Source organism: Saimiri boliviensis, chromosome 12 (genome assembly GCF_048565385.1).
Source record: "Saimiri boliviensis isolate mSaiBol1 chromosome 12, mSaiBol1.pri, whole genome shotgun sequence".
Taxonomy (NCBI): domain Eukaryota; kingdom Metazoa; phylum Chordata; class Mammalia; order Primates; family Cebidae; genus Saimiri; species Saimiri boliviensis.
In genome coordinates this window covers 101625413-101680993 of record NC_133460.1, presented here as the reverse complement: position 1 = coordinate 101680993, position 55581 = coordinate 101625413, and the positions used below count along the sequence as shown (strand labels likewise).

The 55581-nt window shown below is 46.0% G+C and overlaps 1 protein-coding gene across 1 annotated transcript; it reads right to left on the bottom strand.

Annotated features, from left to right (window-relative positions):
- Nucleotides 1–266: 266 nt before the first annotated feature.
- SLC18A2 (solute carrier family 18 member A2) lies at nt 267–39287 on the bottom strand. Its single transcript, XM_003922162.4, has 16 exons — nt 39222–39287; nt 38674–38809; nt 36228–36579; nt 27065–27123; nt 26411–26494; nt 26044–26136; nt 25180–25269; nt 25023–25066; nt 24890–24950; nt 22671–22766; nt 12327–12405; nt 12104–12155; nt 11403–11466; nt 9219–9338; nt 8945–9078; nt 267–2279 (listed from the first exon to the last, which is right to left on the bottom strand). Exons 2-16 carry the CDS (start codon nt 38792–38794, stop codon nt 2175–2177), a joined length of 1554 nt encoding a protein of 517 aa, XP_003922211.1. The 5' UTR covers nt 38795–38809; nt 39222–39287; the 3' UTR covers nt 267–2174.
- Between the last annotated feature and the right edge of the window lie 16294 nt (nt 39288–55581).

Sequence of the window (55581 nt, the reverse complement as noted above, 5' to 3'; positions counted from 1 at the left end):
TAATTAGCTATCCACAGTCAAAATACCTTTATCTTTTAGTCCAACAATATTTGGTTTATAAAGGAATACAAATAGGCACAGTACATGGTTCAGAAGATTTATTAAGTAAACTTGCTAAAACATGGACAGATGCACTTAGCCAAACAGTTGAATATTCATTGCTACCTCATTAAGGTTTTTATATCTGTATTACCAGGTACAAACATAAAAACCACCTCTGTTCAAAAAATAAGTGTTCAGAGAGCTGTAGTTTGTTTTGGTACGTACATTTTTAAAAACACCTCTTTAGTCTTGCTAACCAAGAGTATTAGTCATATAAAAGAACTTATAATTGTTTTTCCCAAGTACAACATATCATTGCTCCCAAAACAGTTCTGAAGGTTTTATTTATATTTTATCTTATCCCAAGGGATCAATAGCAGGCATACCTTTGCCAGGCATTCTTGCAGAAAGACACAGAGCCTTAAAGGTGAAAATAAAATCGTAATAAAGTATACAGTATTAGGGTCAGGGAGAACCAAAAACCCTCAAAGAGAACCAATTTGTAGCACGTTCTTTTCTAAGGCTGTAGCCTGTAGAAGGAAAAAACTAGCCTGCCTTTTTAGCCATATGAGAGTTCCTCCAGAGCCATCTTACAAAGTAGCAGACTTGGCCAAGTTGCCCAGTGCCAAATAAGTGAGTTGGAAGCTTGTTTGCTTCAAACACAATGAAACAAAGGAAATGTTAGCTACTTTACTAGAGAATAAGAAAGCCACAAGATTGAGGAATCTTTGTTCTAAAGTTCTTTGCTCCTTGATGTCCAAGTTAACACAAACACAATCTTAACAAAACTAATTTTTGTTTATGATTACAGAACTTCAGGATTAGCAAGTATTAAGAGACATTTCATACTATACCCAGTCATATCTCATACAAAACAACATAAATTGACTATGTTCACTAACAGTATTTGCTGTTATACTGAAAAGGCACATCAATGTTGTCATGCTTAGAAAAACTACACTGCACACTAGTTAATATAGTTAACACATTTTTAGATGTTTCATTTTTCTTTTCTGCCTGACCATACTACTTTTACTTCTTTTAATACATGATTAAAGACATAATTTCCTTCCTAATCTTCATTTAAAATTTGTCTTCACATTGATGTGAATAATTTTCACGAGTCTAAAAAATGTTTCAGACAACCTAAAATAAATAGATCCCTAGAAAACACTTGGATGATCTGCAAACAGATCAAAGATACAGTCAGATGTTCAAGTCAGAGCAGCTGTTACTAGCCTGTTGTTTCTTTTTCTAAAACTTGAAGTAGATGGCGATGAACCTTATCATGTTTAAACAACCTTGACAGTATAAGGTACATATACCCTCAATTTTCTTTCATCTAGTCAAGTATGCATCTTTCCCAACTTTTAGTTCATAACAGTACGTTTGGTTGCTTTTCTCTGCTTTCAGAATGTTTACTATTTTTCCCTTATTGGCTTTAATGTTTGCTGCCAACAACATAACATGTAGACATATAATTTATAACTCTCTCTTTCTAGGTAGGTGATTACATAGCAAACTAATGCCAGCTAAGATTTATGGATCCAAAAGATAACTGACACAAGTTCTTGTCCTCTACACCTGAGATAACGAGCTCTTTAACTCATAAATGTATTGATAGTAACTACAAGTTAAATAACACTCATTGTCACTATATAACATGCTGTCTTACTTGATTCTGTTGTTCAGACTTCATTCTAGTTTCTCTTTGTTGGAAGAGTCTCAGAGATAATATGTGCTTTAATTTTAAACACTCATTTCAAATATTCAGAAAAAAAAGATTTTGCCCAAGTGTTTGTTAATGTAAGTTAAAAAAAAATTATATTTGGTTTGGATTCAAATATTTATAGATTTACACAATACCTATTTCATCAAAATATATTGTATGGTATTTAATAAAATCAAATACATAAAATAAAGTTTCGACACTATTTATACAAACCCCTAGAAAAGCTTCTTTTTCTTTATAAGGCTGTTGGCAATCGATCATCACCATGGAAAAGAAATAATAACCTTTGGTTTTACTATTTCACCAGAAGTGGATGGTTTGACTAAGACAGTTCTGGATGAGTCGTGTCACTGGAAACACTGTTTTATACAATTAAATACTTTGATGACTTTTGAGAGTCTCAGTCACTTTCAGATTCTTCATCATCACCTATCGGATATGACTGGATATTATTCTGAGTGTACATTTTTGTTTTAATAGGGCAGTTGTGATCCATGAGAATAGCCTACAAGAGAACAAAGTGCAAATGTATCAACTTCTTTTTTCACAAAGATAAGATGGTTTTAACCTACTGTTTTTAAGGATTGTTAGTTTGAAAGCTATGTACTATTACTTACTATTTGGAGCAATCACCAGGTGCCTGACCTAAAAGACCTGTAATTCTACACTCTTAACACTCTAATACTTCCAGGCAATTGGAAACAGCAGAAGTGGTCTCTGCAGTATTTTCATTATACCTGTCAGGGGCCATAAGTCAACTCTGCGAACTTATACTCTATGAAGCAAAGGGACAGGCAGGTTAGGTTTGTTATACTTAGAATCTTGGAATTGTATGGCGATCCTGGAGGTCACCCAGTCCAAATTCTGTTTACAGACACCATTGTGACAACACACCTTGAAAGGATGTGCTCACTCCTTAATGAAACTCTCATATGTGAGAAATGTACCTAATTCTAGACTACAACCCATTTCCATTGTTTGCATTCATGAATCTGGTTCTGATATCTTTTTTTCTTTTTTGAAACAAGTTTTGCTTTGTCACCTAGGCTGGGGTGCACCAACCTCTGCCTTCTGGATTCAAGCAATCCTCCCACCTCAGCCTCCCAAGTAGCTGACATTACAGGTGTGTACCACCACGCCCAGCTAATTTTCTTGCATCTCTAGTAGAGATGGAGTTTCACCATGTTGGCCAGGCTGTTCTCAAACTCCTGACCTCATGTTATCCACCCTCCTCGGCTTCCCAAAGTGCTGGGACTACAGACATGAGCCACTGCACCCAGACAGTTCTGATATCTTCACAGGCTACCTTTACAATCTTTTGTTGTTTTTTTGAGATACAGTCTCACTCATGCCATAGTGCAATCTCAGCTCACTGCTGCTTCCCAGGCTCAAGCCATCTTCCTACCTCAGCCTCCCAAGGAGCTGGGACTACAGGCATGTGCCACCAAGCCTGGCTAAGTTTTATTTATTTATTTATTTTTGTAGAGATAAGATCTCACTATATTGCCCAGCTGCCCGAACTCCTAGGCTCAAGTGATCTTCCTGCCTCAACCTCCCAAAATGGTGGGATTACAGGTACAAGTGACCATGCCTGGCCCCCAATCTTTTAAGATATTGTCATGGCCTGTAGATTTTTTCTTAGGCAAAACACGCTAGAGCTTTTATTTTTTCATACATGTGATTGCTACCTCTCCTCAAATCCTGGCTGTCCTCTAGCTTAAATAAATACATGATTTTTTTTTTTTAATCTTCTTCTGATAAGCATGAAACTCTTTTCTCCTCCTTTATTGTTACTGAAAATGTAAAAACTTTGACAAAAACATGCTGCTCTGCTTTCAAACCAGATTCTCATATAAGTATTTGCTTATATTTGATAACACAGCTGACATTATCATGCCAAGACCATGCTAAGCATTTTAGAAGCAGCTTTTTCTGGATGACTGATAGTTGTTCCACAAAGCCCTCTCAGCAACAGCTGTTTTTTGTTTTCTGAGTAACTCTTCGTGGGAAGTGAGAAAACAGGCACAGAGCAGTTAAGGAATTTGACCAAGGGATGCACAGCTAGAATGGAGCAGACAGGAGCCACCTGCAGCACTCCACGGTAGTTGGATGAGCACAGAGGACGGCACGTTATAAAATGAGTTATCAGGTATGTCTTGAGTTTTTCTCCATGTGAACTACTCCCCTAATATTTTTTTTTGCAGTTTGCAAATCTAAATAGATTAAAATGTATCTGATGTTGGCCTATTGCAGCCCATCTTGTCTGTTAGCGGTTACTCCCAGCTCTTGTCCCCAGATTTAATAAGACACCACTCAGTGCTTAACCCATTTATCATTTCCCAAGACATTCTCCAAAGTTCTGTGTAACATGTGAAGATAAGGACTTCCTGACACTCTAGGTTAGGCTGCCAGCTCAACCTGTCAGCTTCTAACTTAACTGTTTCTTTTTATGCTGCTTGCCAAGTGATTCAATAAAGAGCCCAATTTTTAAAATAAAATAATGGCGGCACTAGACTGTACATCAGGTCCATTCTCCCCGTGTGACACAAAGGTTTAATCCCCCTAATAACTAGATGTCTAATCTCCCCAGATTAATGATTCTCGAGGAAATGTAGGGATGGAGAGATGGAGCTGGTTAAGAAATGAAAGTCCAGGACCCTGTCCTCACATGACAGTGATGTCAGCAAACTGAGAAACACTGCCCTAGTTACATGGCATTATCTAAGTCTATAGCACTGTCATCTGGCTGACAGCAGCTGATGGGACACGTATTAGGTGTTGCATATGAGTGCCCTTAAGGTCCTATCACAGCATCTTAGTTACCTCCCTGCATGGGCAAGAACAGGGACTCCAGGGTCCCAGGTGGAGTGCTCACTTCTGGTTCAGTACCCAGGGAAAGCCATCCTGTAGAGGCAGGAGTTGAGGTAAACCCTGAAAGATGGGAAAGAGTTGGACAGCAAGGGAGGTGGCAATGAGTAAAACATGAGTTATTTATCATGCAGGACACTAAGCCAGCCTGGCCACCACAGAGATCTGCTGAGGAGGCACAGTGAGATACCAATTGGGACACCCAACCAGAACACAGTGCATGGGGCCTTGATCCTTCTTGCATGGCCCCCAGGCAGCCAGGTCACCTCATAAAGAATGGCCATCACTATCTTATTCCTAATTGTCTTCCTTCTCTTGGCTCATCCACATTAGACCTGAATTGTATGAATACAACATCTTAAGAACCCCAGAACCTAGGACTGGGCACATGATATGAATGCAACAAAAAACTACACTGCAGGAAAAGCAGTTCAGTCAGATTGATTATTTGGCATTATGCAGACTTAACTGATCAGCATTTGTCAATTCACCCAAACCATATTTGTTAACAGCCTGTTCCAGGTAAAATTTTCCTCCTTGAAATGTTCTGTGGCCTTTAAAACCTAGCTCACTGGCTTCCAAACCTCTCGAAAGATTTATTGTGCAATAATTGTACTTTAAAAAAAGTTATACGTGATTAAATAAGCCAGATGGCATGTAATGTTTCAAAAGCACCGTGAAGAAAGAGGCATGAACAGCATCAAGAGGGTCAGTCAGGTGCATGGGGAGCAAGTCGGACGGCCGCAGTGAAGGCAGGTAAATTAAACCTGCCCTCCACACACTGCTGGGGGGAGGAAGATGCATTCAACTCTCAACCGAAGAGAAAAGCAATGGGAGGGGATTGGCATTTGAATTCAGAGCAAAGCCCGCTTATTAAGAGGTGATCCCGGCACCTCCAAATGCTCCTTTCATGAGTCAGTATCTCCTAAGTGGCAAAAAACAAGCAAACAAATAAACATGGTGGACCAAATGAAAAGTAAAAGTAATACAAATACGAAGCTGGGGTAGTGAACCCATCAAAGCATTAAAAGGTAAGAGCTCCAGTCTTCAAGATTTTGGTAGGTACCAGGCCTTCTGACTAGGAAAGTTTTATTCTCTTCAACATAACTAGAAAAACAATGATGGTTTTGCATCCACTATTTAAATACCTGCAAAGGGACAAATTTCTATGAATAACTTACAATATGCAGAATGTATTCTATCTCAGCAGCCTCCGGCCACCCCGTCTTTGCCCCATCCATGGCATCCAGAAAACAGAGCTGTTGCTGGAAGGGCTTTATGGAACAACTATCAGAGCCATCCAGAAAAAGAAAGCTGCAATCCTCAAACCACCTAATTTCTTGTCTGGGCAACAATTAGAAACTTCAAGAGTAAAATTAACCAGTGTGCCCTGACTTTAAAAATAATTCTTCAACCTGGGAAAAAAAAATTCACAACACAACTATTCTCAACTGGGAATTTTGAGAGTGAAGCACTACCATGTCTTACAACAATTTCCCTCGAATGGTAATGTCGATATTTCCTATATGAGGAGAGGGACCTGAGTAACAGGTTTTTTCCTCCACCTGTACTGATAAAGCCGATTATAAAAAATGGAAATCCAATAAACCAAATGGAAGATAACTCACATGCTCACAAACTAGTTCATGATTCTATGACTTGTGATACATGAAAATAGCATTAGATCCTACAATATAAAACAGCCTAAGTCCAAACATCTTGTTATCAAGATGCTGTCTGATGGAAGAATTATTTGCTAAGAGTCATATGCCTTCAGGCTCTCATATCCCCAAGCATTTGGCAACTGCTCATCCTGAACACCAGCACTTGCCTGCTCTGGGGTTTCTCAAGTGCATGGTCATCGATTCTTCCTCCTCCCTCGCACACTGCAGTACTGCCTGCATGCCCCCTTATCATTAGGTGCTGTCAGCCACCACTACTGGCTTCCTGCTCTGCTTGCACAATGAGTAGGCAGCAGCTGCTGGTCGCCACTCTCAAATGTCACCATTAGGCCACTCAAATGGCATCCGACATGATGCCTTCAATTAGGGGCATCATTGATGGGCACTGAGATGCATACTTTCTCAAGTGTTTAATGATTTATCTTGCTAGGTGCTTATTAAGGGTGGTAACATCTCACAGTGAAAGTGGCTTTCTGGAAACCTATAATTCTTACTGTTTTGCCTTTCAACATCACCTCTTTCACTTCCTTCAGCATTAAAACAAAAAAAAATGAACTAAAGTGTTCGTTTAAATTGGGAAAAGGGAGGGGTACTGAGGCCTGCCTTCTGCTAGTCCTTCTGCAGAACACAGTGGTAGTTGTCTGGGCAAACACATTCCCTGCTCATCCTCTGACATTCATTTCCCAAAGGCCGCAGATAAGCTATCAGGTTGCTGTTTGCAAACGGACACCACAACGGCCACTAATGTTGCTGGCTTGGCAAGGGGATCCCATTCGGCAGTTCTGGGGTCTATATAGCAAAAGGAAACTCACATCACAGAGGGGGAAAAAAGAGAGAAAATTCAGGTATTGCAGGACTGACAGGGGAAGATAGACAAGTAGGAAAGAGTGGGGTGATATTGGAAGTAAGAACACACTTTTTGAGCCATAGGGCCAATCACTCTTTGGGATTCTTTCATTTAATCCTCACAACAGCCCTAGGAGGTAGATGTTATCATTTTACCATGCAATAGAGGAGGAAACCAAGACTCATAAGCCTCTACATGGCTGGGCCGGTTTGGCTCCCATGCCCATGCTAGCCCTTAACTATCTCCCGGGAGTCTTCAGTCTCCTGGGCTACAGGAGCATTTGTAGCTGATTTTTTACATGCACACAGACACATGCATACATATATACGTTTTTTGGTCAAACACGTTGAGCATAACCTTCATTCAGCCTTAATCAAACTGTTATTGTGGCAACAGAATGGCAGTTTTCAGTTGTGCTGATAATTTCCTGACTCCATTCGGGCAAGGTATTGTGCTAAGGTCAGCCAAGCAAAGACACATCTGGAATTAACACACCCAAGCTGGAAAGCAGGTGTTTCCTAAGAGAAGTCTGAGAAAGTGCTGTGGTTTGCAGAGCTAGGGAAGCATCTAAGCAAGCAGAGGGAAGGAAAAGGGGATGGCTTCTGTCTGAGTTATTTCCACAGCACCTTCCACACCTTTTCCATGAGTCAGATGGGCCTGCATTACTCAAAAGTATCTAGGTTAAATCCTATTGAAAATAAAGAACACAAGGCCAGGGCCCAGTGCCTAATATATTTTAAAATACGTGGAATGAATTAATGAATGTAAAAAACACCTGAGACAAACATAGGCTGCATATAATCTTATTTTAAAGTTTGTCTTTAAATCTCCTTTTGGAGAAAACCATCAAAGGGCAGTTCAGGAAATATCAAAGCATTAAGATGCATTCCGTTCCACTGTCAGAAAGAGCTTCTGATGTACCTCCAAGAGAACATTACAAACAAACCTCACTTCTATTCACAAACACAAAAATGCCATGTCCTCTTGTTCATCTCATTCATCCTTAATCCAAGACACCCTCCTTTCACCTGGACAAATAACTATCAGCATTTGCTATTATAAAAACTGGCAACACCAGAAAAGAAAGGTGATTAGAAACACTGAGCTTCTCCTTGCTGGGTAAGGTAAATACCTTAGAAAGGTTAAAAGGAGTCATGCATTTCAAAATTCAAATTTTGAATCAATTAATTTGAACTTGTTCAAAAGAGGAACCTTTTATATGCTATATCTTGCCTGTGGCTATAAGTTTGGTCATAAAGTTATGAATTAAATAGTTCTATGTGTTCACATATACCCCAAAGTACACATACAATGATTTTTCCATAAAAATCCTAAAATCATCTCCAAAATTCTACATACAGTAAGGACAAGACAGCAACCATTACTAGATGCTCTAAGGGTTAGGAGAAAAGCAGCACCACAAATGGCTAACCTTGGGTGTGAGTACAGGAGGCAGAAAGATTGTGTCCAAGATTTTCAAAGCCATAGAAAATCAAATTGAATGACCACAGGTTTATACTTGGTTGACAAAAGAGCAACACCGATGCTAATCTATGTACAAAGATAATTTCATTCTCCCAGTTTATAAACATAAGCTTGAAAGAAATAACTCTCATGGTAATTTTATATATATATGAAGTAATTGCTCTATATGGTACAAACCAAAAAGAACTCTCACCATTTATGTTTGGAGGCTTTAGAATGAAACCACGAGGAAGCTAACAGAAAAGCCACGCTAAAATGATCAAGAAATGGTAAGAAAAATTTTCTTACCATTTTTTCTTCTTTGGCAGGTGGACTTCGAAGAAAAAAGCAGAGAGGAGCAAAAAGAATATCAATTATTCCAATAATTGTCATGAGCCATGGAAATCCAATTGCCTTTGCAATAGCACCACCAGCAGAAGGGCCTTTCAGGAAATAGAGAATTAGATAAAGCTTTTTCCAAATTTCTTATAGACTGAAAGATGCAAAGATTTAAATAATTTTAGTAGACATTATCTGTTGTTCATTGAGGTAAAAGGTCGTTATGAAACGCCAATGTCCTTACCTATAGCATACCCCATACAAAATGCCACATCTGCAATAGCGTACACACTCCCATAGACGGACACGTGTCGCAGGTCTACGAGGTAGCCCATGATGGGCATCATTGATGAATCCACCATTCCTGAAGACAGTCAGGGAACACAGTGTATAGAAATGGATGTAAACCCAAAATGGGCCGAATATCAGGGACTATGTCCTAAACTCACGACCCTGCCAGCTCTTCCCCTTCTGTCATCACCACCTGCAAGACTTGGGGTGATAACAATCTTTGAGTAGAAAGAATGAAGGAAGCCTTTTCTGACCCCCAGAGGGCGTCAGGTTCCCCTCGTATACAGAGGTTCTCTCACAGCTTCAGTCTCAATTGTCATTCATTTTTCAATTCTTTGCTAAATGCCCAACTCTCTGTTGGTTTTGTTCACCCGTGTCCCCAGCACCTTGTACATATTAGGAAGCAGCAAGCACCATTTCGGTGAAAGAAATTTCCCTCATCCGCCTGCCACTAACGCACATGGAGGGGAGGGTGCCAAACATCTGAGTCCCTGCCGATGTGTTCACAGACACTGACTCATGGCAGCCAATCATGAGCATCCCCATTTTACAGATGAGGAAACCAATATTCAGAGAGGTGAGGCTTGACCAAACTCACTGAGCCGGGGAATCTGAGTCAGGAACTCCTGAACACACACCCTCTTTACTCTACCTGCTCCCCGCTATTCAAGAGACGAGATTCTAATGCTGGTTATGATTGTTGCTGGAGTCTGTGTATGTATATATGTGTATGTATGTGTGTGTATGTATATGTATGTGCCTGTATGTGTATATGTCTGTGTATGTATGTGTGTTTGCATATGTGTGTGTCTGTGTCTGTGTATCTGTGTATGTGTATTTGTGTATGTGTATGTATATGTATGTGTGTAGGTGTGTGTATGTATGTGTACATGTGTAGGTGTATGTGTATCTGTATCTGTGTGTATGTATGTGTATGTGTCCTTGTGTGTGTGTGTTTATGTGGGGGTGTATGTGTGTGTTATGTGTATGAGTGTGTGTGTGCATGCATATGCATGTGCATATGTGTGTGTGTGGCATGTGTGTGTGTGTGTGTTTTAGCTAACTGTTTCAGTTTCCTGAGCAGGGTCGGATGATCTCTCAGACTCTCGGAGTTCTGGGGCCTTCTGGGGCCTTCTGGTCCCCCCTAGTATTCTCCACCTTGGAAATGTCCATAGTCTAAGTGTGTGACCCAGGTGTGGCCGGCAGGAGGCGGGTCAGGCATGCAAGTGTGCTTAGTGGTGAGGGACAAGTGAAGCAGACAACAGCAGATCAGGAAAGCACCGACAGGACTCAGGCCGGGGGGCCAGACAATCAGTCACCTGCAACTCTGCCAGGCCTGTAGAATGGCAAGGGAGCTGCCAGGGGACTGGGCACCCTCCCCAAAAAGATGTCCAGACAGTGAGGACAAGGGAAGACAAGGCAGAGGACAGGCCACCTGAGGAGGACGTGGAGTACAGCACCGGGTTCCACCCCCAGCCCCGGCGGCCTTCTACCATCTGTCCTCAACAAAAGCTGTGCTGTGTCGCTGTACCACTCAGATTACATTCCTGCCTCTACAAGGGGTGGATTGAGCACTTACTTTTATCATAATCAATTGGTATATTATAAATAAGAGACAAAGGTATCCTATTCGCTCAAAATAGTGACAAGGTTTTTCCTAACATATCATCATTCTTATCATTACAAAAACCCATCTCCTCGCCTATGAAAATTCCTGCCGCATAGGTGGTCATCAATGCCTCACTCTGCTTTGTCTGTACTAAAATCTCTTAAAAACATATATGTGAAGCCTTTGCCCCCTGCCTCATAAGAAGACGTGCTCACAGGGAGAAGTCCACACAAATGTGCTCTGAGCAAGGGATTCTCTTGTTTGCCCAACCCAGCCGTGGAACATCAGTTTGCTTCTGTAAATATCAGCTTTTAAAAAATACTGGTTTTCAGGAAGTAAATGACTAGTGTGTAGAAGCGGGTGTCTTTACATGGAGAATGGACAGGCTGTACTTAGCTAAGCTGCCGGCAAGACTCCTTCCAAGATTCTAGAAAATTAGCTTGAAGAACTGCAGTCTACCAGAGGAAGAAGAAACCTTCCTAGTGGAAAAGGGGTTTTAAATGTAACCACAAGGTCTGTGTGACTTACCAATTGCAAAACCAACTCCAAAATTCGGAGCTATGAGTCCATAAATGTTTTTTGCAAATGGAATCTGTAAGAGAAAATAGTATTACGCTAAAATAACAAGAGTTTCAACTTTAAATCATCTCAGAAAGTCTTGAACTTGTGTTTTCTCTGGGCACGCTATGCCTGTTCCCTTCTGAAGAAAACAGAAGGAAGAAGCGTACGGTTTGTGAAGAACCAGACCCCCCAAATCTTTAAAAGTCGAAGCTTGAAACGAGTTTTATGATCACCATGAAAAACTCGTCACCAGCTTATATGAAAGATCAGCTTGGTCCACACTCAAGTTTTGATAGTAACAAGTAGGCTTCATGAGGGATAGATATTGGTCGTTGGTAGAAGATATTTTATTCTAGAAAAACCTCTTACTAATCTTTCAGGTTGGTTGTCCTGAAGTGTTTAAGACACCATCAAGCTCAAGATGATGGAGGGGAAAGTTAAACATAAACTGCATAATAAAACATTTTAAATAATTTCTCACATAAAATGAAAATACACCCCTTGGAAAGTCTTGTCCAGACATTTATAAGATGATAAAAAATTAGAATAGAATGAAAGCTGTAATAAAATATGAACAAAGTCAAATGTTGATTCTTGGTGATTCCTGCCCCAAGCCAAAGTTTTATTCCCAGATTGCTTTCACCTACCGAATGCCATCTTTTACTCACGCATAAAATGCTGACTCCAACAATTATCATTCCTAGAAGAGCACAAAGCCACCTACAAAAGGAAAAGCACCATCAAGAAATGATCATTAGCTTTTTTCCCAGTCCAAATTTTCAGTGGAAATCAAAACAATTACTTGTAACAGTGAAGGCAGAAACAACTGAGAATTTTTTGAAAGAACTACATTATTGTAACGGAATGAGTGTTGTTTTCATATAATCTTACCTCCCCATTTTGTGTGCAAGTATCCCAAAAATATTGGTTCCAATGAGATAAGAGATACTAGCTGGCAAGAAAGCAACGCCTGTAAATGTGTGAAAAGGAGACCTTATCAGTGCTGATATCAGTCACATGTTAAGAAAAACTAATAACTGTAGACACTGCAATGTTGATTAGAGCAGATTAAATGAAGCCCCGGGGCCCGTGCCCCAGCAGCTAATATCCGGCGCCTGCTGGATCTGGTCTGAACCCACGTGGCTTATCGTTCACACAAAGCTGCTGAGACACTCCAGAAATGAAAGTCCTTTCTCTATCAACTGCTTCATCTGGCCTCCATCTCTGGCTGGTGGTGGGCTTCACACGTGGGCCGATATGAACAGCTCCTGCCTGGGAGCTCAGCACCTGCAACCTTACTTGTGATTTCATCCCACAGAAGTAAGACACAGTCATTGAAAGAATTAGGGAACCATGAGATAAGCAAAAAGAAAAAAGTTAAAATTACCCCAAACCCCATCTATTATTACTCAGATAATCACCACAGTTATTTTCCCCTGTAAGTTTATTTACATATATAAATATATTTGTTTTGATTTTCGAAAAAAAAAAAAAAAAACAAAAGGATTATACTCTACCTACTGTTCAACAACCTGCTTGTTTCAGTTAGCTTGATGAACGTCTTTCTATGTCAGAAACATGAATGTCTACCTGGTCATTTTTTTGTGGCCAAGTCAGATAAGACTGGCATTTTCACATCCAAGTTGTTTTTTGTTTTTTTGTTTTTTTGTTTTCTTTTTGAGACAGAGTCTTGCTCTGTTGCCCAGGCTGGAGTACAGTGGCACAATCTCAGTTCACTGCAACCTCCACCTCCCGGGTTCAAGTGATTCTCCTGCCTCAGCCTCCCAGGTAGAGTAGCTGAGACAATAGGCATGTACTACCACGCCAAACTAATTTTTATATTTTTAGTGGAGACTGAGTTTCAACATGTTGGCCAGGCTGGTCTCGAACTCCTGACCTCAGGTGATCCACCCCCATCAGCCTCCCAAAGTGTCGGGATTACAAGCATGAGCCACCACACCCAGCCTCCTATCCAAGTTTTAATGCTCTACCGTAGAGGGTACCTGCATCTCCTAGGTTCTGATGCACCCACGGTGATTTCCTGCTGGTGGTGGCAGTAGTGGCCTTTAACATGTCCTCTGCATTGAACAGAAAGGCCTAGCCATATCAGACCCGGCTTGGCTGCCAGGAAATCATGCACAGCAGCTCTATCTGGTCCTCATCCATTATTAGAACTATAGGAAAATCTCTTTATGAGAGACTGCTTTTCAAACTCCTAATGATTTTAGCATTTTTTTCCCTTGAAATCAGATATATCAGACTTGATTCCAAGCCTTGCCTACACATGGTAAAAGTTACTTTGTTCTCAGAAGGCTGCATAAGTGAGACACGCGGGTAGGTGTCCGATGACAGAGTGCCTGCTACACACTCAAAATGCACAGGACCTGGAGGTCCTTCTCACCTCGGCAGCTGGCCACATACTCACAGGCAAGTGTGATCTTGTCTCTTTAGGATAAAGCACGAATGTCTCCCATCAAACCCAGAAAAAGGCTGAGTCTTTCAATATAGCAGGGACTTCAAAATAAATGGCTCCATGAGCTAAATCCAAAACCAGATCATTCTATACATGGGGGTTCTGGGAAACACTAATAAACAGCAATCTCATTTCATTTTCCAGGGAATTATTTCTGTCACACTTAGCAATATGTGGTGGGCAAATAATTATTCAGTGTAATCTGATTGAGCAAACATTTGCTGACAGCCATGTGCCCAGCACAGCACTGGCCTGCAGCAAAGACAATGACAAAGTGGTTCTCATCCTGACGCAAGTGTTTTGAAGGAAAGAAGCAGATGACGTTTAACTGTGACCTGGCCAAGTGAAAAACGTAACAAACACACAGGTGCCATGCTCTGGGGACCTGGAACTGCAGCTGGCCACGCTCCACAGAGCAGATGGTCTTTAAACCTGGCCTCAAAAGCTATGTCGTAGGACTTGCCACCGGCCTAGAGACTTAGTCTGGATAATAAGATATCATGACAACTTTTGTCTCAGGATAAAATCCCTGAGGGCCAGGTAGGTATAAATGAATAAAACAAGTAAACTGCAAGAAAAAAACAACAGTGCAGATACCATGATAAAGAGCCACTGACATTCAGCCTCAGCGTCAGAGAAAGAAAATGAAAAACGGAGTAAAGAGAGGTCTGCGGCGACCCAGAGGGCCCAGACTCCATCTCAGAAGGCAGACGCCACTCTCTGTGGCCATTCACTCCCCTGGGGGACTGAAGTTCTAGTAGTGGAAGATCTCGTTTGTTTTTTTAAGGTAGAGTCTCACTCTATTGCCCAGGCTGGAGTGCAATGGCACAATCTTGGCTTACTGTGACCTCCGCCTCTTGGGCTCAAGTGATCCACCTGCCTCAGCCTCCCAAAGTGCTGGGATTATGGGCATGAGTCAGGTACCCAGCCTTAGCAAGAATTCTTTCTGGGGCTTCGCCCGACTCAATGAGAAAAGTGTTGGCTGGGACTGGCCTGCAGCAGTGCCGTGGACCATTGCGGGAACCCTCCCTTTCGCAGGGCAACGCTCTCCTTCTTGGGAGTACCTAAGTCCTCTTCACCTATCTCTGCTCACACCAGAAAATTCACCAAAAGGGAGAGCTTCTACCACCCCTTGTGCTTTTGGTACAGCCTGGCTTCAGCCACGGCCTTGGCCAGCCAGTGAGGGAGAAGCTGCGGCCATCACGAAGCCTGCGGGGAGCTGAGCTGGCCATCCAGCCCCAGCAGTGATGGTGGAAATGAGTCCTTGGGTTTCCTCCAAGCTCCAGATGACCCTGCCCTGAAGGCCAAGGTCTCAGCTTAGAACCAGAATAAGGGCGATGGTCTGCCTCGTCCTATGGGAGGCTTAGGAGGAGGCTGAGTCCTGGCACCCCAGAGCCACAGAAAGCTGGCAGTCCCTCTTGTCTTCTGGTGCAGGCCCGTGTCCTTCCCTCTGTCCCAATTTGCATCCCTACAGCTTATTAAAAACAAAGGGGCTGAAGAACCAGAAGACAAGAGTGTGGCTCCATCCTTGACTGGAGCCTGTTTCCCAGGGTTTCAGCTTCCCTTTGGGGTTTGTAGGCTTCACCCCAAACTGTCAGTCCCTAAGTCTCAAAGTGTCTGGAGAGGCCATCTGGCCTAGAACTCAGGTATAGAGAAAACATCATGAAATTATTCTTTCTCCACCTACCCAAGGCCAGGGCTTCCCCTCAAGTGGCAGATGAGGAATTTGGGGGCTGGGTGGGGGCAGGCTGGCAAGGGAGCCATGTGAAAGATGGTTGGGCTGCCATATTTAGCTCCCCTAAAAAATGTGGCCGAAATCAATGTCTTCAGCAAGAGCAATCCTGCGTCACCCATGCAGCTAGTAAGATTGTTTTGCTCTGACTTCAAATATCAGAGTCTTTCTCCAGAAACAGTGAAGGGAACTGTAAAGGCAGGATGGCCTCCCTTTCACCCTGGACTGGAAGGAGCTCACAGAAGATTCCTAAACACCAGAGGCTAAGCTGCAGGAGCAGCTGCCCACCCTCAGCACTGGGTGACTCACAGTACCCCATCCCCAGGCTCAGGGAGCCATGGGCTGAAAGCTACAGAGACATAGGGAAGGTGGGACATTTCCCCTTTTGCTGGTGCTGACGCAGGAGGCAGATAGAGAAATCTGATTCTCTTGAAGACAGACATGTCTATCTCTGGGGCAAACGAAAGGAGGAACCTCTGTGGTGGAAACGTGCAGCAAGCTGGTTGAGTGAACGTCTGGCGCAGGTGATAAGCCCCACACAACAATCTGATGAGATCCAGGCAGCTTGCGCTCTGCTGTCTGCCCCTGATGGCCCAGGGCTTCTGGCTGACTTTAAAGATTTTATAATGAAACCCTCCAGGCTTTGTCTGAAGAGGTTGAGCGCAAAACATCTTAAGTGTCCTGCATGTGGCCAGGACACATTCAAAGAGGATAAGAAATCAGTTAGGTGGCCGGGAGACCCCACAAACCTGTAATCACAACACTTTGGGAGGCTGAGGCAGAAGGACGGCTTGAGCCCAGGAGGTGGAGGCTACAGTGAGCTATGATTGCACCAGTGCACTCCAGCCTGGGTGATAGGATGAGACCCTGTCTCTAAATAAACAAGAGCTCAAGAGTGCATGCAAAGTCAACACAGCAGCGCAACTCAGCAGTGCACACTTCAACTGGACAGCTGGCGCCTCCTGAAAACACCAAGAGACAGATTCACGTTACCTCAAGGACCAGAGGGAAGAAAAGCTGGGAAACAGCCTCTCCAGAGTCAGCACAGGTATAAGCAACAAGGCCGGAGGGTGTCTTCTTATCTGCTATTCACTACCTTGGTGTCAGATATAAATCCACCCCTCCTGCTGAGCGGTATGCCTTCTTTAGGAGCTCTGAAGGTCTTTGGGCTTCCTCTTTCATCTTGACTGCTAGGATGTTCAGAGCTACATTTCTGCCTAAGAAACATTCCTGTTTAGTTCCAAGAATCTTTCCCTCCTTCACTGAGTATCTCTTCTTAATTCATGCTTGGTTTTGTCTTATGACACAATTCACATGTTTTAAAATTCACCCTTTGACAGTGCACAGTTCAGCGGTGTTTAGTACATTCAGAGTTGTGCAACCATCATTACTATCTGATTACAGAACATGGTCACCATCCCACAAAGAAACCTCATACCCCAATAGCAGTTTCTCTCTATCCTCACTCCCTCTCCACCCACCATTTGGGACTTTTTTAGGTATTGTTTGATGAGGGAGCACAGCAACTCAATGCAGAACCCAAAGACACTGGTACTCAGGCCAGGCCAAGTGCAGGGAGGCAGGTGGAACAGGGAAAGTCTAAGCCAGGGGGCAGCCTCTCGCAAGACACTCCCTTCCCCAGGGCCGCATGCCTGTGAGAGAATAAGGTCACCTAAGAAGGGTTGAGAACATTGAATGCCGGCTTGTTTCAGAGCTGAAAGTCTCCATCTGAAGCTATCCACATGTACCTTAAAAGAACTATAAAAAGAACATAAATATCTAGGAAGGACCATTGATAAACTCTTAAAGAAAAAGGCATGTCAGGGGAGACAGCTTTCCAGATATGCAACCACATTCTAAAGCTGCAGTAACTAAACCGGAATGGCAGGTGCATCAATGGGATGAAAGAGAGAATCCAGAGAGCCAAGAACTTGTGGTCTGTGAGAAAATGATAAGGATGGGAAGAATCAGATCCACTACTGAAGAAATGGTCCTAGGACAACTGGCTGGCCATAGAGGGAACAAAATCACTAGGTTCCCATACATGCCTTGGGACAAAACAAATTCCATATAGGTCCAGAATTTAATGTAAAAGCAAATCAGAAATGTATTAAGGAAAAACATGGGTGATTTAAAAAATAATCTTGGCATGAGGCCTTTCTGAGCTTGACTTGATATGACAATGACATTAAAGGGAAGCCTGCTAAACCTGACTAGTGGCATTTTAAATATTTGAGTGGCTTAAAAAAATCAATTCAAGAAAAATCCATAAAGTCAAAAGACATAGAACAACATGAGGGCAATATCTGTAAAACATGTGGTAATAGATTATCTAAATACACAAAGAACACATAAAATCAATAAGAAAGGACAAATAACTTCGTAGAAAAATGGGCAAAGTATATTCATAAGAAATTCACAGTAAAAGAAATACGCATGGCTAATACACATATGTAAACATGGTCAATTTCACTCACAAAAAATTTGTGGCTGGATGTGGTGGCTCACACCTGTAATCGCAACAATTTGAGAGGCCAAAGCAGGTGGATCACTTGAGGTCAGAAGTTCGAGACCAGCATGGCCAACGAGGCAAAACCCCATCTCTACTAAAAATAAAAAAGTTAGCTGGATGTGGTGGCACATCTATAGTCCTAGCTACTGGGGAGGCTGAGGCCACGAGAATTGCTTAAACCCAGGAGGCAGAGGTTGCAGTGAGCCAAGATAGCACCACTGTACTCCAGCCTAGGTGACAAAGTAAGACACTGTCTCAAAAAAAAAAAAAATTTATAAAAATAAATTAAAATGGGACCCTTTTTCTGTCTCAGTCAAGAGAGAAAGACTGAAAGACTGCTATGACCTATCTTAGTGCAAGAACTACCAAATAGTCAAATGGCTGTTTTTGTTTGTTTGTTTGTTTTGAGATGAAATTTCGCTCTTATTTCCCAGGCTGGAATGCAATGGTACAATCTCAGCTCACTACAACCTCCACCTCCTGGGTTCAAGTGATTCTCCTGCCTCCCCCTTCAAGAAGCTTGGATTACAGGTGCCCTGCCTCCCAAGGCCCATCTAATTTTTTTGTGTTTTTAGTAAAGATGGAGTTTCACCATGTTGGTCAGCCAGGTCTCAAAATTCTGACTCAGGTGATCCACCTGCGTCAGCCCCCCAAAGTGCTGGGATTACAGGCGTGAGTAACCACACCTGGCTTGTCTAACTTTTAGGAATGCACCCTATAGATATATTTCCAAACATGAACAGGAATGCATGTTAGGCATACTCTACAGTACAGTTTCTTTCTTCTTTTTGAGACAGGGTCTCACTCTGCCACCCAGGCTGGAGTGCAGTGGCATGAACATGGCTCACTGCAGCCTCAACCTTCTGGGTTCAGGCAATACTCCCACCTCAACCTCCTCAGTAGCCAGGTCTTCAGGTGTGCACTACTACTGCTGGCTAATTTTCTTGTTGCTGTTGTTGTTGCATTTTTTTATTGTTGTTTCTGGGTTGTTTTTTTTTTTTTTTTTTTTTTTTTTTTGTGGAGAGAGGGTCTCACTATGTTGCCCAGGCTGGTCTTGAACTCCTGGTCTCAAGAAATCCACCTGCCTCGGCCTCCCAAAGTGCTGGGATTACAGACATAAGCCACCGCGCCCAGCCTGCCATATGGTTTTTAACAGCAACTGGAAATGTTAGGTAAGCAGAAGTTACGCCACTTTAAGCTCAGCTCCATCTTAAAACTAGCAAAGCACATTCCTTGCCAGTCACAACCCATAGACATGAGATATTTAGAGTTAAGAAAACAGCCTAAAGATATGTACAAGGACACTCTCCTACAACAGTAGAAAGTCCAGTGTCCCAATACCCACAACATCTTCTTTCAAGATAACTACAGTTATGCTTTGATGTCCTCACACAATAACACGTCAAGGGAGTTTTCTGTAAATCAGTGCTGTTATTAACCTTCATGCTGTCTGCTCACCTGCACATAGACACAGCTTAGCTTCATCTTTACATAGACAACACCCCTATATAAGAAAAACTTAAAGACGGGGCATTCCTCCGTGTGCTTTCTGAGGACACCCTGCTCTAACAGAGTCGTTTCTAATAAACTTGCTTCTTCTACTGTATCCTGTGACATGCCTTGAATTCCTTCCTGAATGATTTCTGGAAACTTTCTCTTGGGATCTGGATCGAGACCCCTCTTCTGGCAACAGAATGAGCCCAAATGCCCAATAATAGGGACTGGCTGAGGATTTCAATAGTTGTATGTTGTTCTGTTTTAAACAATAAAACAATATGCCACCATTAAAAAGAATAACAGGCTTCCAGTTAAAACAGGGCAGATTGAATCTATAGGTTTTTCTTCACTCCCACCTCAACGTCCATTTAAATGCTAGTAAAGGAATAAAAGAAAATTCTAAACACACAACCCACCTTCCTCCTGTCCCCACACCTTCCTAAGGACAGAATGGGAAAGAAAGGACAGTGCAAGGAAGAAGCAAGCAGAGGACACCACAGAGAATGTTGGAACCTTCCACCTGCACATGGTGAGGCCAGCAAGAGGCAAGAACCATTCTGCTTCACAGCCAGGAAGGAAATGAAGGTTCGGGTGCTGTGAAAGTGGGGCTGAGAGCAGAGGCTGTCAACACGAAAGCAGGCTGAGAGGCTGTGTTAAGGGCAGTGGGACTCCCATCACTCCAGCCTTCATCCTAGCAGGAGACAGTTTCTCTAGAGAATTAACTAGAATGGTTCAGGGACCCCAGGCAGCATGGCAACCAGGGGCAATGCAAGAGGCTGAAGCTAGACCTGAAAGTCTTCCTAGGAAAATGGTGGAAGGGTGTTATTCCAATAACAACCACCTCACCAAAAAAAAAAAAAAAAAACCAAAACACTCAGGGTATACACAAAAGGCTGTTTAAATTTAAGAGACAACAGCACCAATTTTAAAAACTCAATAGGCAATTTAAAAGACGAAGAGGAATAATACATCAATGGAAAAGCGGAAAGACAAGAAATTAGAAGAATAAAAGTAGAGGGTCTAACATTCAGCCAACTGGAGTAAAAGAGCAGAGAAAACAGGAGGATTTCATTAAAGTCATAATACAAAGAGTCTCCCTGGAATTGAAACGTGGGGTTCCCCAAGTGAAAGTGCTGATGAAGCAGGTTTTCAGCCCAGTGGAGGAAAACAGACCCCACTGCGAATCATCATCGTGGCTTTTATAAAAACCTAAAGTAAAGGTCCCTCAGGATCTTACTTTGGGGTGGACTGAGAGTAACACTGACCTCCCCCACAGCAACCCTGGATGCTAGAAGACAAGTGAACAGTGGCCTCAACAATCTGAAGGAAAATGATTTCCAACCAAGAATTACACACGCAGACAAAGTCAACCTAGTGTAGGATGAGGGTAAAATATTTGCAAATATGCAGGACCTCAGAGACCTTCACCTGCCACGCACACACTCTCAGGAAGCCGTGGGAGGCTGTGCTCTATTATAGTGAGAAAGTCAGTCAAGGGCAAGGAATAGGGGAAACAGGAGACACACACAGAAGATGCTGAGATGAGGGGGAAAGAAAGTCTAGACCACAGACCCAGGACGGAAGTCCACAAAGGAGCAAATACACAGAAAGGTCGGGTTTGCCAACACTTGCCTGCAATTGGAGGACTTTTCATCTTTTCCAGAAACTTTGGCAGATATAGTCATAAACCCTACATAAAACCTTAAGAAAATGAAAAGACAAGGCAATGACTAACTCCAGGAAAATTAAATTTGCAAAAAGAAAGGAAATTAATCACAGTACCCTACATAGCTCAGTCAGCTGCAAACAATATTCACACAGTCACAATAATGTCAGTGCTGAATGCCAGTCTAACAAAAAGCTATAATGCAATTATTTGGGGAAGACAGAAGGTGAGAAAATGTGTGAGCTGGTTGTTTGATATTTTCATATGGCACCACAACGGTATTAAATAATCCCCATCTACTGTATGAGGAAGCTGGTGGACAATGTCAGAAATTGGAAAACTTTTAAAATGGGGGTGTAATTAGCCAGGTGTAGTGACACATGCCTGTAATCCCAGCTACTCAGGAGGCTGAGGCAAGAGAATCACTTGAACCCAGGAGGCGGAGTTTGCAGTGAGCCAAGATCATGCCACTGCACTCTAGCCTGAGTGACAGAGTGAGACTCTGTTTCAAAAAAAAAAAAAATGCAGGGGGTATACACATATTATTTAGAAACATAAGGGTATTAGCAGAATAAAGAACCAGAAGAGTTGAAGATGATAGAATCTGAAAAGTTTTGGATATCAGGAGGCATGGGGAAAAAGACAGCTGATTTTCCTTATAATTCTTTTATCTTTGACTTACAATTATGTACATGTGTAACTTTGACAAAAAATAAAATTTAATTAATTTTAAAAAGTAAATCTACATGTTCTGACATGGAAACACGGCCACAAAATTGCATGAAGGAAAAACTAGAGGTCACACAGAGATTTAAATGGCAAAATTCTACTTGGTTGGATTTTTAGGCATTTTATATAGACAATAGGGTGGTAAATACATAATCATCTAGAAAAAGACACAGAACTATTAACAATGAATATCACAGGGGATGGGTTGGCTCGGCGGGGGGAAGATGAGCATGAAATTTAAAAATTTTGTACTTCCTAAATCAATATACTTTCATTTTTTATAAGCATGTATTACTTCTTTTTAAGAATTCATGGTTTTAACAATTACTTTCTTGTTATTCTCTTTCACGTAAATTTCATGGCTATCCAGTTGGTCCAGTTCAGAAACAGGGGAAGATGCTGACTGTACTTTTCCTCTCATTTCTGCCCAGATCCGATGTGTCCGAGTTCTGCACCCCTCAAAGATGATGGATAAACTAGAGAACAGACCCCAAGGCTGCCCTAAGCAATGGCCCCATTAAGAGTTAAACAGAAGCAATCACTTAATCATCCCCTTAAGGGCAACTCAGCAGGAATGCCCTGGGGACAAACACTCTTGAATCAGAAGAGCCCACCCTAGTCCTTACCCAGCTGCCACTTTCGGGAACACATGGTCTCCATCATCCAGATGGGCAAGGCTGGCTCCAGCATGGCGATGCCCATGTTTGCAAAGCAGATGGAGCCTGTAAGGGAGGAAAGGGCTTAGTGGCTTCTGATTCCTCTGTCATGTCTGGGCACAGTTAGACTCCATGCACCTGCAGCTCAGGTAACTGGAACTTTTACTTCCATTAAGTAAAGGATAAATAGCATATCAAGGGGACAGCAAAGGCTGTTTATCTTTATCATCATCATCATCATCATCATTATCATCATCATTGTCATCGTCGTCCTTATTTTAAACAACTAGAATCCCAGAGACAAAGTTTGGACTGGAGGCAGCCCTAGATCCTTTGTTTTAACCTACCCAATGATGGTTTTATCAATGAAGAAAGGAAGCCCAATTTATTAATGAAGTAGCTTGCTTGGGGCCACACAACAGCCAGGCCACTTCTGGACCATACATAGTCTCAGGGCAACTTAAGGATCTTGCATCTGTGTGTTACTGTGCAATAAGCACGGGCATTTCTAATGATACCATGAAATGCCAGAAAATTCAAGCAGGATCACGGTGCATTCAGTACAGGCATGCCATGGGGGGATGTTTTAAAAATCAGCTGTGCATATCGGGCATCTATGCAAATATCCACGATCACTCTGTTAACCAGAACCCTTTGCAAACATAGAACTATCTGGAAAAAGACCCACAGGACTGTTCATCATTCTGGGAACGTCCTGTGTTGTGCCTCTTGGAACCTCTAATTTGCTACAACAAATTCAAAGAATATTGTGCAACAGTGATGAAAGTGCACGCATAAGGAAGAAAGATCTGTTCATTCAATGTGACATTTAAAGGCAGAGTATACTGATGGCAGGACTCCCCTCATCCACTTGGCTCCCAACTCCCTTCTGCAGTCTAGGCTGCCTGGAAGTGTGGATGACAGTCTGGCAGAGCTGGGTAGCATCTTTGTGTCTCCTGTGAGCAGAGACTAGACAGTGAGTTTCCAGGGAAGCCCAAGACAGGAGAGACCCAGGCTGCACAGCCCTGTCCAGACATGCCCAAGGCTCAGGGAGTCATATTTCTAGAGCTTCCATCCCTCATAATACCTCCTTGTCCCCACCTCAGATGCCAGGGTTCCAGAGGCATCTCAGCTCTGGGATGCCCCCTACATCTTGCAGAGTTCCCACTGCATGAAGAAGTCACCATGCCAGCTCCATATCTCTTTGGCCAACAAGCATGATAGACAGGGTCTTGGCCAGGGTTACATACCTGCTAACCTAACCAAATCCAGCAGCAGAAGGGTTAAACAAAACCAGCCTGGGGCTTGACAAAGGCTGAACCTAACTACTGGTGCCCAGTTATCCCAGGCACCCTCCAGCCTACCTGTGTTAGGGTTCTCTGCTTAGACACATCTAACCCTACCTGGATCCAATGCTACAGCGCAGGCTGCCCCAGAGACCAGCACACCAGCTCACGGCCAGACCTTCTCCTGGCCTGACCCCAAGGGCCTGTTTACCTCAGTACTCAGGCCTAGCAGCACCTACACAAGGCTGGTGCCTGGTTAGGCAGCCCAGGACCTGGCAGGGCAGGCAACCTTCTGCCACTGGGACAGTCTTGGGGGACAGTCCCTTGGATAGATGCAGACCTTTATCCTTCCCAAGAGCCACAAAACCCCAGCGCTTTCTTTTAACCGCTCTAGGCCAAGAACCCAAAATCATGCCTTTTAGCCAAGGGGTATTTGAGTGGCCTCCCTGCTGCTCAGCAGGGATGCTCTCTGTAAGAAGGGAGCCCTGTGGGGCTCTGCTGTCACTTTCTATTCATACATGCCAAGATGAGTCAGACTGCCCCACCTGAGACCCTTGCCACGAGGCCGAGGACTCCATCCGGAAAAGTTCAAGGCCAAACAATGATGGCCTTGGATGCAAACAGTGAGCAAACTTGGCTCCAAAGCAACCTCTGCAGCCTGGCATCCCCGGGCCCCAGGCGGCTCTGCACGGCCCAGCATGCGCCATCTCGATTTTCCCCAAATGAGAAACAAAAGGGGCCTTGGCTGAGTGTCAGAAAGCAAGGGTGGAAGAAAACCATTTCCTTTGACTTGTAGCCTCTTTGCTGCTAGAAAATGCAATCAGCCCTGGCCATCCACCCCTGCCTCCAGCCTGCGGCCATCACCTCACATTCGCCTGACGGAGAAGACCCCCGGAGCCCCACCTGCAGCAATGAGGATGTACGGGTCCTTCAGCAGCGTGGTTAGGGGTGTCCCCTTCTGACTCTGTCAAGAAAAACATGGGTCAGAAGCATCCCCATGCCCCCTCCCCTGGGGCCCTCATTCCCGGCTGCTTACCTCTGGCTGCACCCGGGACGGCTGGAGCACAAAGAGTTGAATAGCTAAAAAATAAAAATAAAAAAAGCAAGCCCTGCTTCAGAAAGCAGGTGTGGCCCAAGCACGTACCGGCACGCATGCCAAGGTCACGGCAAGGCGCCCACGTGGACTCACTCACCTCCATCCAAGAGCACCAAGGCAGCCAGCACCAGGAACGGAGCAGTCTTCCCCACAAACTCGTAGAGCACACTCCCGAAGGGGGGGCCCACTGCAGGGAGAGAAAGAGGGGGTGCCACCCCTGGGACACATGCTCCCCTTACTAGAACCGTCCATTTGACTCTTGTGTTTCTCTCTCTACTTTGTTCCAATAAAGATTTGGGGTGGCTGCCCTCTTGTTCTATTCAGCTAAGACTTCGGTTGCCTTGGCAACTTCTCCCAAGTGGCTTTTCACCTAAGAAATGGGCAAGAGTCTACAAAGGTCACCCTGAAAGCAAAGGCCCAAGAGAAACAAGATCCAGACCCGGGGCTGTGAAGCTTCTGCGGCACAGGAAAATGTGTAAACGGGGACTTCGCTCCTTGTACACCAGCACGGGCAAGGCTGCAGGCTCATGGAAGCAGGCCGGGAATGCAAGAGAGGAAGGGAAAGGGTCTGAATCCCTCTCAGGGAAGATGTTTGTCCCATGGTCTGGGAAGTCAACTAGGGCAGGTGAGGGAGGCAGACACAGAAGGCAAGTTTCCCCCATCACAGCTCACTGAATGTTCCCAAGGAAAGGGTCGGGCAGACCATCCTGTTCAACCTTTGGTTTTCCACCTGGGCCCAGGGAGGTTTGGAGCAGAGGCAGCGGAGGTCCTGATTCCCTCCACCCCCAGCTCAGAGCTCTTCCTACCATTTTTCAGTCTCCATGAAAGCAGGAAAGGAGGAAATAGAAAGGGGATTTCTCAATCAGTGCAAACTTCGCCAGGATCACTGGGTGAGGATTGTCGCTGTCCAGCACCAGGCAGTTCTCTCCTGCCAGTTCACCTACACAGAGGCCTTACCCACCTAAGACCCCCATGGCCAGGCCTCCCAAGGCGATTCCCATGACGTTGCCTCTCTCTTCATCATCTGTGTAGACACTGGCAAGCATGCCCATCCCTGCACAGGGAAAGAAATAATCAACAGGCCAGCTTCGGGGAACAGCAAAAGAATAATGCATGACTCGCCTTCCCTCTCCAGCCAGACTTGTGATTGTCCCAAACCTGTTAAGTTAACTAAAATGTAAGTCCAAGCAGAACCCACAAGAAAAGTGGGCACCTTCTCCAGGAATCCCCAGCACCCCAACCACCACCAATACCCGGATTCCCTGAATGAGTCCAGCTCACTCTGCAAGGGGCCCCTTGACGAACTCTCTCAGGCATTTCACACCTACCGGCCACAGAGGAGCAGGATGAGCCGATCCCCTGCAGCGACCTGGCGACCAGCAGGAGAGCATAGCTGCTGGAGAAGGCGAACACTGCAGAGAGAGGGGTCCAAGACCGCGCATCAGCGCTGCTGGGAAGCAACCATCCCAAACAGGGACATTTCGGAAGCCCTCCCTCAACCTGACAGAATTTCTGTGTCAGTCACCTTGTACTTTTATTGTGAAAACCTCTATCAATTCCTGTCTGCAATTGTTGCCAATACACAAACCTCCCAGGTTGGATTCTTTTTTTGTGAGACAGAGTCTTGCTCTGTCGTCTAGGCTGGAGTGCAGTGGTGTGATCTCGGCTCACTGCAACCTCTGTCTTCGGGTTCAAGTGATTCTCATGCCTCTGCCACCCCAGTAGCTGGGCCTACAGGTGCCTGCCACCACACCTGGCTAATTTTTGTATTTTTAATAGAGACGGAGTTTCACCATGTTGGTGGACTAATCTCAAACTCCTGATCTCAAGTGATCTGCCCACTTTGACCTCCCAAGTTGCTAGGATTACAGGCGTGAGCCATTGTGCCTGGCACCCAGGTTGTATTCTTAATTCCCAACTCATGGGCATTCATGCCTACCCTGATGAGACCCACACTGAGAAGGCAGGCATCAGATACTTACTAATTGTTGAGACAAACATGATGCAGAATCCCGCAAATATGGGAATTGGATAGCCAATTCTGCAAAACACAAACATGAGACAAATCTGGTGACTGCAGGCTATTTTTTTAAGGCTTTATGTTGATTTTCTCCTGGCTACCCTTTGGGATCAGACAGATAAGCATTTGGTGGACTTTTCTGAGAATTCATATACTCGGTGCTTCCTATGTGACCTTTTTGTGTTTGACTGTCTTGGAACGTGAATACATTTAAGGACTGCCACTGTGAACAGAAATTTATCTGGAATAAATGTTAGCACAATATTGGCAAGTAACCCAGAACACATCTAAAATACACAGCCCCCGTTTCCATCCTTTTTTAAAAATGATTCCTTTAATTATAGTCTTTGCTAGAGCTCTCCCAAAGGAGCCACTGCAATCAAATGATTCGGGTAAAAGACCATCAGGTGATTCAACTGGCAGACTGCACTATGTCTAAGAGGCATTAGGAAGCAAGATATTAAGATCTGCCTTCCTGCTGATCCCATGAGGCCAACCTAGAAAGACAAAGTCTCATTTTCTGTGCAAAATCTCAAAATCCAAATCGCTCCATGAGACCACTGCTCACCTAGGGCTCTGGCGCCAGGTCACCAGGGCTGGGGAAAAGACCCTGGCATTCCCCTACGCCATGTCTGGCTGGACACTTGGCCCTGCCACTTAATCCAGGGAGGTCTCCTCTCAGCCCTATGGAGGGACCACCACCCACCTTCCAGGACTGGAGTAAGGGAAGAGATGTGGATGTGTAAGTGTTAACCAGAGTGCCTACAGCATAGAAAGTGCCTAAGAAATGTCATCTCCCCCTTCATTCTCTTCCTTCTTTATTCTCCGTTTCTGCTGGATCAAGCAGACAGCTGGGTCCTGGCTCTGTGGGTGGGGTGTGAGGATACAGGCAGCTTCCCAGCCCCTCTGCCTTAAGAGGGGCCAACACTGGCTGAGCTCTTTCCCAATTGCAGGTTTGTTCCAACCCAGAAGAGCCTGAACCATCTTTAAGTCTCTTCTTTCTCTAGCTCTGGACCCTCAGGAACCCAGAGGGGAATCAAATGAATCCAGGAAGGCGAAGGGCCAAACTCCAGGAACAACCTGGAAGGGTTCCTCTCTTCCAGGATTTAATCAAAAAATTGTAATCAGCCAGGCATAATGGCTCATGCCTGTAACCCTAGCACTTTGGGAGGCCAGATCACCTGAGCGCAGGCGTTCGGGACTAGCCTGGGCAACATGGCAAAACCCTGTCTCTACTGAAAAGAAACAAATACCAAAAAAAAATGAGCTGGGTGGGCTGATGTACACCTATAATCCTAACTACCTGGGAAGCTGAGGCACAAGAATTGCTTGAACCTGGGAGGCAGAAGTAGCAGTGAGCTGAGATTGAGCCACTGCACTCTAGCCTGGGTGACATTCTCAAAAAAAAAAAAAATCATAATCATAGCATTTTCATTTAAAGTTTACACTCAGTTCTCCCAGCATTTACACCCACCAGCTCATGATTTGATAAGGGCTCTATTTCACCTTCTTATGTTACATATGAGGAAACTGGGGCATGATAGCTATTCATTACTTGTCAGATGTCATCAGATGAATTTCGCTTGGGCCATTCCCTCCAGCCTAGGACTTTTCCTTGTAAACTTTACCACCTCCTCCCATACCCAAACAGTATATGAATCTTTAAATAGAATCTTTCCCAAAGTTCTCTTGACCATACTCATATATATTTTTTAACTGCTTCACCTGAATCCAGAAACCAAATACCAAAAATAGAAAGAGTAATTCACAAGCATGACAGATTCCCAGGCACTCAGTCCCCTCCCACAAACCATGCACAGCTTCCCCTTATTGTGAACTGAAGTGAGCTTGTAATTCACAAAGTGGGGCTCCAAGCAAATGGGTAAACCAAGGAAGATACCAGGATTCTGACCTGCAGTTCAGATGGCCATCAGGTGGTAGCTTCTCCTGTCTCAGCCTGCCCAGTGCTCTGTGCCCCTTATTCATGTGAATAAGAGAAACCCAACACCAGGGGCTCACACAGCACTGCAGGACACTGGATCAGGAAATGTCCGGGAGGCTCAGAGAGAACTCCCAGGCAGTTTATTTTCAGCAACTACAATTTGTCCCATGAAAGAACGGGCATATGCCAATCTTCCTCGCTGTCCTGGAATAAACACAGGCTTCTCTCTCCATTCAGCATATATTTGGAAAATGTAGTAGTTGAAGTATCAATACACATCAAAACTGTTGGAATTATGGGCTTCACGCTTCTGTCACCAGTTCATTTTGGCTATTTATCAGGCTCTAAAATGGAAGCCTTCAGGTCGCAGGGACATCCCTGAAGCCAAATAAGACATCTGTGGCCCCTTCCCAGACTGCAGGCAGAAGCACTGGTGGTTTCAGGACAAAACTCAATAAAATGTGACAACCCGTTTGTGGCCCCCAGACCATCAGCTATACTGTGCCCACTGTACAGTCTGGCCAGTAATCGAGGTAACCCATCTGGGCACAGTGGCGGGGGGTGTGGGGGGTGCTGGAAGCCACTGAAGTTCCTCCCTACCTGAAGACTCAGACATTCCCATGACTGTGAACAGGGAATCAGCATGCTGGGTGGCCTGAGGTTCCAAGGGAGGGTAGCTGGTTATATCCATTTTTCAGATGGTCAACACCAAGGCTCAGGGTGGTGAATTACTTGCCCCAAATTCAAGGCTACAGGCATACCTTGAGTTTGTCAACATGTGCTAGGCCCTCCTGATGTACACCAGAGTGGGGACACCGGTCACAGGAGCATGTGGGATGGAAGGTATGCAGCTTCACTGAAAACCCCAGGGTTTGTGCCCACAGAGGGTTCTTTTCACCATCTGAGGTGCTGTGTTTTCTTTAGTGGCACTGCAGCTACTGTTTTTCATTTTAATTTTCTTTGGAATTTTAACAATGCATGTATGTAGTAAAGGAATAGCAAAGCCAGAAGGAAACTCAAAGGCTAGCCAGTCCACATCTTCACCTTAGATGAGAAAGCTGAGGTTCAGAGACAGAGTGGCTTACCCCATGGCTGCAGAGCAAGCCGATGGCTTCGGATACAACCAGGCTCATGTTGCCGCCTTCTAGGCACTGGACACGCCTACGCCTGAACTTTCAATAGAAGCCAAGCTACTGCAGGGGCTGCCTGGTGGTAAGCGCTGGGCATCATTCTTCCCCAGAGCTCAGCCTCAAGGTAAAGACACCCTGGGAAGCTCCTGGGTCTCCACCCTCAAACTCTCTGGTCCCTCGAGTGCCTGCCATAGAAGGAGGGTCTTCCAGTGCCTCTAGTCATTGAGTGGTGGGCAGAAGGACCACACCCTTTCTCCTTCCACACAGTATCTCCTAAACAGACAGAAACTCAACCGACATTAGTCACAATCTGTGTCTGAGTTGGCCCTCTCATCTCAATTCAGTGCCATCTCAATTAAAGCACTGCTAAGCAGAGCTAGATCCAGTTCTGCAAACCTTCAGCCAAATGTCCCATTATCATCCTTATGAGTCATCTTAGCCCACGGTCATCCTCTACAGAGCATCACAAAGCAGTTAATCCAATTTGAGTAAGACTAAAAGTCACATATTCAATGCCTAGAAAAACACGTAAAACAATAAAAGTTATGTTAATTATAGATACTTAGATAGTCAGTGGAGAAACCATGTCTGTCCCTAAATGGTCAATGAGGACAATACTTCTCTAGCATTAATAATTAGCTTATCCTTGCCATAGAGACTAATGCAAGCTCTATTCTCAGGATTGCTAAGACCACAGTTGCCTCTACCACAGTAAATGACAAAAAGGACACAGACTACAGAGCCCTGAAGGGTGAAACTATCACCAGATGAGAGGAGAAGTAACGGCTCCCCTGCGGTCATCCCTACACACTCCTAAAAGGTGTGAAGTGAATGTCAGCAAACGGAATGATGTTTTAAATTTGCCTGGATACAGCAGGAAGTTTGTCAATCATTTAGTAAATAAAACAAAATCCTTAGATTTCACCTGTCAAAATTTTTAGGTCCTGCTTGTCTTTTTCAGCTATCAGGGAGTTCAGGGGGCACGGACTTCTCCCTTTCCTGGATGTGGGCCCTGTTCTCTGACACACAGCTCAACGGAGCCTTTGCTTCCCTTAGGAATGCTCTAATTCCACGGCCAGTTTCTTCTAATTTCAGAAGTGAAGACTCGCTAAACCCTCCCTCCCATCCTAACCACATCCAGGATAGGAGATCCTTCTCAGAACAGCTGGTTTCCCTGTCCATGGAGAAACTGAAAAGGTCACTGCTTATTCCCACAAAGCCCACTTCAGACCCACTGGCTGAATGAAGCTAGCAAAAAAATAAAAATAAAAATAAAAAATAAGATAAAATAAAGCCACAGTAGACTTCATAGAAATTTCAGGCGCTGTGGCATCCTCTGTGTCGTTCAGATGTTAGCTAAGATTTCCGAGGAAAAAGAACTGCTTTCAAATATACGAAGTAACTATGGAAATAAATTAAGCCACCGACGCTGGCTTGATAAAAAGCAGATCACCGAGACAATGACAAGCTAAGGAGGAAGCTGAGGGAAACGGTCCCCAGCAATGAAGTTAACTCTTTCTCAAGCCAGTCATGTGGAGTATCTTTTGGTTCTGAAGATGCAACTATTATTTAAACCTTATGCAAAGCAAGACCACAATGCCACATCTTTGCCTGGTTGAGGGAAGAGAGAAATGTAAAGGTGTTGTCCCCTTGTTCATTTGCCTGGAACATTCCTCTTATGTACGTATTTATCTAAAATTTGATTCCTAGACCAAATGATGACAAAGCATCACTAGTATAATTTCTGCTCCCACCTGCACACAACTGCAATCATGAAATGAATAGTTCAGCCAGAACTATCAAAGAAGAGGCAAGAGGCTCCCATGTGGAAATTGGAAATCAGGCCAACCCATCATCTTCAGGCTTTGTTGGAAAGTGTGCTATTGGACAGGCGATCACTACACACACCCAAATCAAAGATCTTTTGTCACCTATCTGGTCATACATTTTCAATAGAAATATAGTATCTGAATAATAAATAAAACCTAAAAAACATGCATCCTATTAGCAGCTAAATGAACCCAAAAATTGTTACTTTGCATTTTCAGGGTTTGCTGTGAAAACTTACGGAATATTTAAAAACAACAGGGCTGGGCGTGGTGGCTCACACCTGTAATCCCAACACTTTGGGAGGCTGAGGCGGGAGGATCACTTGAGGTCAGGAGTTCAAGATTAGCCTGGCCAAATGGTGAAACCTCATCTCTACTAAAATACAAAAAAAAAAAAAAAAAAAAAAAAATTAGCCGGGAGTGGTGGTGTTTGCCTGTAGTCTTAGCTACTTGGGAGGCTAAGGCAGGAGAACTGTTTGAACCTGGGAGGTAGAGGTTGCAGTGAGCACAGATTGCACCACTGCACTCCAGCCTGGGCAACAAAGTGAGACCCTGTCTCAATAAATAAACAGACAGGTGGCCTACTTTTTGTATCTTCTCCCCACAAAAGCCACTCACATGGCACCATCATGACTGTGAATACAGGAGTTCAGGTATGGTGTGGTACGCTATAGAATGTCTCGATTCAGCATGGGTCCCACTTCAGTTAAAACAAGCAGCTTTGGAAAAGAATGGCTCTGGCTACAGGCAGCTTTCCCCACACATCTTTACAGATGCATGAAGCTGGACCAGTTCACGACAGGGATTGGAAAGAGACTGAGTATTTCTGGGACCAGGGAGGGTTCATGTCCACAGGAATCAGGCTGATCGAAACTCTCTGCTCATCGATTAAAAACAGCAATCAGCAACTCACTGGGTCTTCAGCAGTTCTGCCTGGTACAACCAGGAAGAGCCCAAGTCAGCGCAAGGAAGACAGATTTTGAGCTGCATTCTTTATTTCTAGTAGCTAAAAGTGCAGGCTGTATAATTGTAAGCAGGTGGGAAGAACAGGAAGCGGGGGAAGAACAGAGCTTGAAACAGGACAGTCGGGACATGTGGCTACAGTCCTGCCACTGTTGTTGTAAATGCTTTCTCCTCCTGAACTGCAAACTCCTTTGCCTATATAATGCGAGGACTGGCCCAAAAGCTTTCGAGAAAAGTCTCTGCAAGCTCTGATGCTCCATATTTTTAACTATTCTTTAATCAGAAACATATTAACCAATTTTAAAAAGACTTCAAACACATTTGTTTACAACACTGAAGATGTGAGTCACACATCTTGCTCATGGAGGATGTGATTGGCAGAATTTACATCAAAAGACTGCAATGGCTCACAAGTTAACCCTTTGAAGACTCTTAAAGGCAAATGGAACGCATTTGTCCGTTCTCTGCTTTCATCCAAACTGTGGTGGGAAGCAGAATCCTGGAGTGCCCAGAAGAGCTGCCCAGTCCCCAAATTCATGTCTATCAGTGTTGGAAATTATGAGACAAATCACAAATCAGGACCACAATATGAAAATTTGTTTGCTCGCTGGACACGGTGGCTCACTCCTGTAATCCCAGAACTTTGGGAGGCCAAGGTGGCCAAATCACCTGAGGTCAGGAGTTCAACACCAGCCTGGCCAACATGATGAAACCTCATCTCTACCAAAAAATACAAAAATTAGCTAGGCATAGAGGTGCATGCCTGTAATTCCAGCTACTCAGGAGGCTGAGACATGAGAATTGCTTGAATCCGGGAGGTGGAGGTTGCAGTGAGCCAAGATTTGCACTCTAGCCTGGGTGACAGAGCAAGACTCTGTCTCAAAAAAAAAAAAAAAAAAAAAAAAACAAGAAAAAAAAAATTGTTTGCCCTTCCATATTACCGGCCAGCATTGGAAAATAATTTTTAAATTTGCTAGGTAGCTGGGCAAAACAGTTGGGGATTACATTTTTACTCTAGATAATTTCCAAAGTAGATTACTCACCAGGAGAATAGACTAAAGTTCACAAGTCACAAAATGGAAGATAATTTTTTGAAGCCCCAAACATGAGCCTGGTGTGGCTACAACCTCAAAGCCTTTGGAGTATTTAAGAGGAAAAAGGGCTCACTGGTTTTAAACAAGCTTCTTCCCCATGGCATCAGCAAAGCATTAACAGTAAGAATGGCATTTTTTTAAAAAAGCTTTTCATTTGCCATTTGTGTTTGGAAGATTGGAGTACTCACATCATTTCAGCTGAATTTCTAAGTATTACACTGTACGGCTAGTAACGTTCCACCCAAGTGACTGGCAAGGCATTATTACGATAATGTCCTCAATTTTCACATATAGTATTTGAGCTGTTTGCTTTCTCAGAATACAAAATCCTGTGCTATTTTCTGTAATTATACCAGATGCATTTTAAGAAGCATTCTCGGTATTGAAAAAAGAAAGAAAACAATCCTGCAAATACAGAGGTTTGTTTGGTTTTTCTCTTGAGAACAGAGGAGCCACTGAATGTCACCTTCTTAATGGGTCCACCATCAGCCTTTTGCTGGGTTCATTTGCTTAGCATATTTTATGTAAGCAGCCTTAGAATATTGCTCTGCACAGACTAGAGGGCTGGGCATGGCTTGAGATGGTTAAAATCCATTCAATGGCATCCTTCCATCCAGAAAATCAAACCGCAGATGTGAGAATGTGCTCCTGTCCCACTCAAGCTCCATGTGTCCAAGGGCAGCTTGTGCTGGGGGAAGGCCAGATCTGCTGTCCCCTCCCTGAGCCCCAGCCGCCACCCAAGGCTTCCTCGCCTCTCAGCGTCCCTAGCCCTAGAGTCGCACAGGACTCTGCTCTCAAAGCTTGGTTGATTTCATTCTCTGCTGCCACCTTGAAGTGCTTCATAAATATTTGAATGTGGGGCCCACATTTTCATTTTTTGCTGAGCCCTACAAATTATGTAGCCAGTCTTGCTCCCCACTCCCCATGCCAAAGGTGGGGAAAATGCAAAGATCTCCCTGCTCCCTGCCCGCCTATCCTGCTTGAAATTGTGCTTGACTCACTCATTCTCTTTGGCTCTAGAATCTCTGATGGCTTCCTGCTGCCCCACAACAGAACCCCAATCCTTCTCAGCCCAGCATCTGGGGCCTCCGATAGCCTAGCCCAGCCCTGGTCTTCCCCGGCCTCCTTAGTTCACCCCTCTCCCTGCCACCACCGCTTTTCCATCTCTAGCCCAGTCTTGTTCCTGCTTCTGGGTCTGGTCTGCAGGTAGGACTGTGGGCACGCCCCTCCCCACCATTTCTGGTGTTTAACAATATGCCTCACATGTATAATTTCGACCTAGGTAGCTACACTGTGCACTTGGCACCCACCACCAACTCACTACCAGCTCCCACTCCTTGCGCTGACACGTTGGGGGCCTGGCTCCTCCTCTCAGCTACAAGGCTTTTCTCCTGGGCTTTGAGCACCCACGGACCAGGCAGAACTGGGCCACCTCAGCTATAGAAGAACAAACACTTCAACAGTGGAGAAGTAAACAGTTATTCCAAACAATGTAGGTTCAGAAAAATCTACAACAGCCTCATTCATCTGAAGCTAGTTTGAGCAGCTTGGATTATCCAGACAGTAGCCGCAGTTCTCTTTCTTTCATGGAGGTCGACAAGACTGTGTAACCAGCAGAAGGGAAGGACACAGCCCGTGACCTTGGCATCAGCTCAGAGCTTCCGACCTTTTCCCACACTCCCTAGCTGGCATCACGAGAGTCTTTAGCATGCCAGCTCCAAAAGAAGACACCGTGGCTCTCTTATAAGGAAGTGTATGTCCTGAGATAGAAGACAAGAGGAGGCCACGTGGTGCATAAAATAAGATGACAGCCACAGCGGCGGCAGAGGTCCTGCTGCCTGGGGCGATTCTGAAGAATGCACGTATGAAACCTGGCATTTAGACAGGGCAAAGTCCTCCACTTGGTGGGAGAGGTCCTCTTTATTCCATCTGCCTTAATATTTTGTTACTTGTTGAGCAACAGAAGGGAGAATAGAAAGGTGGAACAAATAGGAACTCGTGGTTATCTGGGAACAGAGACATAGGGGAAAGAGACTGGGTTTTCCCCAGCCCACCCACCATGGATTGTCCAGACTCTTACCAATGAATAAGAAGGAGAATTCCAGGGAGAACGTAAGCTAGGACTGATACAAATATCGAACGCTTTGACTAAAGCAATCTGCCCTACCTGTTGGTCAGCAGTCCTATGAAAGGGTTGGTGACGAGCTGGACAGTGGCTTTCGAGGCAAACAACAGACCGACTTGCACGTTTTCATTCAGGAGGTCTTTGTCTTCGCTGGGACAGTCGGAAGGGACAGCAGATCTGTTGGTCACCATGTGCTGCGTGGTGGTCTGAGGCAGCTGCCCCTCCTGCAGGTCTCTGGTAGCGTTCCCGGTGAACATGGTAGAGTTGTCATAATAGGAGAAGATGCTCTGGAAGCTGTCTGAGTTGGAGGCTGTGAGCACTGGCCTGGCCGTCTGGATTTCTGTAGCATTCTTCTCATGCTTAATGCTGTACAGATAACTTGGGATGATAGGGACTGGGGATAAGAGCAGAATGGCAAGGTGGTGATCGCACTGAAACACTCTCTAAGAAAAAAGCCAGCAAAAAACTGTGGTTGTGTCGGCCGGGTGTGGTGGCTCACATCTATAATCCCAGCACTTTGGGAGGCTGAGGTGGGCAGATGGCCTGAGGTCAGGAGTTCGAGACCAGCCTGGCCAACATGGAGAGACACAGTTTCTACTGAAAGCACAAAAATTAGCTGGGTGTGGTGGCACATGCCTGTAATCCCAGCTATTCAGGAGGCTGAGACAGGATGATTACTTGAACCTGGGAGGTGGAGGTTGCAGTGAGCTGAGATTGTACCACTGCACTCCAGCCTGGGCAACAGAATGAGACTCTGTCTCAAACAACAACAACAAAACCATGGTTGTGTCAAATACCAGAAGAGATCCAGAGAGGTGGCAGGTCTACCCCAGGAACAGGAGCCCCGTGCCACATGTCTACAACGACACTGGAGCAAGTTCACTTTGCTTAGCTCACTAGAAAGAACCAAGCCCCCAACAGCCCCGAGAACTGTCTACTCTCAAAGGCAGCAGCTGTGCTGAACTGACTGGTCCCAGAGATTCTGTCAGTTGTGGGTTTCTTCCACATTGTTCCTTCAAGGAATATTTCAGAAAAGCAAAATTTAGTCTGACATCAAGACAGTGCTGACCTGGGGACAACCGTTGCTTCTAAGAAAGAGGCTCAAAAGATTTTCAAATGGAATGAATAAAGGAAACAGAAAACTGCATTTCATGATTTGTCGTAGAAAAAAAATTACCCTGCAGGAAGTAATAACTTGGAAATTCTGCAGCAGGCCCTCTTCATCCTTCCGTTATGTTGAGTGGGACTCTGCAATTTTTCCTACAATTTGTAAGATTTAAGAATTCCTAAGATTTTCATAGGGAAAAAGCAAAACTATGAAACAGGCCAGGCATGGTGGCTCACCCCTGTGATCCCAGCACTTTGGGAGGTCAAGGCGGCTGGATCACCTGAGATCAGGAGTTCAAGACCAGATGGCAAAACTCCATCTCCACTAAAAATACAAAAATTAGCTAGCTTTGATGGCACAGGTCTGTAACCCAGCTACTCAGGAGGCTGAGGCAGGAGAATCACTTGAACCCAGCAGGCGGAGATTGCAGTGAGCTGAGATTGCACCACTGCACTCCAACCTGGGCAATAGAGACTCTATTTCAAAAAAACAAACAAAAAAGCAACAACAAAAAAATACAAGTTAAATTGTGAAACATAATCGAAGCTGTGAGCACATGTGTCCAGTGGAGCATTCCAGCCAAGGCAGAGCTAATGCTCTTGGTACCGAAAAGGGATGAGCTACACAGCTCTGGCAACTCCTTGAGAAGAAACCTATCAGAGGCTCTGAAAACCGCTGTAAGAAAATCTGCAAACAGAGAGAAGGACACAGCTTCCACCACTTACAGTCTAAATGAATCATGATTTTTTTAAAATTCATTAACACCTAGATTTTTTTGAGGAAAGGCATGCCAAATATTTCTCTTTAATGGGCCTAATTAAGAGACTTGGATTTCAATTATTTAATTTTCCAAAATTCCATTATAGGAAAAAGAATAAAAGCAACATTGTTCAAATAGTTCTTGCAATGGGTGCTGAAATATTTCCATTTCAAATCATTCACTCATGCAATATATCTAAATGTCTTTAGACTTGCTCTTTTAGATACTACACGAAATTATTAACCTGCCTTTTCGAGTAGCATAGTGATTATTCTAACACGTAATTTTGAACTCGAGGAATTTCTCTTCTGGAACAGAAATCTTTTTCATTGCAGTGAAAGCAGGCAAGAGGAAGCGGGAAGTTATCAGGGGGAAACATAAGTTCTGGTTCTTATCGGATGTCACAATTTTTGACCGACCATCAGGAAAGCGAAGCCACGAATGCGGCTCCTCCTAGACCCGGGGCGGCAGTCTGGAGGGGATGTCTTTTTTTGCAAAAAGTGAGTTCCTTAACTTTACCAGGCTTTGGCGGAACTCTGGGACGCGCTGGGGTAAGGGGAGCACCGGGGAAGGGGCGCTGGGGCGGGGATACTGGGGCGGGGTGCCCGGTCCGCACGTACCCACGACGGTGAGCAGCATGTTGTCCAGCAGCAGCGCCAGGAACACGATGAACAGGATGAGCTTCCGCGAGCGGCGGCTCTCCTGCAGCCAGCGGACCAGCGCCAGCTCGCTCAGGGCCATGGCTCCGGGGCTCGGCTGCAGGCGTGGCGCTTGGTGAGGACCCCAGGCCGCTAGGAACCCCCATTCTCCCACCCCCCAGGCCGCGGAGGGGCAGGTCAGGGAGCCGAGCGCACCGGCAACCGGGGACACCCCCGGGAGCCCCAGCCTCGGCTCAACTGCCCCGAGCGCGTCCCCACGAGTGCCCACGCTCTCTGGAAAGAACGCCTGCGAGCGCCGTCGGGGACCCACCTGGGAACCCCAGGACGCTGCCCTGATCCCCGCCACCCCCAGCTGTGCCACCTCCCCGACTGCATCTTGCGCCCTGCGCCCCAGTTGCCCCAGGGTCCCCGCAGCTCCTCGCACTGCGCTCTGGGGACCTCTCTGGCTCCCTCCGCCCCGCTCCTTTCTGTCACCGCACCGTGTGAGCAGGGAGCTGGGGCCGCGTTACCTCGGTGTCGCCTTCGATGCCTGTCCGGGTCCTGCACACCGACGCCACTGCCCACACCGCAGTGGGCTCTGTCAGTCCAGGAGGCTCTGGGTCACAGTCTCCGCCCCAGCGCCCCGCCGCGCAGCTCAGTTTACCCCGTCCGACTCTGACGTCATACCCGGAGGGAGCAGGGGCGGGGGTTGGGGCGCCCTGGCCTCCTCCCGCCTGCACCGTCGCTGCACAGGAGGCGCCGCTGCCTCCCTGTCCCTACCTCACCTTGCCGCTCTTCTTCCCCGGCCCCGACCGTGGCCGAGGGCCTTGGGAATCCGGGTCTGGCAGGGGCGCAGAGGGAAAGGGGTCAGGGACCTAGAACGAAGGGTGAAGGGCCTGGGACCAAGGCGAGGCGGCAGGGACCAGGGCTTTCTTCTGGCTCCAAGCAGTGGCCTGAGCTGCTTTGAATAAATCAGGTGGCTCTTTGAGCCTCAGAGTCGCTGAAATGGGCCGTGAGGATGGGAGTGATGGCCCGGGGGTGAGTGCGCCAGGGGTGACAGGTGCTGGGAGCCAGGGACAGGAAGCATGGGATAGTGGGTGCAAAAGGAAGCTTCCTTTTGCACCCACTATCCCATCCCCATCCGGCCTCTGCAGCCTGATGTGGGGGTGCCACTCGGAGGAGCCTCTGATCCTCGGGCACCCTCAAGCTGGTGACATGGAAACAGTGGGAAAGGGGACATCTTTCAGTGTCACCCTTCAGTGGGAATTGGGGAGGTGAAGGTTCCAGGTCTCAGAAAGTGGGAGCAGTGGGTTTGGGCCTCTGGGGCCACCTGAGCAGGGGACCCTGGAGGCTAGGTGAGTGTGCCTGGCCTCAGGAAAAGGGCTACGGGGCAGGCAGCTGGCTTAGGCCCTGTGCCCTGCACTCTCCCCACTCCATGCTGTGCCTGCCTGTCAGGGTGAGAGGTGGTTCCTAGGGCCAGGGATCTGTTTGTGGCTGGTGCAGAGCTGTCATCCTCACCGCCAAGGGCTAAGAGCCTGCCTTTGATTTCTAAGTCTCTTTTATAAGAAAAGGAGAAACAAACAGATGCCCTCTGACATCGCTGGAGCTCTGGGGGCCCTCCAAGAGGACCATGGGAACAGGAGCTGTATTCTTGGAAAGCCACTTAGAATAAACGTTACCCTGTCACAGTCTCTTAGCAGAAGAGTGGCCTTGTTTTATTAATGTTAGCTTGTTGTCAGCAGGACACCACCAAGAACAGCAGTGTGATGTGTGGCTGTCCCTGCCCTCTCCACCCCCCTACTTCCTAGCAGAGACTCCCTGTGCTTCCCATTGCCACCCCACCCCATGTGTGAGAAGAGATGGTTGAATAGGTAAGTAGGTCAGGAACACGGGTCTCCAGGATGTCGTGGGCTGTGTGCAACTTAAATATTAAACAGGGAGAAGAGAAGGAAAATCACTTAGGAGGAGAAAGCAGACGACAGAGAGTCGTTTAAGATGGCAGGAGGGCATCACACTCATGAAGTGCCCCCAGAGTGCTTGCTCTGGAGTTTCAAAACCCAGGGATGCAGACTCTATTCCAGGGACCATGGGGACAGAGAAGCATCATGGTAAAGGGTACCTGCCAGGGTGCCCAGGTCCCAGTCTGCCACTTCCTTGATTGGTGGCCTTGAGCTGGTTATGTATCTTCTTTGTGGTGTAGTTCCGCCGTCTCCGGAATGGGAACACTAACTGCACCTACGGCAAGGTGGTTGTGAGAATTCCATGGGAATGCATAGGCAGCTCTTGGCTCGGTGCCTGGCACAAAGTGAGAGCTCCATAAGCACCAGCCTCTCATTCATGCAGTGAATATGTGTTCTTACTATGTGTCAGGCACTATGGTTAATGCTGGAGAGACAGTAAAAGCCCAGACAAAATCCCTGCCCATGGGCTGCTGACATTCCGACCTGATGGCAGCATCACAGTGGTGAACACTGGAAGGCACACCAAATGCCAGCCCAGCCAGCGGGAGGTAGGTGGCTCCAGGGACAATGCCAGCCCTGCGTTCCCACCTCCCAATCGCTGCCACCGTGTCTAGTGCACCATGGCCTATAACAGGGTCTTCAGACTTCTTGCTGAAACCCACTTTAAAAATGTTTAGCAGTATGTTTGCCTTGCACATTTTCAAGTTGGCATCTAAAATGAGTTTTTTAATCATACAGTGAAATAGGGTATATAGTATTTACTGACCTTTATATATAAAAGTATATCTCTCTTTTAAATATACCCAAAGGAGTTTAAATATAAGAACACAAAACCACCATGATATAATACAATTATAAACAAGTATCCCTTTAACAATCAAGATTTACATTGTGTCCTTTACAACTTTAAAGTATGTTTTCATTCCATTTCCAGCAGAAGTTTTTCCTACCATAATGCTGTTATCATTTAAATTATGTATTCATCACCTTATCTATTACGTGAACTAGAACAAATATGTGAATATGCATTCACTTTTTAAAATTTTCTACACATGGTCATAAAGATGGCCACAATAGACACTGGGAACAATGGAAGGGGAGAGGGAGGGAGTGGGGAAAAGGGTTGAAACAGTAACTCTTGGGTACTGTGCTCACTACCAGCATGACAGGATCAATCATGTTCCAAATGTCAGCATCACTCAATATACCCATGTAACAACCCCACACATGTACCCCTGAATCCAAAACAAAAGTTTAGGCACAGTAACTCATGCCTGTAATTCCAGTACTTTGGGAGGCTGAGGTGGGAGGATCTCTTGAGGCCAGGAGTTCAAGACCAGCCTGGGCCAGATAGTGAGACCCTCTACAAAGAAAATTAAAAATTAGTCAGGCATGGTAGTACACACCTGTGGTCCCAATTACTTGGACCACCGGGGTGGGAGGATCACTTGAGCCCAGGAAGTCCAGGCTGCCGTGAGCCACGATCACACCACTGCACTCTAGCCTGGGCAACAGAGCAAGACTCCGCCTCAAAAATAAATAAATATTTTCTTATGGTCATAAGGCTCTAAAATTCTCTTTAGGATTATGTGATTATAACAATGATTAATGGTATCTAGAAGCTGTACACTGCATTGCACACATCTCCACTGGCAGATTGTAGGAGATCTTGGGTTTTGGGAGGAGGAGGAGAGTAAGTTCTATAGCACAATTCCAGGTAGGTACGTGACAAGCACATGGGTACCACTACATTTTTGGAGGCTTCATTCCCATTCAAGGGTATGAATCAAGTATATCGGAAGTGGATCCCCTTCTGTGTCGGGGGCCCAGGAGCGGGGATGTAGGATGAAGTGGAAAAGTGGAAATAAGTAAAAAGAAACCAAGAAACGGGCACCACAGTCTGCTCAGAACTGGGCAGAGGATCAACTCACCTCTCTGTACATAAGATACCCCACTATTGCCTCCCAGGCCAAACGGATGTGTTGTCTATAAGAGACACTCTTTAAATACAAAGACATAGATCAGTTGAAAGTAAATAGATGGAAAAAATGCAATGCATGTAAACTGTAAGCATAAGAATGCTGAAGTGAGTGCATTAATTTCAGATAAAATAGATTTCAAAAAATTTGAAACAGAATCTCAAAAGGAGCTTTCATTATGATAAAAGGAGTCAATCAACAGGAAGACAGAAAGTCATGATGCGTATGCACCCAATCATAAGGCCCCAAATCTATGAAGCAAAGATGGGCAGAATTAAAGGGAGACATAGACATTTCCATAATCAAAGTGGGGAAACTGACCACCTTTTCTCAACAACTGATAGAACACCTGAACAACAACAAAAAAAATAATCAGACATAGAAGATCAAAACAATAGCAACAGCCACCTTGGCTTAATTGGTATTTATTTAAACTGAACAGTAGCAGACTTCACATTCTTTTCAAGACTACATGAAAAGTCTCCACCAAGATCTGTCTCATTCAGGTGGAAACTTGTTTTTCCCTTGATATCAACTCAATCAGTTGTTCATCATACAGGTAAATAATGAGACTATGAATAGAAAAAGAATGCATTTCATTCTCATGCCTTTCTGAGGTCTTCTGTGTAAGCAACTGCAAAAGAACATTTTCTGTATAAAATTTAACCAAATTGACTGTTCTGACTTTAAGAGGGAATGGCAAGGCAAATGTCAATTTACTTGAAGGATGCCTCACTGACGACCAGTGACATTAGGCCATAGATGCTCTAACTTAATAATGCAATCACTGAATTAACTGGCTTCATGTGGCATTATCTGTAAATGTGGGTCTCCAGGTTTGGCCATTTTAATAGAATTACTAACCTGTCTGAGGACAATTTGCTGTCATTGAAGGCTGCGGAAGAGCCAGCCGGCTATGAAGGGCAGGGTTTCATTTGCTTCATGCCTTGATCCTCTACTCTCACTTGGACTATTACAATCCCCCCCCTCACTCCACTCCATGCCTGCTCTCAGCATCCCCAGGCCTCATACAGTCTACCTTCCTCCCCAGCCAAACAGAGCTGCAAAAACCCAACATGGTCACACCACTTCCTTGTCTAAAACTCTTCAGTGGCCTCTCACTTGGGATAATGTCCAAAGTTTTTCATGTGGCCCCATGGGACATGCCTGGTCCAGCCCTGCCCACCCTTTCCATCTTAATTTGCCACATTTGTCCTTGCTGTCCATCTCAAACCAGATTCCCTTATGATTCTCTGGGCTCTTGCATGACTTCAGGGATCTTTGTGTATCTCCAGGTCCCCGGAATTCCAGCCTGAGAAGCCCTGGCCTGGGAGCTCCTCACCTCCTCTAATACCACGTGGCATGGCCTTCCCTCTTGCCCTCCCTTTCCCCACCCAGCTACACTGGCCTCTTTTCAGTAAGTGCTCTCTGTCTCAGGGCTTTTCCACTCTGTTCCTTCTGCCTGGGGAGCTCTTCTCCCTCTTCATCTGATTGTCTTGTTTTCATTCCTAACCTCTCATCTGCTCATACACCCCATGTTCCCTCCTACCTCAGGGCCTGCATTCAGGCTATTCCTGCTTCCCAAAATGTCCTTCCCACTTCTACCTTCATCTCTTAATACTCCCTTAGCCTTTATGTTCTAGGTCAAAACACAGGTAGGTTGAAAGTAAATGGATGGGAAGGTACTTGTCCCCAGGAAAGCCTTCCCTGATGCCTGAGCCCATGTCCCCTGTGCTGTATTGATAGATCCCTAAACCTTCCAGTCCTGGCATTTCTCACTATAATCATAATTTTACTAAGGTGACTGTCCTTAATGTTGGGCTTCTGGGTCCCTCCCACTGGAAGCTGAGAGAGGTCAGAGTCTTATTCACCCCTGTGTCCCCAGAACCTGGCACAGAGTAAGAGTTCAGTAAATGCTGTGGCTGATCCAAATTCCCTGATCACTTATGCAGCAAGTTTACCACCCAGGTAATTCACCAGCACCATCAGGTGCTCACCACCTGGGAGGCTTGGCCCTCACTGGCTGCCTCCTTGTGGGTCCAGTTATCTGCTGTTGCCCAGTCCAGCTTCCCTGCCTTTACATAAGTGGCTTCCTTCACCAGGAACACCCACTCCCTTTCTTCTACCTGTCCAAGCCCTCACCTCTTCCTACCTGGTTTGACTTGGAAAACCTTTTCTCCATCATCAATTGAGTGACCACAAAACCCATCCAATTTATGATGCAATAAGGGGGTGCTGCCTCTGCTCATTCAAGCTCCAATAATAGAATCATTTATGTCCCCTCCTTCCCCAGCATTCCCTGTGGCCATCCCCCGCAGACCCAACCTCTGCTCATTCCTGATGCTGAGTCTTTGCTTAGGCAGATCACCTTCCTAGAATGCCGTTTCTGTCCCTGACCAGGAGAGCCCATCCAGGAGCAAAATGCCCAGATGTCATCCCATGGTCCCAGCTGTCATCCCATGGTCCCAGCTGTGCCATCAAAGCTGAAGGCCTATGGCATGGCACAGGCATCCTCCAATTCTCCATTGAATGGCTCCTGCTTCCTCTTCATCCCCACTCCTGCCCCTGATGCCACCTCCTACCCCAGCAGCCTCCTTTCTGTGTCACCTGGCATCATGTCACATGCTGTTTGCAGTCTATCTGTTACTCTGCACATCTCCATGAACCACTGCTTTCTTTCAACAAACCCCTCCCCAGTTCAAGAGCCTAAGGTGGCTCCCCGATATCTCACACCTACACTCTCCTGTCTGGCTTCCAAGAGCATCCACAATCCACCCCACCCCACCCCTAATTCCTACCTCTGCTTGAATCACACTGGCCTCTCAATGCCCCAGAAACAGTCATCAGTCATGCTGTTTGCCTCATCGCTCCAATATTCCCAATCCTATTCCTAGTCCAGAGCACAACTCAAGTCCTCTCTGCTGCAGATGTAGAGCCCTACATGGTCATCACAGCTTCCCCAGGCTTCAACCTGTAAGCACAGAAGGCCCTGGTAAAATATTTATTTACCAGTTTCTGCCATGTCTTCTGCATTCCAGTAGGTTCATCTGGGCTTTCTTTTTCTGAATTAGGGAATAGCTCTACTGCCCAGACTGGAGTGCAATGGCATGATCACAACTCACTGCAGTCTTGACCTACTGGGCTCAATTAATTTCATCTGGGCTTTGTATTTGTCTGTTTGTGCTTTTTAAAATGCGGCTGAAAGTTTTAAATTACCTATTTCTGTGAGATGGCACCAGGTGGCACCTATATGCTGCAAGGGATCTTTGAGGCTACTAAGTCTAATGGCTGCCTTTGACACACACGAAAGCAGACCCTGAGAGGGATAGTGTCTTGCCCAGGGTCATACACATATAAGGGCAGGGTGGAGAGAACTGGAGCTCTGCTTCTTGGACCTTGGTGGTTGGGGAGCAGATGATGCCCGACACTGTGGGGGCCGACAGATGGGCGCCCACAGGTGGTCCTTCACAGCAGAGGACATTAGAAGGGACAACAGACTCGGGACACAGCCCTGTGGAGGCTCCCGCAGACCCTGCTTGGAGCTGTGCTGGCCCACTTGCCATGCAGACTGCACACTCAGACATCCGCAGGGCATGAGATTTTAGTGGATAATCAATAGTCCGATAGGGCAGGCTGCAAAGCCCCAAACCTAATTATGTTATTCAGAAACTTGTCTGTAACTAAAAGGTGTCTGAGAAATCACTGTGACCATTGCTGAGGGGGGCAGAGAAATCCAGTCATTATGTCCAATTGGATTTATATTGACTGTTAGCTTGTTGTAGATGTTGTCTCCCTACAAAACTGTTCTTCGGATACCACAGGGACACACACACACACACACACACACACACACACACACACAGAGGTTTTTTTTTTTTTTTTTCTTTTCTAGGAGACTTTTGGGAAGGTTCTGGTTTTCGCTTTTCTCCCAGTTGGCCCAAGATGTGACTGACAGGGTGATTTCCTGAGTCTCCCTTTTGAAGTTCTAGATGTCACAGCCCTAACTCCCCTGGGCAGAGCAGAGCATGCATCGCTTTCAAAAGCAGTGTGGAGGGACTGAATGCCTCCTCCAACTCCAGGCATTTGACAACCCCCACCCCAAATGGGAGAAAACATTTCAGGGTGAGAAACTTTTGAACAATTAGTTAAGACATTTGAATATTGTATTAGTCCGTGTTCATACTGCTGATAAAGACACACCCAGGACTGAGCAATTTACAAAAGAAAGAGGTTTAATTGGACTCACAGGTCCACATGGCTCAGGAAGCCTCACAATCATGGTGGAAGGCAAGGAGGAGCAAGTCACGTCTTACATGGATGGCAGAAGGCAAAGAGAGCAAGCTTGTGCAGGGAAACTCCTATTTTTAAAACCATCAGATGTCATGAGACTTACTCACTATCATAAGAACAGCATGGGAAAGACCTGCCCTGTGATTTAATTATCTCACCAGGACCGTGCCACAACACAAGGGAATTATGGGAGCTACAAGATGCTATTTAAATGGGGAGACAGAGCCAAACCATATCAAATATCAAGTCATTTTTTTTTTCTTGGAGCCTCACTCTGTTACTCAGGCTAGAGTGTGATGGCACAGTCTCGGCTCACCACAACCTGCCTCCCAGGTTCAAGTGATTCTCTTGCCTTAGCCTCCTGAGTAGCCTTCAGAATTGCAATAGGGAAAAACCTAGAAACCTCCAGAATGCCTGCCCATAGGGACCTGCAAAGCTAAGCAATGCCCACCTGCACAGTGGAACACCACATGACCACTGGAGAAAATAAAGTAACTCAGTGTTTACCATGGGAAAATATGGAAGACATATTATTCTTCAGTGAAACTAAAGCTCACAGAACAGCATGTCTGGGGTGATACAATTTAAGTAAACAAATAAATTTCTTCAAAAGGCTGTCATACGTGTGTCCAGGCCAAATGCAAACAGACCAGTTCTGAACGGAAGCTGTTCAACCTGCTGTGATGTTGACAGGAACTAGTTCCAGAGAATAAAAATAGTGGGGAGTGGGGGAGTTTATGAGGGTGAAGACTTTTCACTTCCCACTTGGAAATATATGTCCAGCCAGATTTTTTTGAAGTTTTATTCACAAGTTCTGTGATGGTCAATTTTATGTGTTGACTTGACTGGATGGCAGAAGGCCTGGATGGCTGTCGGAGCACTGTTTCCGGGTGTCTATGAGGTATGTCCAGGGGACATTAGCATGTGAGTCAGTGGACTGAGGGAGGAAGACCTGTCTTCAATGTGGGGGCCACCATCCAATCAGTGGGGGCCTGGCTGGGACAAAGCAGACAGAGGGGCTGGGCTTGGTGGTTCAAGCCTTGTAATCCCAGCACTTTGGGAGGCCAAGGTGGGCAGATCACAAGATCAGGAGATAGAGGCCATCCTGGCTAACATAGTGAAACCCTGTCTCTTCTGAAAATAGAAAAAAATTAGCTGGTCGTGGTGGCACATGCCTATAGTCCCAGCTACTCAGGAGGCTGAGGCAGGAGAAACGCTGAACCCAAGAGGTAGAGATTGCAGTGAGCTGAAATCACAACACTGCACTCCAGCCTGGGTGACAGAGCCAGACTCCATCTCAAAAAAAAAAAAAAAAAAAAAAAAGAATAAAATAAAATAGCCTGGCATGGTGGTGTATGCCTGTAGTCCCAGCTACTCAGGAAGCTAAGTTGGGAGGATTGCTTGAGCCTGGGAGGTTGAGGCTACAGTGAGTTCTGATCATGCCACTGTACTCCAGCCTGGGCAAGAGTAAGACCCCATCTAAAAAAAAAAAAAAAAAAGGCTTTGCGCGCGCGCACACACACACAGAGCTGCGCACAATTACTGCTCATTGAGTTTACTTTTGATAATGTTATCCTTTTCTGGCAAACCACTCCAATAATTTTAAAAATATTTATTGTATAATTGCTTTACTACAGAACTATGTAGATTGCAAATAAGTTTTGCTTTCATTCATTCAAAGGAGTCCAGCATGTGAATGAATGCACAAGATTTTATCTAGTTGCTCTTCCAGTGGACATCTGCATTGTTTGTGTTTGATAAATAATGCCACAGGGAATAATCTCTATAATCACATCTTTTCACACCTATGCAATTATCACTTTGGAAATTCCCAGCGGTGTCACACCTGGATGAAGAGTGAGAAATTTTCCATTGTGGATAGAGCCCATTTCAAAAACCTATTTCTCCATTATTTCATGAGTGTTCTCTTCTAGAGAGCAGCACAGCCCAGTGCCTGGGAGGGTTTGGAGAAATGTTGGCTGGAATTCCTTCCTCCCTTCATTGGCTGTAAGAGCAGGGAGAGTCACCGCCCCTCATCCCCGGAGCTTCAGTGTTTCCTCCACTAAAGAGATGAGAACTCTCACTCCTCCTGCCTCAAGTGGCACGTGAATGGAGAAGCACTGGGAGCCTCACAGCCGTAGGGGTGGTTCCTGCCTTGGATTCATCCTGGCCAGAGTCATGGTCAGCATAGCCTTGAAGCTTCTAGAAGAACACTGGATAAGTAGAAACCGGAGAGTAGAATTCTCCTCCACTACCTCTTGTCTCTCCTTTCCCACCCAGTCATGTATCCAATCCCACAACCTGCCAGAGGTATGCAAAAGAACCCCCAGGGAGGCTGTTCAGGGTGTCTCACAGGCTCAGCTCCTGGCCCTGAACAGCCCCATTTCCCTAGAAAATAACTTTTGTTCCATTTTAAAAATCAGTCTTAGCTGGGTGTAGTGGTCCCTGTCTGTGGTTCCAGATATTCAGAAGGCTGAGGCAGGAAGATTGCTTGAACCCAGCAGTTCATAGCCATCCTGAGCAACATAATGAGACTCCATTTCTTTAAAAAAGAAAGGGGGGAAGGGTTTGTTTATCTTTGTGTGTTTATTTTTTGTTTTGTTTTGTTTTGTTTTTTGAGACAGAGTCTTGCTCAGTTGCCCAGACTGGAGTGCAGTGGCATGATCTCGGCTCACCACAACCTCTGCCTCCTGGATTTAAGTGCTTCTCCTGCCTCAGCCTCCTAAGTAGCTGGGATTACAGGCATGCACCACCACACCCAGTTAATTTTTGTATTTTTAGTAGATATGGGGTTTCACTATGTTGGCCAGGCTGGTCTTGAACTCCTGACCTCGTGATCAGCCCACCTTGGCCTCCCAAAGTGCTGGAATTACAGGCGTGAGCCACCACACCCAGCTGGTCCCACCTCTTAATACCATTAAAATGGCAATTAAATTTCAACATGATTTTGGACATTCGAACCATAGTACTCCTCAAAGCGGCTGGTGGCCAAGTGGCTGCTCATTCTAGGCACATGATGGGATAGGGAGCTTGGCAAAGACTCTCTCTGAGCACACATTAGGCTGGCCCCTCTGAGTCCTCTTTCTGACTAGGTCTCACCCTGGGGCCCTGTCTTCAGCCTCCCAAGTTCAGTTGTAGCAAGAATTCTATTAGGTCAGTTTATTTCAAGTCTCTCTCCACTCTTGTTATCTGATCTCCCTGACTTCAGCAAGATCCTGAATCCCCAGCCGTGTTCACTATATTCTGAATTGAGCTTGATCTTACTCCCCTATTTGATAGTCTTGACACCTATCAGAATAATCCAGAATAAAGTCTTCCTTGCTGTTTGAACAAGGGTCAGAATAACTTTCGCATTCGTTAACGCACTGTATTCTTTACCAAGAAAGCCTTGCTACCAAGAAAACTGCCTGCAGCACCAAGCAGTGTGCTTGGGGATGTAACTGACTGATGTTCAGGCGCAAGCCCTTATCCTGTTGAGGATGGGAAACAGTTGCACTCTCATTAATCTGGCCCCCAGGGCATACTTTTCCTTTTGGATAGTTTGAAACCTACAGTGGGGAGAGAGGGCTGAGGGTGTGAGCAGGGGAAGAGATGCTTTTTCACAGGAGCACTCCATGTGGAGTGGAGAAGACCCTCTCCAACACACCCTCGAAGTCTGGCCAGAGTACAACTGCTGGGTGCCAACCAACCTAGGCCTCTGATCCTTGCACTCATGGAAGGATCCCCAGGCAGCAGGTGGGGATGTCAACAGGTGGGGAAGGAGCATCTCCAGTCCCTCTAACTTCTAGGAAGTCTGAGTCTCTGTCAGCAAATCTTAGCTTAGGGCCTACTGTGTGCTAGCCTCGATGCCTGTCGCTATGGGCACCGATAGTGCAGGCCATGGCCCTGCCCATATGGGGTTGACACTCTAGCCAGGCAAAGATGATGGACAAGGGTCAATGGCATGTGCAGCTAAGGCAGCAAGAATGGTTTTATTTTTATTGTTTTGAGATGGAGCCTCACTCTGTCACCCAAGCTAGAGGGCAGTGGCATGATCTCGACTCATTGCAGCCTCTGCCTCCCAGGTTCAAGCGATTCTCCTGCCTCAGACTCCCAAGTAGCTGGGATTACAGGCATGTGCCACCACACCCGGCTAATTTTTGTATCACTAGTAGAGATGGGGTTTCACCATGTTTGCCAGGCTAGTCTCAAACCCCTGACCTCAGGTGATCCACCCTCTTCAGCCTCCCAAAATGCTGGGAATACAGGCATAAGCCATCACACCTGACCAAGAACAAACACTTATTTCTGAAAAGAGGCAACAGTAACACAGCAATGACAGGCATATCCATTGCACAATGTAAGGAGTTCGGCCCCTTCTTGGTATGACTGCAGCTGAAACCAAGGGTCACCTGAAGACTGCACAGTGCATGTGACATGTGGTCAAGCAGGAGCCAAGCTCTGGAGACAGACTCCTCATGTGGATCCCTTTCTGGTTCTAGCACTTACTAAGTGACTGCAGGCAAGTCACTTCACCTCCTGGCCCTGGGGATCATAATGGCACCTTCCTTGGCTCTTTTGTGATTAAAGGATGTAAGGACTGTAGCAGAGAGACTGGCACAGAGAGAGCGCTGCTCTGACTCGCCTCCTCTCCCCTACAGGCCTTTTCCCAGGAGAATGGTGAGGACTTTCAGGTTCAGACCCAGGCTCAGCTTTCCAGCACAGCACCAGGCGCTCTGGAAGGCCTTCTGTACCCTGAAGTCATGCCACATAATTTAGGCTCATTTTGAGCCATCTGCTGCTCATGTGTTCATTTTGTTGATCACCTGTTACGTGCCAGGAGTTGTGCTAGGCTCTGAGGTCGCAGTGGTGAGTCAGTCATCCTGTCTTATGGAACTCACACTGCTTGGGGACTGGACACTCATCACATGCAATTAGAGCCAGAAAAATCCCTCGTTCAAGTACACAGAGCTCTGCCATACTCTGGGGGCAAGAGAGAGGCCTCCATGTCCGGGGGCGGTGGGGGGGGTGGTCATCACCTGGCAGGGGTGGGTGAGTTGGAGCTGAAGAGGGAGAAACAGAACTCACAAAAAAGCACTCAGGTTCAAAGAAGATGGGAGGGGATGCAAAGGAGGAACTTTGTGGCCTCGGATTCTGAGCAAAATGGGGCAGGCATCTTCAGGCCTCCTGAAGGCCGGGGGCATCGGTGCCCACCCACCCCAGAAGGCCAGGAAGAGCCTCCTTGCATGCAGTGAGCCCAGCTGTCCAGGCCCCTGAAAGGCCATCTGTGTGTGGTCCTCATCGTCGGCAGGGCTTCCTCCATGATTCTGGAGAATGGAGGACATTCACCTTTTAGATGGGCAAGTTACAGAGGGCATGAAGGGCCGTGTGGAATGCAGTGGGAGACACAGCCGCAGCTCCCAAGGTGCTGTGATCTCTGGGTGGGCCCCGTGATGGCAAGAAAAGAAAATAAAATTTCAGCAGCCCCACATGGTACGCAGCTTCAGCAGCTCAGCGGGTTTTGTTCCAGGCTGCTCTGCAGCCCTGAAGCTTTCCATGCTCTTTCCATGAATTTGACCTTCAGGGAGAGAAGGAAGCACGTCTCAAAGAAACAAATACGAGGCTCAGCCTAGGGGAGAGTGACAGCTGGGACCTGAAGCAGGCCCAGGGCCCCACAGACGTCCAATTTGGCTGTGTCAGTAAGAGCTTTGCCGAAGTTTTCAAAACAAAAGATAGTCCAGAAAATGCAGGGTCCCCAACCCACTTCTTGTTTCGCTGCCCAGACAGTATATGCGGCTTTTGGAAAAGAGTCAGGATGCCTTTGTCATCAGGGCCTGGTGTCCCTCAGTCACCTGTTGAAAAGGAAGGAGGGAGGGAAAGGCAGCAGAGGGCCCGCCCAGCAGGCCTCTCCCACCTGCATTTCAGGAAAAAATGCGGGAAAGGCCCAAGGCAAGAGGCGGGGCCAGGGAATAGGAAAGATCCACAGTGCCTCGCCTCATATCCCTTCACTGAGCATCACTCCTGGAGAACAGGCAACCCAGGGAGAGAGAGGAGAGAGAGAGAGAGAGAGGCAGAGAGAGAGAGAGAGGCAGAGAGAGAGGCAGAGAGGCAGAGAGAGAGAGAGAGGCAGAGAGAGAGAGGCAGAGAGAGAGAGAGGCAGAGAGAGAGAGGCAGAGAGAGAGAGAGAGAGGCAGAGAGAGAGAGAGAGGCAGAGAGAGAGAAGCAGAGAGAGAGAGGCAGAGAGAGAGAGAGAGGCAGAGAGAGAGAAGCAGAGAGAGAGAGGCAGAGAGAGAGAGGCAGAGAGAGAGAGAGAGACAGAGAGAGAGAACAGTACTCCAAGTCACCAGATGGTGGGTGCATCAAGGGCAGGGGCATTGCAGAAAAGGTTACCGTCCTACCTAGAACCAGTTCAGTCTGGAGACTCCCACCCAGGTGGGCTGAAGGTATGGAGAGGCAGAGACCCAGCTAGCCAACAGAGTGGATCTATCCTGGGGACCAACAGCCTAAGGGCCTGCAGGGCTTGCAGCTCTCCAGGACTGAAGACCCAGAGCAGACTCTCATCCACGCATTTATTTGCTCCTTGACAGGTGATTAATACACAGGTGTTCTACATATACACGTAACTCAAGAATATACCAAGTAAGCAGCTGTAACCTGCCGACGACTGATTACAAACTACAAGGTACCCTCCACAAAGGAGCCATGGGGGAAGGGTAAACAATGTTTCTCAACACCACACCGAAGCCTGCTGGCCCCGGAAGAGCTCCGGGAGGAAGGGATGATGGTGAGGCCTTGAGGCCCAGGTAGGAACTGGAGTGTGAGAAGGCAGATGCTGTTGGAAACAAAGCCCTTTATTGCCTCTGTGAGAAACATGGCAGGATTTGCTCTCTTGTTGTGTTACCTAAAGCTAAGGCAGACATCAATCATCTCAGGGAGGTTCATATCCTAAACGCAACTGACCTGGTCCTGTATCTCAGCCCCTGTGTTGTGGCCTAACAGCCCAGAGAACCTGCAGTCCCCTGAGCTGGCAACATCACAGAACATTCCACCTGGAAAAACTTTAGAGAATCCTTGGCCAGTGGTGTTCAGTTCTGCCTCACACTTTGTCTTTAATGATGGATTTCTTTTTTCAAACAAAATGCTACAGGAAACCAAATACAAAGCAGACCAAAGCAAAGCTACTCAGACCAAATCAGGAATAGGAGATTCCAATCTGCACATGGGTTTCAGAAAATGCCACATGAAAACGCCAGGGCTACTTCCGCTGGCTTGTCCACTGGAGAAACTGAGTCACAGAGGGACAGTCCTGACCACAAGCTATGAGAGAGCAAAGACCTGGTAGCACACTGAATCCCCAGCACCCACCTTAGTCGGTCCCAGCACATTATAGATGCTCAATAAATATTTGCTGGACAGATACATATTTGTTGGATCAACATATATATTTTTAGGTAAATATTTGTTGGAAGGACACACAGGCAATGCTGACAGCCTTTGCATGGTCATCTCTGCTTTTCTACAAATGCAATCACTTTTCGAAGAGACTAAAGGAGGAACTTGCCTCTGAGACAGGGTCCATAATTGCCTATGTTTTGAACACACAGCATTTGAAAGGTTTTAATTGCCTGGTCTAATGACAAGAACAAAAGTAGAGGAGTAAAGGACCAGCAAGGATGAAAAGCAGCCACAATTTGCATTCAGGATGGAGGTGCCCTTTGTTGTCCCACAGCCAAGTCAACTTCAAAGTTTGCTGCACGGAGATGCGCATCAGTCACCATGGCAACAACCGATCTGCCCAGGCCACTCGACCCTGGCCAGCCCTCTGCCAGCCACAGCTTTCAGGGAGCCGGGTGGGGCAGAGAACACAGGGCTGCTGCTCAGCCTGGCCTGCCTTCATCCAGCATGTCTTATTGGCTCTCTGAGGGGAGAGGGTTCTGGGTCAGCACCTCAACTGACTGCACCGTCATCCAGCAAACATGCCTTAGTAGCCACCAAGTGCCTGTGCAGCGGGTCCCTCCTTAGACATACCCTCTGGTTCCTGGCACCAATTGTCACTGAACGAAGGCTTGTGAATGAGTCAATGAATGAAATTATAACCAAAGTCTCCTGGGAGCTTCTAAAATAAGCAAATGCCCAGCTCCACCACCTGAAACTGGCTGCATCAGCATCTCTGGGAGGTACACGCAAGACTGGGGTGGAGGGCCACAGATGCACTCGCGCCCTCGAGTTAGAGCAGAAGGAGAAAATTGAATGGAGACAGTCCAGGTGGGGCCACTGGAGCTGCCACTCACTGAGATGGCTGGAGGGGAGCTTGGTTTGGGATGTGTCGAGTTAGAGGTGCCCAGGAGGCAATTGGGAGTCCAGAGTTCTGGGGAGAACTCAGGGAGGGAGGCAGCCTTTTTATACACCAGAGTAATGAGACCATAGTGAGGGTGCGGAGACGGGTGTATTAGTGCATTTTCACACTGCTGATAAAGACATACCCGAGACTGGGTAATTTTATAAAGAAAAAGAGGTTTAATGGACTCACTGGTCTACATGGCTGGGGAAGCCTCACAGTCACAGCAGAAGGCAGGAGAAAGAATGAGAACCAAGTCCAAGAGGTTTCTCCTTATAAAACCATCTGATCTCGTGAGACTTACTATCACGAGAACGGTATGGGGGAACTGCCCCCATGATTC

Bases quoted from the DNA above. Each gene is read 5' to 3' on its own strand.
- SLC18A2 (XM_003922162.4), bottom strand. From the start codon at position 38,794: ATGGCCCTGAGCGAGCTGGCGCTGGTCCGCTGGCTGCAGGAGAGCCGC. The intron at 25,067-25,179 runs GTGAGTGAGTCC...TTTATTTTTTAG, and splicing joins CTTGGTGCTCTTGGATGGAG to CTATTCAACTCTTTGTGCTC. The intron at 12,406-22,670 runs GTAAGGACTAGG...ACACATTTACAG, and splicing joins TTCCCGAAAGTGGCAGCTGG to GCGTTGCTTTCTTGCCAGCT.